This window comes from Phyllostomus discolor, chromosome 3 (genome assembly GCF_004126475.2).
Source record: "Phyllostomus discolor isolate MPI-MPIP mPhyDis1 chromosome 3, mPhyDis1.pri.v3, whole genome shotgun sequence".
In the NCBI taxonomy this organism is placed as follows: domain Eukaryota; kingdom Metazoa; phylum Chordata; class Mammalia; order Chiroptera; family Phyllostomidae; genus Phyllostomus; species Phyllostomus discolor.
The window spans coordinates 174676140-174748228 of NC_040905.2; positions in this window are offsets into that span (position 1 = coordinate 174676140).

The following is a 72089-nucleotide window of genomic DNA, read 5'->3' on the forward strand; positions in this document are numbered from 1 at the left end:
AAGCAATCAGGTTGAAGATGACTCTCCCATTTGAATCTCTGGGGCAGTGAGAGAAATGAAGAGGAGTTGGCCTGGAGAAGACAGCACTTAAGAGGTAGGACACCAGTTATGTTAGTGAAAGGGCTGAATTAATCTTTGTTTTTTTCAGAAGACAAATCTAAGACAGTTACTAGATAATAGAAAGGGTTAGATATTAGTGAGATAACATTTTCTAACTATGTCTTTTTTAACACAATAGGTTGAGGGCTATGGACTATAGTCTCTCTATTGCTTAACAGCTGCCAGGGTTGTTGTTGAAGGTCCTAACTGGAGACGGAGGATAGACAGAAGACCCCCTCAAAATCTTCCATCTTTAGGTCTGTTAAGCTGTGACCATTTTAAGAACTGCTGAACATGACGTGACTTTCACAGCAGTACTGATGTTTTATATTGAGACATAATTTTTTAATTGGTGAAAGTTTGTCTTGCCGATTTTATTCATTGAGTGATCTTGGAATATGAGGGTTTTTTTCCCCCTGTAGTGCTTGGTGAATCATCTTTACAATAGTTACCTAAATAAGTCAGTTAATTAGAAACAGGAAAGCTATCTTACTGATACTAATATAAATCTTGTCCCCTATGATTACTCACAGTAGAAAAACAGATGACATCCTCTTCTAACCTTGAATCTTTAATTAAAAAAATATTATTCTGTTACCAATTCATAGTTCAGCTTTTGCCAACGACTTCAAGGAAACACCCAAACTGGAATGCAAATGTCATTTCCCCCCAGAGTTGTAGAGCTGTTTTACTAACCTCCAAGGTGTAGAAAAGTGGGAAAGAAATCTTTATGTTTCAGGAAAATTAGACATGTGTTTTGACATCCTAGGGAAGCACCTAAAAGCTTATAGGTAGTCTGAGAGACAATTTAATTCCCAAATGGTGAGGGAGCAAGAGTTGAAGTTATAAAAGAGAAAGCAGATTTGAGAGTATTAATTTGAGAGGAATGATAGTTCTGAAAGAACTACAGGATGAAAAATCTAGTGTTATAATTGCCAACTCAAAAATCAGTTGCCTGTTTCTAAATGCCTGTACATTACAACTTTTATTTATTTTTAAAGTATATACCCTTGCTTTCTGTCATTCTCCATTGCCTGGAACAAAGATTTAAGCATAGGCCTTTCTTAATTCCCTTAGCTCTAGCTCTGTCATTAGCCTCTATCCTCCCAGCACACTGAAGACTACACAGTGTAACTACCTTCCAGTTTTGATCAGGTCATTAAAAGGTGACCTCAAGCACCAAAGTCACAGTGATAAGGAGCTAAGATACTATCACTGGAGGCAAAAGTCTGTGGCTGAGACTTCCTATGGAAGGATGATCAGAGCCTGCATACAGGTGTGCCACAGGGCTGAGTGAACCCTTTTATCAAGAAACATGTTATCCATGTAGACACAGAGTTGGCTGGATTTAAACATTAAACCCATGTGATTTATACATATGAAATGCATATATACATTTATATGCACATATGATTGATACATATAAAATTGGTCTAGTAAATAAGCTCCTGTGGTATGGGATAATTTAATAAAGATTAGTAATGAGGTAAATACTCTTGGTATGAAGTGATTGTTTCTCATTTCTGAAGCCACCTGAATGGAAAGTGAGCTCAATCTGTATATTACTCCTGACCTTTCTCCATCTTTTACTACCTTTGCCCCAGGGAATGTATAATACTTTCCCAGACTGGTAAAATTGGACAGAAAAACACAAATGTGTGAGGTCCAGCTCCCCCTCTGTCTGATGATTGGGTGTAGTCACAGAGGACATGAATCCTCCTCCACTCCTCAGTGCTGCCAGTCAGCCCTGTTGTGGGTAGTATTACTAGGTCCAGAATTGCTTCCAACGGTGGGAAAATCTATTTAATTCAGAAGTTCAATATTAGGAAACACATATGGCTATATTCTAAGCTGTCTCTTCCACATAGCCCTTAGCAACTATGAATAGTCATAATTTAACCTTCCATTGTCCTTAACGATCTATCTTATTTCTCAGTTTACTCAGAACCTGCATGAGGGTGAGCAATTTCATCAATGAGGTATTAAAAAGCCTCACATTCAATGTACAAGATTAGATTGACTCTGGAAGCTCAGTCTGGGTTGCATCTTAGAAACAATCTTGTGCCCTTTGCTGAGGGAGAGGAGCTTGCCCCTGAGTTGTTTCTGACAGGACAGAAAGCTTTTTATCCCTGGGAAGATGGGTGCAACTTTCTTTGGAGCCAAGTTTTCTGTGTACTGGGTAGTTGGTATTACCATCAGTTTCTCTAAACAGCAAAAATCTATACCAAGACAGCTCTACACCCAAATACCTTCCTAACCTGTGTATATTCCTGTGCTTGTCTTATATGAAGGGAGCAGAACATTCTCCCCTTTAGAACACAGATCCACTGCATGTCTAGCAGGGTCTTATCTCCCGAATGACTGTGCCTTACCTTGAAACCCCTTGACTTAAAAGTTTCCCCAATAAAGTGTGTTTCTTAACTCATATATTATATTTCAGATTTCATTTTTACCCAGCTTTCACAAAACTCTATTAGACACTCTTTTTATATGAGTATAATTTACTCATGCTAAAATCTATCAAAATGTACAATTTGATTAGTTTGGGTAAATGTACACATTCATGTAACCACCATTATGAAGATATCGTCCTCATTCACCCTCAAATCTCCCTTGTTGTGGTACTTTGTAACCAACCTTTTATTCCCATGCCTAGTCCCTTGAAACCACTGTTTTGATAATTTTGTCATTTTCAGAATGTCATTGGATGTCCAAAATAATAGCATACGGTATGCATCTTTTAGTTTGGGTTCTTTCACATAAAATAATGCTTTTGAGGTACATGCATATTGTTGTGTGTATCAGTGATTTTTCTTTTTATTGCTGAACAGTATTCATTGTATGTATTGTAGTTCATTTATTAATTCACCAGTTGAAGGACATTGGGCTATTTCACATTTTTAGTTACTAGAAATAATACTACTATAAACATTTGTGTGCAGGTCTTCATGTGATCATCTATTGCTTTATTTCTCTTGGGAAAACATCTAGAATGGGAATGCTGAGTCATATAATTATTTAATATTATGAGAATTTTTAAAACTGATTTTTATAATAGGTGCAATATATTTAATTTCCACCAACATTGCTTGAGTTTTCCAATTGTTCTACATTTTCACAGTCACTTTGTCATATCAGTCTTTTAAATATTAGCTGTTCTATCCCTGGCCAGTGTGAATCAGTTGACTGTAGTGTTGTCCCATAAACCAAAAGGGCATGGGTTTGATTCTCTGTTAGGGCACATGCCTAGGTTACAGGTTCAGTCCCCAGTCAGGGAGTGTGCAAGAGGCAACCAATAGATGTTTCTCTCTTCTATCAATGTTTCTGTCCCTTTCTCTCTGCCTCCCTTCCCCTCTCTTTAAAATCAATAAGCATGTCCTTAGGTAAGGATGACAAATTTTAAATATTAGCTTTTCTAGTAGTTATATAGTGTTATCTTATGGTGGTTTTAATTCATATTTACCTAATGACTAAAACATTTTTGAAGCTTTTCATGCATGTGCATAGTCTTCTTTTTAAGTGCCTATTCAAACCTCTGCATTTTAAAAAATTGTGTAACTTGTTTTCTTATTATGTTAAGAGGTTTTTAAGTTTTTAAAGATACTCCATATTGTTTTCCATGGTGGTTGCACCAGACTGCATTCCCACCAACAGGGCACCCGAGGGTTCCCTTTTTTCCACATCCTCACCAACACTCATTCTTTGTTGACTTATTGATGGGATCCATTCTTACAGGTGTAAGGTGATATCTCACTGAGGTTTTAATTTACATTCCTCTGATGATTAGTGATGTTGAGCATTTTTTCATAGAACTATAGGCTCTATGTATATCTTTGGAGAAGTGTCTATTCAGGCCTTTTGCCCATTTCTTAATTGTCTTATTGTCTTTTTGGCATTGATTTGTATTAGTTCTTTGTATATTTTGGAGATTAAACCTTTGTCAGATGTATCATTGGTAAAAATGTTCTCCCATACAGTGGATTCTCTATTGTCTTGCTGATGGTTTTTTTAGCTGTACAGAAGATTTTTAATTTGATGTAGTCCAATTTGTTTATTTTCTGCTATGTTTCAAGTTCCTTAGGTGATAATATCAGCAAAATTATTTCTATGTTGAATATCTGAGATTTTACTACCTATGTTTTCTTTTTCACTTCTGCAAATATGGCCCAAGGATCCTGAAACACCAATAAAAATATATACACCCCTATATTTATAGCAGCACTATATACAATAGCCAAGATTTGGAAATAGCTTGAATGCTCATCAGTACATGAGTGGATAGACAAGCTGTGGTACATGTACACAATAGAATATTATGCAGCAGTAACAAAGAAGAAATCCTAAGATTTTGCAACAATGTGGATGGACCTGGAGAAACTTATGCTACGTGAATTAAGCCAGTCAGTGAAAGAAAAATACCACATGATCTCACTTGTATGTGGAGTGTAATAAATACAATAAATTAATAAACAAATTAGTAACAGAAGTTTAGGTGCATAAAACAGACTGACAACAGCCAGAAAGGAAGGAGGGGGATTATATGAAAGCTGGTGAAGGGATTAACCAAAGAACATTTATGTTCAACCCATGGACATGGACAACAATATGGGGATTGGCTTGGGGAGGGGAAAAGGTGGGGCTGGGTGGAAGTGGAGAAATGGAGAAAAAGTGGAAAAAATTATAGCAGCATAAATAATAAAAGTTAAATTTAAAACAATTAGTAAAATAAAATTGTAAAAGAAAAATAAAACTGCTCACTATGTAATAAAAAGATGTTTTAAAATATATATACATATATATTTTTCTAACTGAATTATTCAAAGAAAAGAAAGTTAAAGTTTTGGTGAATACCAGTTTCTCATTTTTTCATGGTTTATGCTTTCTGCATTTTATACAAGAAATCATTGTGTTACCCAAAACTTCAAAGATTTTTGGCTTTTAAAGTTTTTATAATTTGGATTTTATATTTAGGTCTATGATATAGTCCAAGTTTTAAAAAAATTATTTATTGGTTTTAAAGAGGTAAGTTCTTTTTGTATACTGTGCAATATAAGGATCTCTGTTTGTTTTCACATGGATGAAAAGAGTACCTGTAACCATTGGATTACTTTGGTACATGCGTGTGGTCAGTTCCTGGACAATGGATCGGCTCCTGGGCTCTCTTGTGTTCCATTGCTACATAGGTATGTCTTTTTTGTTCCCAAAACCTCTCTCTCTTACCCACTATGGTTTTACAATAGTTCTTAAAATCAGATAGTGTGAGTGTTCTAATTTTGTTCTTTTTCAAGTACTTTGGTTATTCACCTTTTTTGCATGTCTACATAAACTTGAGAATTATAGTGTCAGTTTCTACAAGGCTAGATGTGACTTTGTTTGGGATTGTGCTGAATCTATGCATCAGTCTGGGAAGAACTGACCTCTTAAAAATATTAAGACATCTAATCCAGCTACATGGAAACATGTCTCTCTACTTATCTCAGTTTTATTTAACTTTTCTTTCAGTAATGTTTTCCAGTTTGTAGTGAATAGATCTTGTATCTATTTTGAAACTATATCCCAAAATATTTTATATTTTTGATGTTTTATAAGTGTTTGACTTATGGAAACATTTTATTTACAATTCCAATTATTTGTTGCTAGTAGGAGAATACAATTGGTTTTTGTTTATTGTGAATTTTATGTCATTTTTTGCTGTGTACCTTCAAAGGGCATTGGACTGTGGTTGCATTTTGTTCTGTTTGGAAAGTTAGATCTTTTTGAAAATTGTTTTTAAGTTTCTTGGGGTATTCCCAAAGTGACCTCTAATCTAGGGCTTCTGTCCCCACACTAGGGTGATACACTCTTGAGGAGTCTCTCAATGCTTCTTATATCAGAAAGTCTTTCAAGCCTAGATGATTCAAAAGTGAATTATCTTTAGAGTTTGATACAAGCTCTGTAAATTGTTCTTTCTATTGCTTCTTCATTGTTCTTACCCTGGCATCAGGTAGTTTTTTATCTTGTGTTCACAGATTGGTCATCATGTAAATCTTCAAGGGGAGCTTGCACTCTCCCTGCAGTTGTCTCCTTTCTGTGGGCCTGCCTCACAAAATCTAGTCACTGCTGTTTCCTCAACTCAACAAGGTCACTGGGTTCCTTTGGGTTCTCCCTGTTTGTGCTGTAGCCTGAGACATTCTTCAGGCAATAAGGAGGCACATTCTTTGGGCTCACCTTGTTTGTCTTCCTTTTTTCAGGGATTGCTGTCCTGCGCTACCCATGTCCAATCTCTGAAAACAATTATTTAATGTGTTTTGTTCAGTTTTCTAGTTGTTTACTGTGTGAGGGAAATTGCAGCAACTGTTTATCTTTCATGGGCAAAGCAAAAATCAATACTTTTTTGATCTTACAAATATCCCGTAGAGAAGACATCTGTGGCTTTTGTGCAGAAAGCAGCAATAGGAGCCCCATGGTAGGTTACTCTGGAAGGACTGACACCAACCTCCTCAAAGTTTCTGTTTACTCTCCTTCTTATGTGGATGAGACAAAATAACATTTTTCTGATTTGAACAGGATCTAAGCTTATTACAAGTCCTCTGAGCCTTCCTTGAAGAAGAAGGATACACCTCTGTATGGCAGGTATCAGTGGCCATATTCTATAAAAGAAAGCAAGGAACTGGATGTGTTTTAGGACTGCATTCCTTGTGCATGCTCAAGACACAGTTGTCCTACTTAACAATGAAAGGAGACATTTACTGCAGTCTTTAAGCAGGCATGGCACTGGATAATCAACTCCAGACACTACTTTTCAAAAGACCAGTCAGACAAATTTCAGGACACATGTTATCAATACCACTTCATACACTCATGAATTTAGCAAGTATTTATCCCAAGGGACAGTATTGATGGGAAGCAACTTGTGAAGTCAAGCAAATGATGATATCCTACAAGGAAAAAACTTATTGTGACTTATTAACCTTGCAAAGTTGAACATGAGTTATATATAACTTGAGTTTCTTCATAGTTTTATCTATGAGTATGATGTGGAAATAAACATAGTTAATCAGTGCTATTCTACTTCATTAATAATATTACCAAAGTCATGAGTTGGCAGCAGTGTATATGTGAAATGTGACTTTTAAGCATGGTTTGATGCAAAGGGCACCCAGAGCCTGGCTTTGCACACAGGCTCTGTCACTACTCATCTCTGAGACATTACACAGTGTCATTCTGTCTCTACTTCAGATTTTTTGTCTGCAAAATGATCTGCAAGATCAACAGTTTGCAAGTGCTCAGGGGATGGAGGTAAGAAGTGGTTCAAGTCATTAGTTGGTAATGGGCTCCTTTAAATAGGGCACCTTGAGATGGTCCATGTCCATGTTGAGGGAACAGCTAGTAGCAACAAGGTGTTCTCATGATTTAGTTATCATTAGCTCAAAACCTGTGGCAACTGCATATGCAACTTCTGAGTACTACTTTATCTACATCCCTTAAGCTTTGGCATGCTGTGCTTTTATTTTTTTCATCTCAGTGTTTTCTAATTACTCTTGTGATTTCTTCTTGACCTATGGTTAGCTAGGAGTCCGTTGCTTAATTTCCATGCATTTATGAATTGCCCAATATTTCTGCTATTGATTTCTTATTTAGTTTTATTGTGGTCAAACTTTGCATCATTTCAATCCTCTTATATACATTAAGGCTTATTATCCAGCTCAAATATGACCAGCCTCTGAGAATGTTTTACATGCACATTGGACATTGTGTATGCTGCTGTTGTTGGGTCTCCATGATATGTTATTTATAATATTGAAAAATATATTATGCAATAAAATTTTTACTAATCTACAGGTTGAATTTTATTTTTAAAGATAATTTTAGAGCATTTCAAGATCTACAACACAATTTAGAGGAGTGTACAGAGATTTTCCATATATGCTTATACTCACACATGCATAGCTTCCCCAAAATGCCAACATTCTGGTGAGAATGGTACTTTTTTTTTTTTACAAAGGAAGCTATATTGACACATTATTAGTACCCAGAGTTTATAGTTCATCTTAGGGTGTACTTTTGGAGTTATACATTCTATGGGTTTGGACAAATATATAATAATATATATCCCTCATTATGGTATTGTACAGAGTGTTTCACTGCCCTAAGAATCCTCTCTATCAGCCTATTCTCCACCCCCAACCTGACAACCACTGATATTTTTATTGTCTGCATAGTTTTGCCATTTCCACAATGTCATATAGTTAGAATCATACAGTATGTTACCTTTTCAGTTGGCTTCTTTCACTTAGAAATATGCATTATAGTTTCCCTATATCTTTTTTGTGGCTTCATAGCTTATGTCTTTTTGGCACTGAATAATATTCCATTGTCTGGACATAACCCAATGTAGCCATTTACCTGGTGAAGACTATCTTGGTTTCTTCCAAGTTTTAGAAATTATGAAGGAAGTTGCTATAAACATTCATGTACAGGTTTTTGTGTGGACATAAGTTTTCATCCTTTTGGTAAATACCATGGAACATGATTGCTGGATCATATGGTAAGAGGATATTTAGTTTTGTAAGAAACCGCCAAACTATCTTCCAAAACACCTGTACCATTTTGCATTCCTACCAGCAGAGTGTAAGAGTTGTTAATGCTCTGCATGCTCACCAGCATTTGGAGTTGTCAGTGTTCCAGACTGCGCCCATTTTTGTGTGTGCGTAGTGGTATCTCATTGTTTTATTTTACATTTTCCTTTGACATACAATGTGGAACATCTTTTTATGTGCTTACTTGCCATCTGTATATCTTCAATGATGTGTCTGTTAAGGTCTTTTGCTCATTTTTAAGTTGGGTTGTTTGTTTTCTTATTGTTGAGTTTTAAGGATTTTTGTATATTTTTTATAATACTCCTTTTATCCGATGTGTCTTTTGCAAATATTTTCTACCAAAATGTGGTTGTATTCTGATTTCCTTGATATTCTCTTTTACAGAACAGGATTTTTTTAATTTGAATGAAGTCTAGTTTATCAATTCCTTTTTCACAGATTGTATCTTTTGTGTTATATCAGAAAAGGCGTCAACATATCCAAGGTCATCTGGGTTTTCTCTCATGCTATAGTTTTCACTTTTATAGTTTTATGTTTAAGTCTATGATCTATCTTTAATTAATTTTGTGAAGGGTGTAAGACCTGTGTCTACACTTTGGCACCATTTGTTGAAGAAACTGTCTTTTCTTCACTGTATTGACTTTGCTCCTCTGTCAAAGATCATTTGCCTATATTTAAGGATGTCTTTTTATGGGTTCTCTATTCTGTTCCACTGATCTGTCTATTCTTGTGCATATCACACCTTCTTCATTACTGTAGCTTTACTGTAAGTCTGGTATTGTCAGTTCTCTAACTTTGTTCTTCCCCTTCAATATTATGTTGGTTATTCTGGGTCATTTAGCTCTCCAAATAATTTTTGAATCACTTTTATATCTTTCTTCCCACTCTGTAAACTTTTTATTTCCTTTTCTTGCCTTAATGTATTAGCAAAGATTACTAGTATGATGTTGAAAAGGAGTTGTGGAAGGAGACATCTTTGCCTTCTACCTGATTTTAGTGGGAAGACTTTGAGTTTCTCATTATTAAATATTTTAACTGTAGGTTATTTGTAGTCTTTATCAAGTTGCGAGAGTTCCCATCTATTCCTAGTTTACTGAGTTTTTATCATGAACGGGTGTTGAATTTTGTCACTATTTTCTGCATCTATTGACATGATCATGTGACTTTTGTTTTAGTCTGTTGATATGATGGATTGTGTTAATTTACTTTTAAATATTAATCCAGCCTTGCCTACTTGAGATAAATCCCATTTGATCATGGTGTACAAACTGAATTTTTAAGCCTAAATTTATGTATTTTTTGAATACTAAGAAAAAATGATTTTGACAATTAGTGTCTTGAAAGATTACTTGAGTGGGGTTTGTTAATTAAACTGCTCAGGAGACACTGGGCCAGTTTCTAAGTCTTTATTTGCATATATACTTAAGGTCAGTTTTTGGCCCAGCAGAAACTCAGTTTTGTTGTCAAGGAGAAAGTAAGATGAGCAATAAACTAAACTGTTGTCATTTTTACTCTCTTAGGAAATACAAGATATAAAATATTTACTTACAAACATTCTCCCAATTCCTATTCTATGTATATTTTTGCATTTGACATTTATGGTTATGTGAAATATTTTTATCTATTATTTTAGAGTATGTTTTTGGTTGTTTCAAATGCAAGTTCTGTTGTCAGGAACAAATTACCTAATCCTGCTTCCTGCTGAATTTAGAATGAGACTTAATACGTGGGGACTATAGGGCAGAAAAAGTACCAATAAACCAGGGTCAGAAACTCTAGTAGCAGTCTTAATCCTGCTGCTCATAATTTCTGTTATCTAGGTAATTAATTACATTGCTCTGTGACTTAGTTTCCAATTTTGTTGAATTGAGAAAGTGCCACTTGATGTGTGAGAAAAATTGATGACTTTTTAATCTAAATCTCCTTATACTTTTTTAAAAAATTACTTTAGTGCTGTTCAATTGCAGTTGTCTGTGTTTCCCCCTACAGCTCCCTGCCACCCCAGCCAAACCTCCCTCCCTCCCTTGCTTCCACCCTCCCCTTTGGTTTTATCCTTGTGTCCTTTATAGTAGTTTTTGAAAACCCTTCTCCCCACTGTTCTCTCCCCCTTCCCCTCTGGCTATTGTTAGATTGTTATTAATTTCAATGTCTCTGGTTATATTTTGTTTGCTTTTTTCTTTTGTTGATTATGTTCCAGTTAAAGGTTAGATCATGTGGTATTTGTCCCTCACCACCTGGCTTATTTCACTTAGCATAATACTCTGCAGTTCCAATCATGTTGTCGCAAAGTGTAGGAACTCTTTCTTTCTCTCTGCTGTGTAGAATTCCATTTTCTGTAATCATACTTTTGCAGTGCTAATAATATAAGCATGATATATTTTAAAACCAATGGATGTTTGAGAGTTACAGCAAGAAAATGAAGAGAGGGAAGAAATTTAAGTCCAAACATTTTCCTCAGTATATCACATCCTCTTAAATACTGATCCCCTTGTAAACACAGACAAATTGTAGAAGGGATTGGTGTGAAGAAAAATGTGTTCTTGTTAACTTTCTTTTCATCTCCCCCTCTTTTTTTATCTTCAAAAATCTGATACTTCTTCTGGTATATTGTGTCTTAGTGCTTTGCTATATTGGGACCAGCATTGTGTTTATTGATCCATTCATGAAGTATTTATTGAGCATCTACTAGGTGATAGGCTCATACTAGGCTTGAAAGATTTTATAGTAAATAACAGAGGCAAAAGTCTTTCTTTTAAGAACCTTATATTTTCTGGGGAACACAGACAATAAACACATATATACTATTATTTCAGTCAGTACTCAGCAATAAAGAAAAATGAAGCAGAGCAAGGAGGTTAGAGGATAATGTCAGTCAAAGGGGAAATCATTTTATATGGGATTGTCAAGGAAGGTTTCTCTGATAAGGTGACATTTGAGTGGACATGTGAAACAAGTAAAGGAGTGAGCCATGAAAATATCTGTGGAAAGAAACTTCTAGGCAAAAGGAATAGCAAGTGCAAAGCGTAAGTCACTTGGAAGCTTGACATGTACAAAGAGTAACAAGGAGCCTGTGTGGCTGGAGCAGAATGAGAGAAGGGGAAAGTGTGGGAGATCCAGTGGAGAGAGCAAGTAGCCGAATGATGGTGAGTCTGGAGGCTGTTGTATGAACTCTGGCTCTTTTACTGACTGGGGTGGGAAGCCATTGGAGGTTTTTGAACAGTGATTCCATACCTGACATAATGTAAACAGTTCACTGGCTGTAGTGTGGAGATTAGATTGTAGTGGGTGAGGTGGTCACTAGTGCTATTCAACTAATGGTAGGATTGGACTTCCTGGCCCTGTTGTAGGGGGAGCCATGTGGCTCATATTGACCAGTGTACTGTGAATGAGAAGGAGATAATTCACTTTCAGGTCAGAGAATCTGACTTCCATTGTATGAAACTCTGTAATTTTACTTCACCACAGCAACTGACAGAAAGCTAGTTGGTGATGACCCTGTAATCAAGAGTGAAGACCATACAGAGCAAAGGGCCTGGCTGACCTGCAATGGACATAAAACGTGAGTGAGAAGTAAACTTGTTTTTATTTGCTTACTGTTTTAAGCCACTGAGTACTTACAGTGGTTAATTGGACCTCAAATTAGGATACTGCCATAACAAAAAATCATAAGATATTGTCTTATTGATGGATGTGAAAGACAAAACTATTATCAGAATTTGGAAGTATGACATTCTGTGTTTCGCCATGGTCCTTTATTTGGCAAAATCTCTGATGGCAGGGAAGGCAGGGAATGTAACTAATGGACATGTATGTGTCTCTAGGGACAGGCATTGGAAAACTAAATATTAGTAGTGTGTGTAGATTGATGTTGGCTAAATTTCATAAAATACTGTGCAAAAATATAACCTGAGAAAAGAATATCCTGATTTGTAAGGATGAATGAAAGGGATTAGAGAGTGTTCATAAATTTGGAGGTATGTAAAGTTGGGAGGCACTCATTCTCCACCACAAATAGTAAAAGATAAAATTTAGAAATTCATTAAGAAATAAAGTTCAATCAAAATTGAGACAGCAATGATTAAGAATATAGCTTCCCAACTTACTATTAAAATATTTAAGTGGTTGAAATGATGACCAGCAAATAGTTTCAACTGAACAAACAACTTAGAAAAACAGAAGACTGAAAATGCGTCTCCCATAGAAGCTCGTGAGCCCAACGTGATCATCACTCAGTCTACAGGTGAGAGGTTGAAAAAAATGAGAAATATAGCAAATTAAAAAGTTTGTCAAGAAAAAAACCCTGAGGCTATGGCTTTGGCTTATGAACTGACTACCATCAAATACTGTCAACAGGCAAGAAGTCTACTAAGCTTTAAAGACTGCTGTAGTATTATCACAAGGGCATCAAAAAGTTAAAAATGTTTAAAAGTCTATAAATTAAAAATGTAATAGTGGCTAAGTTATTGGTGAAAAAAGAAATTTTTTATGAGTTTAATGTAGCCTAAGTGTACAGTATTTATACATTTGGCAGTTGTGATGTAAAGTAACATCCTAGGCCTTTGTATTCACTCACCACTCTCTTGCTGACTCACCCAGAGCAACTTCCAGTCCTGCAAGCTCCCTTCATGGTAAGTGCCCTACACTGATGTTCTGTTTTTTTTTTTATATTGTATTTTTACTGTACCTTTCCTATGTTTAGATATGTTTAGATACACAAATACTTAACCACTGTGTTATAGTTGCACGTGTTACAAATACTTAACCATGTGTGCCTACAGTATTCAGCACAGTAATACACTGTACAGACTTGTAGCCCAGGAGCAATAGGCTGTGCCACAGAGCCTAGGTGTGCAGTAGGCTGTACCATCTAGGTTTGTATAAGTGCACTCTGTGATATTCGCAGGTGACAAAATCACTTGCTGACACTTCCTCAGAATGACTCCCTGTTGCTAAGCAATGCATGACCTTCATTAGATTTACCCTGACTTGAAAAAAAAATACTGATGTTTGAGTCTCTGGCTTCAAGACTTAAGGTTCTTGATACTTTTGTTCTCTGATCCTACTTGTTTTGACATTCCTCCTTGTTAGAAATGAGAAATTCCCACTTAGGTCCCTTCTAAGGCCCTGGTAAAGAAGAGAGGGGTGATTTTGGGCAGCTCACTAATGGCAAAAGGTTTTTTTCAACTGCCTCATGTCAAACTTCAGATAAATTTTGTTGGAGGGAAATTGAGCAAAACTGAAAGAAGTGAACCACATATGCCTCATTTTAGTTCGATTAAGTTGGAAGGATTTTTTTCTATCAAACAAAGTATGTGTTGCAAGCAAGCAACCAAATCCCTTTAGTCTTTATTCTATTGTATGTATGTTCACATCTGCTTTGGCTAACATCTGCTCACTTTCTTATGAGCTTGAATATTGACTAAGTAGTAATCAAATGTCAAGGCAGTTCCCCATTCTCTTGTCAATTTTATACTATTAACAATTACCATATTTCTCCAGCCTATTTGTTCTGTATCTGGAGATCATGGACTATTCTTTCCCGCTAGGCTGCTGCTGCCCCTTGCCTTTGTGATTTGATTCTGTGTGTATAACCCTCTTGTAAATACAGCCCCAATTGTATTACTAAGTCCCCAGGTTTTTTGTTTTACTTCCAAGTCCTTCAAATGACAGAACATCTCATACATACCTATTTTACCACCATTATTTAATTTACTTTGCTTTTTGGTCACTCCCCAACACAACCAACATTTATTGAGCGCTTACTGTACACAGGGGATGTTGGCTGGGTATTGGAGGCATGTGAAGATGAGGAGGATGTGATCAAAGATCGGAAGCAGCTTTCAATCTGAGAAGGCAAAGGGTGTGTACGTGGTTAACAAGACAGATTTTTATTAAATACAGATAGAACACAAAAAGTTTAAAGTAGCTGGCTCAGTACTGCCACATTGACATTTGAGATATTCTAAGTCTTTTGTTGTGGAGAATAGGGGCACTAATCAGTAGGCACATTCTACTTGCCTATTTATATACTATATGTATTCCTGAAGGATTGTGGTCCCCCTGGGCAAGTCTATAAAGGAAAATGACCCTAAGGCACCTCTTTTTGCTAGACCTAGGTTCCTGGCCTTCTAATCTCAACTCTGAAGTAGATTCTATGGGTACTGAGCATTCGAACATGGTTATCAGCTTGACAAATTAGTCTAATCCAAGCCTCACAACAGTGTGTATGGAAAGTAGTATTATTTCTGAGTAAAAAAGATCAGAATGTTTAAATGAGTTTTGTAATATCTAGCATATGGCTAACACATTTTTTAACACTAGTGTCTGAGTAAAAATGTTCAATGGCCACATCACTGATGGCACAGGGGTAAATGGACTATCATGAGAGCAACAAGATGAGAAAGTTTTCTTTGTCTGTCTCACCAGTGTGCTCAGGGCTGCCCCTGTGCACAATTGTGATTTGTCATACAACTCTGGAGGGCATCATTTACCAGGAACGCAATGAGAGTGGTGCTCCCATGCTGAGGTGTACCCTGACCTGTCTAAACCACTGGGTAAAGGATGGGATGTATAAGGACCTAGACTAGTTATTGGTATATATTTTAACTTCACAGAGTATGTTGATAGAAATAAAGGTGTATTTTGGTAATCTCCAAATTGAAAATATTCAAAATATCCATCACATTATTCAGGTCAAGTGTTATGAATGAGTATGTGTGCATTTATAGTTAGAAGTTGTGTGTGCGTGCATATATATATTTAGATGATTGGCTTCTTTAAACTATATATTCAAAGGCAAAGAGTATGTTTAACTCATTTTATATGATAATATATTTAGTCAATTTTTCTTACCACATATTTGTATAAATTCTGAGGCTACCTCTGATACTTGAAATGGAGGTGAAAGAAGGGGTATCCCTCTGGTGTGTTTTCTGGAAATTTGACTTCCTCAAATTGAGGAATTCAAAATTTGAATTCCCTCAGATTGAGGGAATCTGTGTGTTCCCACAGAATGCTTGATTTATTTTCTGATCTGATATTTTATATGTGAAGGTTGCATTCTTGGAAAAGTATGAGCATATGAGAGGCTAAAGCTGTGCTCCCAGACTGGGCAGAAACTACCATCCGTCAAAATCAGAGTAATTGTATGCAATGAGAATTTATTTGTGTAACTTGGTTTCAGATATGCAACTATAATTATAGAAGCCTTTATTCTATGTTCTGCTGCTGTGTTTTGTACTAACAAGTTCAGTTTGTAGAGACTGATGTTTCTTCTACAGAATTAGAATGAAGTCAGATGGGCAAAGGCATTGATTCTGAGTCCTCTTTCATTATATGTTAGATCTTGGTTTCTCGCCATAGGGTAGATGATTAGATTTTTACATTCCCCTTATGTAAGGAAATCAGGCCCTTAATTGTACATTTAGATACCCTAGGTTCTATTATGGCTCCATGGCCAATTTGACATCAGAAAAATAATGAATTGTGCAAAGAACCTTAGAACTTTGAAGGAAAAGGTAGACTGAAAGTACGTTTTTCTGATTTCTTTTGTTCATAGAGTGGGAGAGCCTGATTCCTTATTAATGGACTGTGGGCCATTGGGAATGAATGAGAGCTGGAAGAAGTTAAGATAAGATGTTGGTATGTCAGATCTTCATAAAATTCCTCCCTCAATTTCTCCTTTGGACTAATACATTCACAGAATGCAACACGAGAGTGGATGCCCTGGGGTCATGTGGAATATGACTACAGATCAAGAACTTTAGTGGAATAATTGGTTGTTGTAAAAGTATGTGTTTCCTCTTAAGGGTCTCTCTGACTTGTTTCTTATTGGTACTCATTTATTTCAAATTTGGCTCTTGTACTCTTTTACTCCATAGTGTAGAGGTAATCCCAAGGACCAGCTTCCTACTCAAAGACTACAATTCCTACTACCCTTTGTGCTTAGGTATGGGCATATGGGTAATTCTTACCAATGAAATAAAAACAGAAGTAGGTTCAACATTGGACCAAGTGTGTCATCACCATATTTCCTTGTTCCCTTTTTGCTGATTAGATAATGACTATTCTGAGGCCTCTTTTTTTAAAGACAGAAGAAAACTGAATTCCTGAATGAGACTAAGAACGATCAAGTAGAAAGATGTAGTCTGCTAGAGGAGGATAAAAATGCTAAACTTCTCTGTGCTAGCCACTATATTTGTGGGTTTGTTTGTTACAGCAGCTAGTGTTACCTTAACAAAATATTTAAGAAATATTTGATTTAATATTCTGAGTACTGGAATTAGGAACTAGGCTGACAAGGTACAGTGAGTCAGAGTAGAGAATTTAGAAATGTCCAGCAGATCATTAACAACTAGAGATATCTAGAGAATTGACACCACCCTCTGCTCTCTTCCAACCAAATCTGAAGAAAAATAAAACCCTTCATAGTGTTAATACTTACTCTAGTAAAATATTTTAATTCCGACATTGGTTACATGACTTGTTTAGAAATCAAACCCAAACACAAGTCTCCATTATATGAGAAGAGTATCCTTGTTTGAATTTTAGACAAAAAAAAATGATAGCATTTTAAATTTGTTTAAAGGTACTAATAAATTTCTAGTCTTAAAACTAATTCCCTTTTGAAGAAAATATTTATTTACACTGGTCCAGAGGAAAGGCACTCTCTGACAGTTTGAGTATCATGATGTCTGCTTTTAAAGCATCATTTAAATATACTTTTTTTTCCTACCAACTAAACATTAAATGCATTGATTGAATATCTCTAGCAATTGCTGGGGCCAAAAAACACTATGAATTTTTCCCCAAGAGATAAAATGTCTATGAAGTGACAAAATTCCATAGAGGATCCATGGAGAAAGTCAATAGTGACAAATGCAACACATATCCCATCTCTAAAGAAAACAGAGCCTTGATTGGAGGGATTTAGTTTGGTTTAAGAGCTCAGTCTGTTTCCTGAACAAGGACGCATGAAATAGTTGATTGGTCTGTGCTGCAACAATTATATATATTTCCTACCAAGGGACTCCCTGGTTTTGGATTTTTTAAAAGGGAATCTAACCAGTTTTAGACTTGGCATTCTGACCATTATTTTCTCATGGTTCTCACTAGAAAGTCAAAGTGGCAGAAAAATTCAGCCAGTATTTATTTGGGATGGAAGGTATTTAAAATGTCTTTTTATACTATATAATAAATAAATAAGTGTGTGTGTATAATATTGAAAATTTGGAAAATAAAGGTAAGCAAAAGATGAAATAACTTATGAGTAATGTTTCTCCATGCATGAATGTGGGGTTTGGGAGAAAATATTAGATTCCGCTGTATATATTGTTATAAATTTATTTCTCTCAAATGCACATTACATACTTTTACTTGTTTTTGAATATTCTTCAACTGTAGTTGTGTTCAATAATTAGGTTGATTGGAATTTTCCAATATAAAAACAATTTTTATGAATATTCATGTTAGTAAACCTTTCTATATACAGGTTTTCTTAAAGTGACTTGGTGGTTAAATAATGATGATGATTTTATTTTGTTTTTATATTCTGACCAAATGTCTTCCAAAAATGATGTGTTAAATTATGTCATTTATTTATGACAGAGCTTGTTTCTCACCACTCTTCTATTAAATATTGTCATTTAAAAATTTCAAATATATCTTTTTAGTTTACTTTTTTTTTGTTTATTACTGTGGTAGTTTCTAGCTATTCCTCTATTACAAATTGCTCATGTCTTTGAATTTTTGAGGTAATTTTCTTCTTCCTTCTCTTCCTTTCTCCTTTCCTTCTTTTTCTTTCTTTCTACTTTTCTTCAGATTTTTAAAAAGTATACTCATTTTAAGAATACAGTTGAAAGAGTTAGGTACACATTTAATAATACCTTACAATTAAAACACATTTTTATCACCTCTGTGGTAGTCAAATAAAATGCCCCCACCCCAAGAGATATGTATGCCCTAATCCTTGGAAGCCATGCATGTTACCTTCACACATGCACACCCCAAAAATCTTTGCAGATGTAATTAAATTAAGGCTTAAAATATTTTACATCTGTTTTTATTTTTATTCTTCTTTATTCTATTACAGTTGTCCCAGTTTTCGCCCTTTCTCTCCTTCATCTCACCCCATCCCCCACTCCCACAGTCCATCCCCACTCTGTTGTCCACGTCCATGGGTCATGCATGCATGTTCTTTGGCTGCTCCCTTCCCCTTCTTTCCACACTTCCCTCCACCCCCTGTTCCCATGTTTCTCGTCCTGTTTTGCTCATTAGTTTATTTTATTCCTTAGATTCCTCTTATAAGTGATATATTATTTGAGATAATCAAAGTAAGCCCCAAATGAAAGTATAAAGAGTAAATGAGTAAAACTGAAAACAAAAGTTAATTATTTAGGACACAACAGATCAAGTAATTGATAAATGTTGAAAAGATAATAAAATACTCAGCTTCATTATAGAATATTTAAAATTTTAAATAACCTTTTAAGACTATCTTATAGGATATTTCATTGAGAAGCTAGTTTACTTGTGTATGCAATTTTGAACATTTTTGTACTAAATTTGTTTTCACTTTAATATCTTTACAATTGTTGCTTCCTCTGTTTGGCTCTGCTTTCTTCTAGATATATGCATTTACTCAAGGGAAAAAGATGAGAAAAAATATGCTAAAGTGCAGAGAAGGTAGAACCACATGTAGGAAAGATACTGAAATATTTGTGAGAGGGTATTTTTTAAAGCTTATATTAATAAATTTAACAGTCTTGATAAATCATAGAGTTTAAAGAAAAACACAAAGTAAACCAAACTCTCTCAAAGAGAAGTATATTAGAGAAACAGAATAATAACCATGAAAGTGTTTAGAAAAGTTACCAATAATTACACCTCCCAAATGCCCTTATGTGATTTTACAGGTGAGGTCCCTACACACCTAACACACTTTCAAACAAGACTTAATTCTTCTCTGTGGAAAATGATGGCATGATCTGAATTCAATCTGTAAAGCTAACATAAACTCACTCAAACCAGACAAAAACAGATCAAAAGGCCCACAGACCAACTGATTCATACTCATGAAAAACTCATGGTATCTATTTAGGTATGTTGGTGCAAGTAAAATATTCAATGACCAGGAAGGACTTACTCTAATTATTAAAATTCAACTCATTAACCCAAAATAAAAAGAACATATGCTTTTCATCAAAACAATGCCCTTTTAAGAGACTCAACATCTGTTTCTAATAAAATTCTTAGAAAATAAAGAATAGAATACTTCCTCAATATTATAAAGATATTTATCTTAAATTAACAGTCATATTATATTTAAAATTTGAGCACCAGAGGAATTCCCTTTAAAAGCTAGAAAATTGAAAAGGATATTATCACTTAACATTGTTTTAGAGGTTTTATTGTAATAAGTTAAAAAGCAAAAAAAATGAATTTTAATATTGACAAGAAGGAAGTAAAAAATTTAGCATGTGAATTATATGAAGACATGATTACCAACCTGGAAATTTAAGAAAATTAACTGAGAAATTATATGAACTAATAGTATAAAGCAGTAAATTATAAAAAAATAAACATAAAATCCCATAATATTTTTAGCTTATATATTATCACTAATCAGTTAATAAACATCTTTTGAGAATCACATTTTCAATTACAACGTGAAGTTTCTATTCATACTGAGATGAGGAAGACTTCAGAGGAGTAGGTGTGAAATGGGAAGAAACAAGGTGTATATTTTAATATGACAAATTAGAGATACCGATAAGATTGAAATGCAATTGAATTTACCATATATCGGTATAGGGTTCATTGGGCTGGAGATACAAGTTGGAAGTTGCTGGGATGTAGACAGTATTTAAAGTAATAAGACTTGATGAATTCACCTCAGGAGTGAGTATAGTGAGAAAAAAATGATGCAAGGACTGAGCCTTGAGATGCTCTAAAATTTACAAGTGGCATAAATATGTATGAACCAACAAAAGAGGATGGGAGGCTAAGTTAAGAAATGAACCAGGAGTGAGAAGGATGAAAAGAAGAATATGTGTTTTAAGAACTGGAAAGTGATCTTCTGTGTCAAATGCTGTCCACTAGTCAAGGAAGAAGAGAGCAGAGACTTGGCCATTGGAATTGGTAATGTGGGGATGACTCATAGTCTTGATAAGGAGCATTTTGATGAAGTGGTATAGATATCAAACCTTGTTACAGTGGGTTCCGGAAAGAATAAAAGAAGAGCACACAAAAATCTCTTGGGAAGATTTTTGAGCACACAAAAAAATCTCTTGAGGAGTTTTTGCATAAAGGGAAACAAAAATAGGACATTAGCTAGAGAAGACTGCAGCCAAGAGCTTTTTACATTTTTTAAAAGGTAGAAGATATAACAGCATTATTTTTTGGTATGCAGATGGGAATATTCCAGGAACATATGGAAAACTGACAGTATATGAAAGAAAGGTGGAGTTGATGAAACTAAAGCTTTGAATAAGCAAAAGATTATAGATCTGATTCATGTATAAATGGAGCAGTTTGGTTTGGGAGTAGAGACAGTCCACCCATAACAACAGTAGACAAAGTCGGGCATATAGAACAGACTCAAGTTGGTTGGAAAATGTGATAGATGGGATATATAGAATTTTTATTCGCCTTCTGTTTTGATTATGATTTTGTCATTTTTGTACTCCATTTATCTTGTTTATTAGTTTGGTAATAAAATTCATATAAGAGCTTGAGAACAAGTAGGGAGACTGCCTATGCTTTAGAAAATTTTAAATAATTGTTTAAAACTCTCTTCTTAGGATATTTCATTGTGAAACTAGTTTACCTGGCTATGCAGTTTTGAACATTTTTGTGTTAAACTTGTTTTCACTTTAATGTCTTTATAATTGTTGCTTCCTTTGCATGGTTCTGCTTTCTTCCAGATACATGCATGCCTGGCTTCCTGCTATTATTTATATTTCTGCTTAAATTTTATATCCTCTGCCAGGCTTGACTGCCCTGCTGAAAAGAACCCATATCTCTATTCATTTTCACTCATATTGTCTTAATTTTTTTTCTTTATAGAATGTATCACTCTGTATGATTAACTTGAATAAAGTGGTGTTTGTTTAGTTTCTGTGTCTTTCCAGTTAATGTAAGCTGCATAAGATTAGCAATGTTGCTAGTTTCATTCATGATTGTGTACCCAGCATATTAGTATTTGTTGTGTCCCCAGCAATTACTATTGTTGAATGAATGAATGCATGAAAGATCAGGAAATGTTGGAGTAAAGACATTGAAATGGAAACCTGTATCATAATTGGAATTCCTTAACTTATAAAAGAATGAAATTATAATTGTCCTAGAAACATTGTCCAGAAAAATGTTGGTGACTGAGCGCAGGCATCTTCTTATGTTGTTTTGTTTTTTCCACATTGATTAGTGCAGTGTTTTGTAGATATAAAAGCATTTGGTTAGTACTCATTGAATGAATTTATGAATAAATTGATAAATTAATGAAACATGTTGAGACTAAGGCATATTTCAGTTTTGTTATATTTTTCCTACACCAGTATTTTACTGTGGGTATTACTTTTAAAACAATTAGGATCAACACATGTGACTAAAAATGCCTGATTTTTAAAGCAACTTTGAGGCTTAAAGACATGATAGCATCCCCTCCTAGGTTCTAATAGAGCATTAAGGAGCAATAATTAGCTTTATAATAAGCTGATTATAGAGTAACAGGAGTGTGGAGCAACAAATCATCTTAGTGTCTAGTATGTTACATGAGATTTAAGGAAGAGAAACACTATTACATTTTAAAAAGTTACATTGCCCATTTAGTCCAAGAGACCTACATAAAACTGGTGATGTTATGGGGAAAAAAACAGGCACAATTACTATTTCCAGATGGATTTTGCTTTTACATATTAGTATCCTCTAAGGTTCTTAGGATAGAAGACAGTGATGCTTAGTGGCAGGTGTTCATAGCATATTTTATTATGAATAGTATGAAGAAAACTAAAGATTGCCTCATTTCAATGAACTCTGTACAGAAAACTACTCAGAGGGCCTTGGTGTAGTCAAAGTCAGCTTCTTGGTCTACTTGAAATGTTGGAGTTGGCTTTGTGACATTTAGATGGGTAAATCTTAAATTCCTTCACAGACCAATGTTGAGGGCCTGTGTAAGTGTATTGACTTTTTATAAACCTGGAACTCACTCCCTGTCTAGCTCTTTTATTACTTTATTAATTAATTCATTTACATAGAATACATGCTGTGAATTGGACAATTCTAAGCATTGGAGATAAGTAAGTAGCTGTCATAGAAAGAGCCCATATGAGTACATGATGGGCCAAATCCTCAGTGAATATAAGAAAGAAGAAAGCACAGTAGGAGTGTGTATTAAGTTTTAGTGAGCATAGGAATCGCTTGGTGGGGTGTCTTGTTTAAATGATTATTGATTTAATAGATCTGAGGTGGGAAGTGAGCTTTTGCATTTCTAACAAGCTCTCCAGTGATGCTACTTATCCTAGGATGACATCATAAATAATAAGAAAATAGAACACAAAAAGGGAGGTGTTTGGTATTCTGAACTTTTCAGTAATTTGAAAGTATGCAAGGGACAAAAGCAAGACATGTTTATGCTGAAACGCACATGTGAGGACAGATACCCTCACTTGCACACCCTGTTATCACCATATACAAATAGCTCTTCAGACATTCTTCATACGTATAGCTTTGCTCTCCCTTGGGAGAACTGACCTGGGAATAGTGGCCACTCAGGACCTAGAGACACTCTTGAGGCTACTTGGGAAAATAATTCCAGGTTCTTCACAATATAAATTGACTCCAGTGGGAGGGAACATGAGAAAGCATAGATCCAGATAAAATAGTCTATAGCCATGCAACTGGGTTTAGAATGTGAATGGACTCAAATACTTATGTGCTCAAATACTCTACTTAGCCCACCTGCACCTTCCCCATCCTAACACAAAATGGACAAGCATCACTTAGGACCAAGTGTCCCTGGCTCTCATGGGATCATCCAAGTCTAACCCTCTCATCCTGCAGCAGAGGCTCCTGCTTCTTATGTATATTCTCATTACAATCTGTATTCTTGTTCCTGTCCCTCTAAATGGTATAACTTTACCAAGGATTTTTCTTGGCCTTCAGTGTTCACTCTGGGGAATAGGTGACTGAAACAAAATTATGGGTTTGAGAATCATCTTAGAAAATAAAGGGAATATGGTAAGCATTTTTTATTGGTGTGTGAGGCTAACAGACAAAATTCTGATCCAGACATTGCTTCACTAAAAAATTCTTTGGACAAACAAAAGCAATTTGACAACCTAGGCAATAACAAACTAGATTCATTTCCCTCATAAATTTTTTCTCTCTGTGTCCTCCATTTGATTCCCTCTACTTGACTCTCCTTTTTCCTTTGGTCTTTTAGACCAGTCCTTCCACACCTCCATTGAAGCCCATCTTCTCCTTCTCCTCCTCTTATCCTGACCATTTTTACCATTTCCAGTGACTTTCCTAAGACCCCAGAATACCAAATGCCTCTAAAGATACATCCCGTCTATGAGCTGGGTCTATAGACAAGGTAGAATTCAAACCTTAAAGCCATGTTAAATTTAAGGACTTTCTTGAACCCAGAGAGGACCAAAGTTAGTCATAGGAGAATCTAGATTTCTTTTGGATGTATATGACCCAGGATTCCCTGACCTATACCAACTTCCACACATACTGGTCAGAACCTCAGATGCCAAATCTTAAGCCATAGAAGATGATTGAACTAACCCAGACAGGGAGTGTATTTCTGCAAAGGAAAGCTTCCTTTTATAGAATATCTGAGGGCCAAAAAAAGGCTCCAAAGCTAGGGAAGCATATTCTAAAGGCCATATTGATATATTTCCAACAAAAATCAATTGTATCATAATTCAACCATGCAAATGAAAAAAAGATGAAATTAGAAGGGGAAATATCCCATTACCTAAACTACAGGTGTTGTAACACATGGCTGAGAATTTTGAACTTGCGTTTGAAGAACAATGAAACAAGACTCTACATAAACTTATGACCCTGCAGATCAGCTGGTGGCACATTTCCTCACAGATCCAATTGACAAGGACAGTTGTAGATATATTAAATAAAGGGACATTTTGAACAAAAGACTATCCCATCTTGAAAAAGATAAGACAAAGCAAAATCTCTCAAGTTGTATTGATGAGGATGTTTAAGAAAGAAAAATCATTCAGTATCCTGCCCACATTAACTGCTTATAGATATGGGTACTACTCTTTCTATATTAATATAGGAGTAAATATAGCACCTAGATGCTAGGTATTAACAACAGCTTACAGGTTTTCCCTGTCTTTTAGCCCTTAAATGTAAGTAACCCTTAGACTAGTGACTAAGGAGCATTACTTCCTGCTCCATGTTACTACCCCTGAAAACCTAATAGGGAGGGTTGTATTTTGCAAACAGAATTGTAATATTAAATGCATGCCAGAAGGGCTATTTCTTGAGGTTCCAGAGGACACAGATAATCAGAATCAAGTTGTGTCCTTTCTGGGTATATTTTTGCCTTCTCCATTGAATTTGATGCATATCCTAGTTAAAGATCTTAACACCATATTGGATACTCTATGGGCTAAAAATTCCACTGAATTAGGAAAAGTAACTGGAGCAAATCCTATTAAAGTTCACATAGGTCTTACCAAACTGTTACACAAACTTCCCCAATACCCGCTAAGGCCAGAGGCGAAGAAAGTCCTTGAACCACATTCAAAGGCCTCCTCAGACTCTGCACTATCCCCTGTAACAAGCCTGTCCTGACAGGAAACAAACCAAATGGTTGAGGATATCAATTTGTTTAAGATCTCAAAGTATTAAAAAATATTTATCTCTCTCTTCCCAGTAGTCCCTAACACCAATATTATCCTGGCATCAAATCTACCCAAAGCCACCTGTTTAACCATAAAGAACATTTTCTCTTTCCTTTTCAACGTGGGCCCAGCCCAGGACAATTTATACCTTTTTGTATTAACCTGTGGAGGACAATGATACCTGTGGAAAGGTAAGCACCAGGGGTTCACTGAAGTCCCTCATTTTCCCCAGGTCTTCATTCATGACTTAGACAATCTAAATTTCCTGTGTGATTGAGTTCTGATACAAGTCGATGATTTGTTGAAAGAACAATTTTTTTTGGTTCAGAGAACAAGGAAAACTGTAAAAAAAAGAGATATTATTTACTTACCTTAGAAGAAAAGGGACACAAAGTTTCAAAAGATAAATTACAAATTTGCCAAAGCATAGACCATTATTTAGAATATGACTTAACCAATGAGGGAAAAACACTCTCTGAAGACTAAAGATTATTCAAACATAGTGCAGACCCCTCATACTGAGGCCTCTAAGGGAATGGGTGTCAAGATTTTCTGAAACTATAACACCTCTTCATGAGTTCACCAAGTCATCAGTAAGAGACCCTCTGCTCAGGAAGCCTGGATATGGACAGGCCTTCCCCGCTTCCAAAAATAGCCCCCTTTTCTATTTTGCATGTGAGGTTTGTATAAATCTTTGGAGTTTTAACTCAACATCATGGGAACCAGAAAACACCTATCCTTCACAATATCTTCTCCCTTGGTCTGGTTGTAAGAGTTATTCCCCTTGTCTCAAAGCCAGAGCTGCTGCTTCAAAATGGGTTTATGCTTTTCGTGAACTAGTTCTAGGCAATCCTTTTGACTTCATGGTTCTCATACACTACAGCATTGCTATTGATTGAGAACGCACAACACTTTCCAGCAATTTAATTAACCTCTTCAGATTCTGTTGCTCTTCCTCCCAAGTTTCTATGCACTGTTGCAACATCCTGAATTCTGCCACTCTCCTGCCCCTGCCAGAAAAAGGGAACCTCATGGGATCTTACCAGAGACAGGGAGCTTTCTGTGCTTTTCTCAGATATATGAATGCCTTTGAGAACTGTGACCTATTATTGTTTCTTGATGCATCACACTCTAAAGTTGAAACTGGAGGCTGTGAAACAACATGTCTCTCACTAAATTAAGGTCTCCATTAGAATATAGTTCTGTATTTGAAGTAAAATCATCTCAGAAGGCAGAACTTTTTGCACTTTCTAGAGCTTGTAAACTAGCTCAGAAAAGAGAGTAAACATTTATACAAAGAGCAAGCATGCCTTTGGAATAGTGCCTGACTTTGGGATGCTTTGGAAACAAAGAAGGCATTTCACCTCTGCTACAACATCCACCAAAATGAACAAGTTGAGGAGCTTTTAAATATTCCCCTGCTTTCTAGGGATCTGGCTATTATAAAGTTTGAGACTCAGGCAAAATAGGGTTATATCTTCTTAGATAATCTCTGTGATCACAAGATAGATGATTGTTGGCACCAGATGATTTTAAAAACATTCTAACTAAAGGATGTAGTTTCTCCATGAAACTACTTGTCATGTTGCAGACAGATTGCTTACTATCTTAAATCAGAATTGTTTGGGAAATTTGAAAAAACAAGAGAGTATATATTCAGGTCATATGCCACAGTTCAACAATATAACACTGGAGAAACTTTAAGGAAAGGGAATGGTCATAGATCAGAGCTTGAAGCACCATTTCACCACCTCAGATTAATTTTTTCTAGCTTCCATCCTCAATAGGGTTTGAATAGGTTTTCATTATTGTATTTTTTTTCAGAATAGGGTAAACTCTTTATTTGCTCAAAAGATATTGTTTCTAAAATACTGTTTGATTTGTGTTCCCAACCTAGGTTTACCAACTTTTATATGAAGTGACAGAAGCACAAATTCACGAGAAACATAAAAGAACTTTGTAAGGTGTTACCTCTTACTCAAAAATTATACTGCCCTTACCATCTACAATCTCGTGGCAAAGTTGTAAGAAACAATGACATCTCTTAAGTATGCCTAGTAAAACTTTCAGAAACCCTTGAGTTCCCTTGGCCAGAGTTACTCTCATATCCTATGTGCCATATGGTTCACTCCCTTAGCGACATATTGGTTATCCTTCTATGAATTAAAAAACTGGAGAGCGCATGTGTTTATCAATTTTACTAGACTCTGCTGTGCTGCACACAGTCATGGCAAAATATTTCAAGGGACTCAGGTATTATACCCAATCTTATTATCAACAATCATCTTTAATCTCTTCATGATCTTTAATCAGGAGGTTTTGTCTGTTGGAGGAGAAATCAGGGTAGAACTTGTCTTGAACCTCAGAGGAAATAATCTTGTTATGTACTGTTAGTAACAAATGCAGCAATGAAACTCTAAAAGTTTATGTTGCACAACTAAAGAAGCAATTCAGAATCCACACAATTAGCAAGCTACTCTAACAGAGAAACTCAAACTGAGTATTCTCAGAAATCTTCTAGAAGCAGCTATCTTCAGAGGAAGCTAAGCTTTGGAACAGGCTAATGACCTTGGATAGTAGACAGCTTCTGCCCAAGCAATCAGACCAAGAGTCCTATATAATTGCTACTTTCTTTTTATATGTTTACTTATAATAATTCTCTTTTTCTTGATTGTTGAACACTCTAATGAATTTTTTTTTCTTTTCTTTCCTTTTCTTATAATGGTTAGGTCAGAATGTGCTCATTCTAATGCTATTAGATTTCCCAAATAGTAGTCACTGCCTGCAATCTTGCCAACAGCAGTATGTGCTGTCTATCACTAGGTCTCCATGATAAAATTTTTCTGGCAATTCTGGTCTTATCAAATGAGACCATGCAACTGATGACATTTCTACTGAAATCTACATGGAAAATGACCTTTAGCAAATTACTACTGTAACTTTGCTAGTGTCCCTCTCTTAAAAAAAGAACAAGTTATTACAACCTATTGATCAGACCCTAGGTAATTTAAATATGAATTCAACAACCTTGGTAATGCAATGAGCTAAATACTTGCCATATGAAAAAAGAATAATAAAGATCCCAATATGTAATGTATGACCTTGATTCAATTTAGTTTCACATACAAATTCCTATTTTCCCAGATCTCCATGTATTCCTATTGCATACTACTTCCTCTGTGCACTAGAGATGCCTGATCAGCTTTGCCTTATACTAACATCTAAGGTAACTTGGGAATTCTAATTCTTCTGTATATGTTAAGAGCCTGATTTTATAAATCAAAGGCTGGGAATTCTAACTCATGTATGAGCTCCAAAAGGTAAGACACTTAGTAAGACACTCCCCTTACTGTTTATGCAAGCAGTTACAGCAGTGTCCCCAATGGTGGCAATGATAGAAATAGAAAGGACAGTAAAAAACTTACCACTAACTGACAGACGTATTAGTGACACTGCCAATGTCCTATATGAAATGGAGATCAGCCTTAACTTGTGGGCACGAATAGTGAGGGACAACTGCATTTCTCTAGAGGTGTTGTTGGCTAATCATTCTGGTGTCATCTGGTCCAGGAAGCTCAACCATACCTCTCCAACAATTGGCCCAGAATGGTCAGGACTTGGTCAATGATTACCTGTTTCCCTATTTTTTGATCCTACTTCCAACTGAGAACCAAGGAGAAAAGCCAAATATGTTCCTGAAGCCAATCACATAAGATATCTTATTTCTATTTAGTTTACCTCCAGCTTCCCCACACCGATGACCTCCAACCAGGACAAATCTGAAGCCTTCTGCACCACACCCGCTCCTGCCACTTTTTTAAAATTATAAAGCTTTCTAACTCCCCTGCCTGCCTGAATCTCTGCACAGTCTGACTCCCTTGCATGGAAAACTCTGGATAAATATCATCTGTTTGATCTACTTTAGGTGGCCTTTGTTAGTTCTGCAACTCTCTACTGCAAGAATCAAATATTCTGTTACTTCTTAAGACAGTGGTTGTTAAAATGATAGTTTACATTAAAGTCATTTGGAAAGCTTATTGAAATACAGATTGCTGGGCTTTAACCCCAGAGTTTGTAATTCAGTAGGTCTTGGGTGGGAATTTGCACTCAAGTTTTCAGATGATACTGTTGATGGTCAGGTGATGTTTAGAGAAGTGTTACCTTAAATCACCAACATGTTTTAATAACAACAGCAATAATACCTGGATTTATGTAGTGTTCTTGCTCACTGTGAGACAATTGTGTAAAATCTATGGGCCCAAAGCCATATTTTAAAACATGAACTTCTTTGAGAACACACAGCTTACATTGGAGTTACAAGGTTATATGAGGAGGAGAAATGAATTTGATCTGAATTGAGGAAAATGTCTTTAACTTGCTCATGATTATGATTTGTTTTGTCATTTCAGCTTAATTAGCTGTACTTTAGCAAAGATAACTAGTAGACTTTGCTGAACTCTAGGGAGGAAAAGACAACCTCTTACTAAACCAAAAGGTGAAAAAAATTATTGGGGTTAAATTAGTTATGATCACCTTTCATCAGAGAAAAGTTCATAATTTAGCAACTGCATCTGGCCATTAATTGATTACTTACTTTATGGGTTTCACTGTCATTTGAGTGGAAATAGTGATGCAGAAAGCTGGGAAAGGGGGAAGGATATAAAAGCAGTTCTTGCTAAGGAAGTGAGGAAGACACAGAACTACACAGGTACCAGTAAGAATTCAGGGATTCCCCTGGCTGGATGACTCAGCTCTTTGGAGCGTTGTTCATGCACCAATAGGTTGTGGGTTTCATTCCCAGTTGGGGCACATATGGGAAGCAACCAATCGATGTTTCTCTCTCACATCAATGTTTCTCTCTCACTCTTTTTTCTGTCTTTCTCTCTCTCTCTCTCTCTCTGTCTGTCTCTCTTCTACCCGCCCCTAACCCCCTTCCTCTTTCTCTAAAATCAGTAAACATATCCTCAGGTAAGGATTAAAAAAAATCAAGGATATTGGCAGTGAGTCCCCCTTTGGAAGCCTGTGGTCTTACTGCTGTATATAGATCTTGGCTGGCCTGTGATTGTCACCCCTGCCCTCTGCACCCCACCAATATTCTCTACTCTTTTCCACCAACATTTTTGTCTTTCCTGCTTTATGGATCCCATGGTTCTTACAACCTAAATATATTAGCTGACCAGTAACTAGATGATGCTACTGTTTTCATCTTCATCATGCATTTTTGCTTAAATTGTCTGAATTAAAGAATAAGCAATAAATCTCAATATAAATTGAACATGTTCCTGGGTAATCTGCATTTCTCAGTTAAAATTTGCTCATAATGAAAGAGTAGTCAAGTACTTCCTTCTTCATGCATTCTATACTAGAGAGCATTTCTCTCCAATGGACTGAGGAAACATTTTTTATGATAACCAGTTTTAGTCTCTGCTTCTTAAAATTTGAAAAATAGAACAGAATAGAAAAATACAGATAAGAATGATAAAAGGGCAAAAACAGACCAAAAAGGGGCTATTTAAAGAATTGGATTGTTTGCCTAGGTAACAGAGCAGATCCAAGGTTGCATCGAAAGGTCTACCTTGTGGTCAAACATGACCACCTAATAATTTTTCGTAAATGACATCTGAGAGAATGAAGAATGAAACCAATTACAGTTTCTAATGGAACATTTGATCTAGCCGATGCTTCTGAGGCACAAAATGCCTTCAGGAAGCTTTCTTCTCAGCTGGAACCTAATTTTACTGGACCCATTTTACTCTGTATGATAATGCAGATGTCCTTTATGGCTTCTTTGAGGTCAAAAAGGCATCACTGTGTGCTGTTTAGGAGTAAGTTTCTTTCTAAATAAGATCTGACTGGGTCATTACCCAGAGCAATAATTGGGTCATCAGGGACAAGATGAGCTCAAAATGAAAGAATTATTCACTGGCTAAAGATGATAAGCCACTAAGGCAAAATCAGCAAAGACCACAGATTGTGTCATCAGAATTAGGCTTTCCTCTTATTTAAAGGAAGTAAGAATTGACCTTATATGACCTGTTTGATAAGTATTTTAAAGAGAAAATAAGAAAATTTCAATTACCGTCTACCAGCTTACCGTCCAACAGTTAAGGACCAATGATATGTATATTTAGAGAAAATAATGTTATTCATAAAAACTGCCTAAACATGGCTATGGAGGAATTGGGCTAATTTTAATAAATTTAAAAAATATAAGCATTTTATATTTTTTAAATGAACAGTTTGATTTGTCATATAAGATATGAACTGTGATTTTTTTACACTTGTAAAAAAGTAAATGCTTTGTAAATAGGCATTTTTATTTAAATGACACAGGAATATTGATATTTTCATCATGTGGGAACAACTATCTGTTATCATCTAATTTGCATTATTTTTATTTTATATTTTAAATCTGAAAATAGGAGATCAATATCCTTTTGTACTCTAATTGTTAAACTGCTATAAATAAAATAATAAAACTTTAATTACAGCCATCTAAGGGTTTAGTAGTTTTTTATCCTTGGTTTTCTTCAACACAGAAAGCACCATTTATGGGCAGAAAATAATGAAAGTAATAGCTCTATACTTGCATATTTTCACATTTTATTTGGAGAATTTTATTACATGTATGTTGTCATACATGATAGGTATCTAGTTTCCTATTAACAGAATTATATTAAATATTGCAGTGAAGTGAACTGTGTTTTCTCATCTCAGTGTTCAAAGGTATACTTGCAAAGCACACCGTATTCAGGAGTCCTAGTGAGTAAATACCATGGATATGGTAAGAAAATACTTTTAGAATTTTTGAATTCATAGTCAGGCAATATAGTTGTGGTCTTTCAGTCAGTTTAAAAAACTGGCTGTTTATAATCTAGAGTAGTTGGTTATTTGCAATTTACAGCAAAATTGTGGTGAAAGCCCATACAAGCCTATTTAAATCCATGATTTAACTTTGAAAGTGACTCAGTTGAGCCAATGAGGAAAAGTGGACTTAATAGTTACAGGTTTTGAACACATTGCAGGGTGACAAACTGTCCCAATTTATCCAGGAGTGGGGGATTTCCTGGAACACAAGGGTTTCAATGCTAAAGCCAGGACCATCCCTAGAAAGCTGGAAGAAGTTGGTCACCTTAAAATATGTCTTCTGGCAGCTGCTCTAGAAAGAGTACCCCCACCCTTAATTCCCGCCAGAGACAACATTGAACCATTCCTACCGTCTCACCTCACTGAAGGGCTTCACTGCAATGAAACAAGGGAACAAGGGTTCCAGATATCTTGGGGAAATGTGCCAAAGTGGTAAGAAAATGATGTTAGATTGTATTGTAACTGTGAAGGGAATGACTCGATGTTATGAAATCAAGAATAGTCTCAAGAAAGAGGAATGGTTAATGATGTCAAATGCTGTTAGAAATTCAAGTAATATAAGTAGTAGTGATTTTGATTAGGTTTGGTAACATGTAGACTCATATGAGAGTAGTTTCCTTTGTAGTTTTGGGGATGAAAGCATGACTACGGTGGGTTTGAGAGAGCATGGAGAGAGAATAAGCGGACCCAGAGTGTGGTCTGAGGACTGAAGTTAACACCGTATAAATTTCATCAAAGGTGGTAGTATTTATTGTTTGTAATAAATGGACTTTACTTAAGAATATTGTACATTTGTGAATTTAAAGCATTCTTTATAAAATCATACATAATTATAATCTGTGCTTTTTCTAATAAGGCAGGACATTTTTTTTTCTGGGACTGTTTTGCTCTTGTAAGCAGGATATGGTCACTATTATATAGTTATAATGAGTTGACACACCCATGTCTCTTGTAGAAATAATCCAGGTAAAACAAGTCAGGGGCTTTCCCTAAAAAGTTTACCCACTATGGGATCCAGATCACTATTGTTAACAGAATATCAATCTTGGCTTTTACCTGTCAGTATGTAATGCATGGAAAGTCAATTGTCACCTTCTTATTCAAGTTGATGATGTCTTGGTTTTAAGTTATAGTCATAATAACCTTAACAGTGATCATAGTTATATTACCATATTAAAGTTGCTAAATGCAAGGTCACAAATGAGTATGCTTTTGTTTTTTTTTCAGCTCTGAATTTCCGTGTCAACAATTTCAGTATTTATTAAATACCTAACATGCACATTGTATAGTAGTAGGTTTAGGTGTTAAGGGGAAGAAGAGAATAAGGTGGATGCTGAGCTGGCTCTGAGTATAGACTGGCCTAGATTCAAGAATAGGTTAGAATAAAAAAATGGGCAAAGTTAGAGAATTACTTTTATTTTGAATTGTAACCAAATTTGCAAATAAGCAAAGAATAGACAGATAAGAGGTCAAGATTATAAGTAAATGGATGCTATCCTAGAATGCCTTCTTTGTGTTTTTTAGAAGTTAAAAAATTACAGTTGATGTTCAATATTATTTCGTATTAGTTTCAGGTGTACAGCCCAGTGGTTAGAGAATTATATAATTTACAAAGGGATCCTCCCAATAATTCTGGTACCCACCTGACACCATACATAGTTATTACAATATTATTGACTATAGTCCCTATGCTTCACATCGCTGTGACTGTTTTGTAACTACCAGTTTGTGCTTTTTAATCCCTTCACCTTTTTCAGCCAGGCTGCTCTACCTCTCTCCCATCTGGAAACTCTTAGTTTGTTCTCTGTATCTATGAGACTGTTTCCATTTTGTTTGTTCATTTATTTTTGTTTTTCAGACCCCACATATAAGTGAAATCATATGGTAGTTTTCTTTCTCTGTGTGACTTATTTCACTTAACATACTACACTGTAGGTCCATCCATGTTGTCACAAATGGTAAGATTTCCTTTTTTATGGCTGATGTTATTCCAGTTTATACATGTACAACATCTTCTCTATCCAGTCATGTATTGATGGGCACTTGGGTTGCTTCCATATCTCATGCCTTTCTTGTTCTTTCCAGAAGCAAACTCAGTTTCCATGGTCTCAGTGGCTAACATGGAGTGGAGAATTTCTTAGGTCTTTAGAGCCTGAAGCTCCAGACTTGCTGCCTTTTCTACTATTCTATTGTGAGAGTGTCATATTAGTGATCTAATATCTACCACAGTAAAAACAAAAAAACTTAGAGGTAAAACTTGAATTTGCTTATAGAAAAGGAAATTAGGGGTTGAGACAAGAGTGAATGACAATCTATTCAGAGCAATAACATAAGCACAGGAATAATAGAACAAACACAAGCGTAGTAGTGATGACATTGAATAAGGTCTCATTTTGTGTGAAGAACTTGCCTGCTGAAACCAGTGAACATGAGTCACCTTGTGGGGATTTTAGTTCAAATGCAAATTTTTATTCAGTAAGTCTCCTAGGTTCGGCAGATGCTGCTGGTCAAGGCACAAACATTTGAGTAGTGAGGGTCTAAATGCTTAGCATGGTGAATTATAGCAAAATGGGAAAAGCAGATTTAGAGCAATTTGTGAAGGGTCCTGAAGAATTAGATTTTTCAATGAAGACAATGGGGCACCTATTCATGAATTTAAATGCACTGCCCTAAAATGTCATGATTTTAGGAATAGCCATAAAATAGAGAGGCAATAAAAGGATCATACATAAAGGGATAGATTTCTGAGAAATTTAAAAGACTTGATAGGATTTGGAGATACATAAAATATGTTTGAGGTGAAGGAGATAGCTGATAAAAGATAGGAGGAAGTGAAAAATATTTTCATTATAAAATTGGTAAACGAAGAGTTGGTGAATGGTGAAAAGTGATACATGAGAATACTGCCCCCATTATATCTAGAGATATGCTAATATCATTAATAATATTGGCAGAAAAAAGAAAATCCAGCCTTTTGCTGAGAGACAATAAATAGGTGCACACCAAAAGAAGGCAAAAAGTTTGGGAATAAAACTAAAAGTTAAATTTTTGAAAGGGTGTTATTAACAACTTCAGAGTGAAGGAATAAAGGAAATGAATGGAAATGAGAACTTATATTCAGAAATTGATATGAAACTTCTAAATCAACATATAAACATTACAGGATAGAGAGCAAACAAGCTTCAGTTGAGGTTTTTATTCATAAGACATCAGCTAGAGCATGCCATTCAAGCTGCTTGCATAATCACAGTCCAACCCTTCTGCCGTACTTGCTATTCATGTGGCTCATTTTATTACGGCAACTTAGGACCAGCACTCTTGGTGATTCATTAATTCTGTGTGTGTGTGTGTGTATTTCTTTTTAAATTAAAGATGCCCTACCTGCATTTAAGTCAGAGGGGATTCTATGATGAGTGACTCTAATGAGTGTTTTGATGATAGGCAGAGGTTTGAGCTCTTAGAATATTTTTTTGTTCCTTGTACTGAAACATTCAGTAATGATGCTGTGGCAGGAACTCCTGTCACTCGGCATCTATCTCCTTTGTTTTTATAGCTTTACCCTTTTATTTACATAAATGTCCAGTTAAAGACTATTTTTCCCAGCTTCCCACTGGGTTTTGGCCAAGTGATCCAAGTAAAAGTGATTTATGAAAATTCTTTAAGGAATAATAAGGCTGTGCCCCCTGTTGCAGTTTCTTTCTATATCTGCTGACTGAAACATGGACATGGTGGGAAACCGTCTTGGACTGTGCAGAGCAGGAGTGTGCTACAACAGGAGGGCAGAACAGTGAGATGATGTAAGCTTATTTTCCCTACACCCTTGAGTTGCCTGTGACTCACACACTCATATTCTTTCACAAAAGAGAAATGCATTTTAATCTTGTGTATTTGGGGCTGTTATTGCAGCCAAATTTGTATTCTAATCAATACAAGTACTTTGAGATAGGTGTTCTCCAAAACCTAATGTATCTCTAGACCTTTCCCGCTCAGAGGAGGCCCTGCCATCTAACTCCATGGAAGTTAACTATTAGAGCATACTTCCACATTTGCCTTAGTCCCTTGACTGTCTATACCTGTTCATCCACCCTTCAAAGAGGAAGAAAGCCAAATATTTTCTTCTCACCAAAGCACATATTTCCATATTTACACTCAGTTATGTCCCTTTTTAATTTGTTAAATGACATAATCTAATCCTTATCTCTTTTTTGCATAGGGCCCTTCATTCTTGCTTTTAACTCATTTTTTCCCTCCAAACATGCATAATTCTCCTTAAATTGGGCAATGAAATCTTCAGTTGAGTATGCTGTGGTCCCATGGCTTCGTCTCCTTTTTGGGCAAATTACCTAAGTGATGGGGCTATGTACACTGTCTCGATTTCCTTTTCACTTCCTCTTCAAACAGTGCCCTACACAAAGTCTTTCATTCTAATTATGTTACTGAAACTGTTTTTTAAAAAGATCATCTTTTGCTTCCCCCTGATTATTAATATAATAAATACTAATTCTAAAAGAAATCAGGAAGTATAAAAGAGACCTAATCCCTAATCTATCATCTAGGATAAATGCATATGTAGTAAACATAAGTACTATAGAATATTATCACATTATAAATATTAGGATATGTACCAAATATTGTATAAAATATATTATTTGGTGTATATTTTAATATTAATAATATTTGGTATATATTGTATATTTAAAAAATATTTGGTGTATAGTAATATATTAAATGCACACTAACTATATGAATTATATATTTGGTATGCATTCTAATATTTATAATTCTATTTTTATATTTATTTTATATAATGAAATAATGCTACATATATCATTATAATCTGATTTTTAGATGAATGAAGTAGTTTGGACATCTTTCTTTACCAATAAATGTATCATGTAAACACTAGATAACATTGTGTTAAATAGATATTCATTAATTTATTTAAATAATCCCTTATGGTTAAACATTTGGACTGTCTCCAGTTTTTGCCATTACAAACAATGTTAAGATACTTATCTCTACATGCCAGGCTTGCTCTCTCCTTTTTGTTGTCACTGATGTTCATGTTTTCCACATGAAAAAGATTTTCTTCTACAGCCTCTCATATTCAATTCAAGCAGAATAAGGTGCAAATCTGATCTAACTTCTCAATGAAATCTGCCCACTTTGCTTTTGTCATTGCTATCTCTTTATCTGAGTTTATGTATTCATTTTCTCCATGTATGATGGTACTTAATTATATTTGGCCTTCAATTATTCACAATTGCATACATGTTCATAGTGAGCTCTATTAGGCAAGGAATAGACTTCTTCTATAATTACCAATTGACTCAGCATCATTACTCTGTGAAAAGCTGCATCCCCTGTCTGAAGAACTTCAGGTCAGGTCTGCTTGTAGGAGGGGTGTGTGTGTGTGTGTGTGTGTGTGTGTAAGTAAGATGGGAGGAGAAGGGGCTAAGCAGAGAGATTTATTTCTGATATAGTTAGATATATATTTATATACTTACATATATCTAACTAAATATATATATGATTATCATGGCATTCAATTCCCAAAATAATTTTGACAAGGATCACTTGTCAAATTAACTTTTGTCAGCTTGATTGACATTTGAACAAGAACATTATGTTTATGACTCTAATGGAGTCACTGAGCACCACATGTGAGAAAGGTGACATGTGGATAAAAAAATGGAGCAGGGAGCAACAAAGGAAAGAGCCAGAGGTTTGGAAGCAGAACTGCATCAGATGAGACAAATAGTTACTCGCAATTGTGTCTATGATTAGAGACTAAGAATCAGAGAAAAACCAGAGCTTCCTTTTTACATGACTTTGGTTAGCAGTCATAAGTATAAAGGGTCTGAATTTTGATTCTTATCCCACTTAGGCCATGTACTTATTATTTACCTTGCACAGGCCTCAGTTTGTGAAGTGAAGGTAGTATTTATTGTTCTGTGTACATCAGTGCAGCTTAAATACCCAATTATGTAGTGAATGTACTTCAAAACTGTAAACTGCAAATCTGTGGCAGAGTGCATTTCCAAAAATGGCTGTGCAGCATCTCCTATCCCATCTGATCTTTGACAATGGGGTACTTTCCCATCAAGAGGTGGTGATCTGTATCTAGCCCCATGACCCCCCTTCCTTGAATCTGGGTGGGCCTGTGTCTACTTCAGCTAATAGAGTGTGGCAGATGTGATGCTTTGTGACTTCTAAGGCTAGGCTGTGAGAGGTAATGCAGAGCATGCCTTGTTTTTTGGTACACACCCATGAGAGCCCTGACCAACCATGTAGGAAGTCCAGCTGCCCTGCAGCTGCCATGTTTTGAGGAAGCACCAATGACACAGACAGGCCATGTGTGCATGCTGGCTAAGGATGCCTCCAACTGCTTCCAGCCCTTAAATAACCATTTTGCTCTTTTCAGCTGAGGTCCTGGACTTCATGGAACAGAAATAAGCCATGCTCACTGTGCCCTATCCAAATTCTTGACCCATAGAATCTTTCACCATAATGAAATAGTTATTGTTTTATGACCTGACGTTTGGGGTGGTTAGTTATGCTACAAATATAATCACAACAAAATTTAAGACATGATAATCATTATTATTGTGATCTATTGACTTAGGAAAACATACTGGGATCATTTGATTTAATCTCTGACAAAAAACAAAGGTGAATGATTTGGAAACTCCGGTTAGGAAGTAAAGGAAATTTAGGAGATTTGGTATCATTAGTTCATTTTTCAAGGGTGAGGTTTTAGAACAGAGAAAGTCTGTGGATACTTAGTCTATAACAAATTAGAGATCCCCTTCCTCTGGCATCAGCTGGGATAATGAAACTCATCGAGATATCTGGCCTTGGTCTTTAACAATGAACTTCAGAGAGGTGCAGGCTGCCCCAAGCCCCAAGTGCTTTTCTTGTGTCTCTGCCAGACTGATCATTGTGAGCCAGCACACCAAACTGTCGTCCTGATCCAGAGCAGCTGTCTAATTACAATTTTGTTATTATTAATTACAGAGTAGAAAATCATTTGTAATTAGCTCAGCCTAAATCATAGTTTAAACAGCCAAAAATTACATTACAAACTAAAGTGTAATTAAAGCACTACACTAAAGTGTTTATTTAAACCCAGTTTAGTTACTGCAAATTTTTCAATCAGCTTCTCAGGATCATACATAGATTTAATTAGTCTCCAGTACTGACAGTTTAGTGCGTTTATTCATTAACCATCAATATTGCTGAACAAATGTAAATAAAATGTAGAAAGAGATGCTTTAAAGGGGGCAGTCATGAAACATCTGGGTGAGATAATGAGGCTGGGAAAGATGTGCATGTTAATGAATCTCCCAGGCTGCTGGCAGAGCGCTGGCTCTGGGAAGCAGAGCATCTCTGTCCTGATCAAATTTGCAGTGTAGGTTTGTGCTGCAGGTTGAATGGAATGGTCTTGTGGGGTGGGGTGGAAGGCAGCTGAATTCAGTTCTTGCTGTTGCTCTAGGTACCACTCAACACAATTCTGGTGGAGCTCAAAGAGAACATCCCACTCTGCCGACCTCTGGGGCTCTACATATCTTTTTCAGAAACAGAAGAGCTTATAAAGGGATGTTCAGGAAGAAGTAGCTTCTTTCTTGAATGGTTTAGAGAAAGTGATCTCTGTGGTGATAAGTATCATGCATATTCCAAGGAATAAATTTTCTATTCAAGGACTATTGTTTAGAAAACCATCCTTACCACACATGCAAAACTGCCTGCAAATATTCTAAATGAGTTAAAGATTCTTGAAAAGTACTCTTCAGGGAAGTCCTACACATTTGTCAATGGGACTTTCATTTCTTGATGCATTCTTGGTCGTTCTTTTGAAGTGCCTTCAGAATTACCCTCATCATTTTTTGCTGAATTGCTTTATAGCATTCAAACGCCTTCCTTATTTTTCAGTCTTATTCCCCTGCCCATATTTTTCTTCTTTTTTCATCCTACTGCCAGAATTATTTCTCTAGAATGCAAGCCGCTTTGTCATTTCTTTGCCTAAAACTTTGCCCTCCAATGTTCAGAAGCTGAAATTTCTCACTTCAGGCTCCCTGTGATCTGGCCAGTCTCTGCTTCTCTACCATTGTCTCAGAACTTTGCCTTATGCCTTCACACTTTAGGGTTCCCTAAAACCATCAAGATACCTTTTGCTTCTATACCTTTTGCACATATGATATCTTGATAAGTAAACTGACTTTCTTGTCTTGGCTCGGTCAGGTCCTATGCATTATTGAAAATTCAGCTCTGGCAATATGTTTTTGAGAAACCCTTCCTGATATTTTTGTTCTATTCCTCATTTTAAGTTAACAACTTCTAGTACCACATACTGAACTAATTCTGGGAAAGAGTTTGTCTGCTTAACTCATTAAAGTTAATAATCTTAATGAGTTTTAATATTTTTATGGAATTGCTCTTAGAATAAGTCTTTGGTATCATCTCAGTGGCCTAGATTGAGGAGTGCCATCAGATACAATTCAGGAGACTTGTCACACTATTTGTTATAAGAATAATGTGTTTATTATACCACTCAAGATCCTCCTTATAAGAATCAGTGAGATATTTTTTTGTGTGTTCTCCTGTATATTCAACTGTTTTAATTCCTTCTTTGTACAGATATCTAGAAAATCCAGAATTAAATTCATGACAACTTTTAGTAAATGAATGACATTTTGCAATATGCAATTCACATATTTATTTTTATGGCTTCTCTCTTACTTTCATTTCCCTTTTGTTTTGATGCCTTGTCCACTTATTTTGATATATTATTATTAAAATAATATGTAGTTACAATATTACTAAATATGAAATTATATATTTTAAGAATCTACCTTACATATGCTTTAGCACAAGGACAAGTATAAATGAAAAAGATGGAGGAGGAAAGGGAGAAAAGGAAGAGAGTAAAGATAGAATATAAAAGAAAGGAAAAAAATTAAGTACCTTGAATTTTGTCCAGATGTAGCATACTATATGGCCATGTTTCTTAGGTACAAAGCAAATAAATTAGTACATTCCTCTTAGACTATGGCACTACTAATAATGAGTAATACCTTTATGTATACATATATGAGCTCTCTCATACAATTTTCACTCCTAGAAATGTTTGCAGAACATTCAGTGTCGTCATCATCAGTAGTCATTCAACTGAGTGATAGGATGTATAGATGAAACATCTTGAGAACCCCCAAACTATACAGATTTCAGTAATTCTGGCTAGTACCTCCATCATGAAAATCAGTCTGTCTGGTGTGTATATTTGTTTGTGCAGGATGGTTGCTAATTAATAAACAAAACTCTTCTAACTTATGATCCCCCCAAATCTGGGGATACCACACAAGATCATTGAATTTATTATTTAAAAATTTCCCCATTTTTTGTTTTCCCTTTCTTTTTATTTTATTTTTTGAGAGGGATTCAGAGCCATTATAAAACGCCTGCAGCAGCTTTCAACAAATCAGCTGCTCCCACCAAAGTTCTTCACACCCTGACGGCAAATTGTTTGAAGTTTTCTAGGTTATTAAAAAGTCAGTCATCAAGAAAAAAGACACTAAGTTTTCTTTTGAATATTTTTTTGCATTTTTCTTTATACTGTAAATTAAAGTGGAGAATGAAAACTTAGCAGATGAATATAATATTATTATAATGACAGTTGAGAACACAAAATTCAAGTCAGTAAATGATCTGCAATTTCATCCTAGGAATTGTGGAAGGAGCTGGTCTTATATATTAAAAGCCTTTGCCTTCAAAAGTATCTCTCTTTTCTTGCACTAAAATTCCTCAGAGGATAAAACTCATCATGCCATAATTGGATATAAAGCTTATTATACAAACACCCTAGGGAGAAACACATGTTTTCTTAAATTCATGCTAATATAAACAAGATAGATATCTTGCAGCTCCAGGACTACAGTTGGGGACTAAACTCTGAGACAGCATACCGCTGGGGATAAATCTGAGTTATACTCCAATGTCTGATGGAACATAAGTTTGCAGTACTCTTTCTTTTCTCATTTTGCTTAAAAGCCATAACGGACAAGAGCCAAGTCAATAAGCACTCTGATGAAAGAAAGAAACTGAAGCCTGGCATGTTCAGAACTGCATCCTGCTACCTCGAACCACCCTCACAGTGTGTGATGGTTCAGAGATTCTCTCACAAGAGCCCATAAGACACAGTCAGATAGGTCTGAACTGGAATTTCTTGGATCTAGGTACCTGGAAAAAAAGAATTTACCAAAACTGAGACTCTCCACTGCTGTCAAGAAGTCTGAGTTCTCTTCTCTGAATAGTGAGAGTGGGGTATGTCATCAAAAAGACAAATCCCAGACCTCTTATCACTGGAATAATTTCTGTCCCCTTCATTTCTGGACATTAGATGGCATTCAGATCAAACCTTTCAAAACACAACTCTGTTCATGTCACTTCTCTAGTTATGAGACTGATGGATGAAGTCCTTCCTCTAATATATCTGATTTTCTGGGCATGGTCAAATTACTTTTGGAGCCCATGGCCTGTTTGGTAGGGGGTCTTTCCTCCTACTTCAGATTATGTCTTTCTCATTAAAGGCTGTACCCTCAGCTGTTGACCAGAACCTTGCTCCAATCTCAGTGAACCACCAAAAATAACATTGTTAAGATGGCCTGACTTCAAACATTCATTTGGACTTGTGGCTGGTCCCCCCTTTAGTCATAGACCTGTCCTATCTTGGGCCTTGCTTTGAATTCCCAGTATGAGGCTGTTTTCTTGTGCACTCTTCTTCTATGGTGGGCATATCATCTGCTTGTTTGCTCTCAGATCCATTTTCCACCCTTTCCCCACTCTGCTTTGTATTATAAGGCACTAGCCATGCTAACTAGATTTCTCAGGCTCCATGGTCCACTGGCTTCCACCCAAGATAAGCTAATCCAAGACAAAGTTGAGATGTTAGAGGAAAGAAGGAGCCAGGGTATGTGTATCTCTCTGTCCACGCCATGCAGCTGCCATCTCCAAAATGATCACAGCCCCTACTGGATAGTTCTTACTGTGGTTTCAGTGCACACTTCTTCTCCTGGTTATACAAACCAAGTCTCAGTGAATAGTTATTGAGCAAGAGGAGCCTTATTTTATAATGAAAAACCAAATAATTTATTAACTTTTCCAGCTAAATGTCTAAAAGTTTACTTAGACATTTACTTAACATCATCAGACAGCATGAAATACAACATCCCAGGTCTACAAAACGGTAAACAAAAGGAATGTGCTTCTGGACCTGCTGTTGATGGTGTTGGAAAATCAATCTCTTCTGAGAAAAAGCTTCCAGCAATATAGATTGTTTGAATTACTTACCATTATGTCAAATTCACTTTAGCATCTGCAAACAGACATACTGTATGAATACTGAGAGAAGCATGGTTTTCTCTGTTTGCACATGAAGGCCAAAAGTCATATAGATTTTTATAATCAAGTAAGCCTTATAATTCAATAACGAGCCCTTTATTTAAACCTTAAGCACTTGATGTCTTGGGTCAAGTTGTGTGTCTCTCATTTAAACAAATAAATTCACACATGATTCACTGCATCAAGATATCACTAAGCATTTAGGAGGAAACTTTCATTTTGGATGTGGCCATCTCCCAATTGTCAGTTCTCTGAGGATTATGTTGCATTTCTCTTCCTTTGATGAATGATGATATACACAGCCAGTTTAGTCAATGAAATTCCTAGAGTAAAATGTATTTCCATAAAACTTCAGCAAAGTATACCAGCTACTTTAATCCCAGGATATATTAGGTACAAACCATGTTTTCAAATAATTGAGGGTGAATAGTCACAAGTTTGGCTAGATATTGGTGAGCATTGAGGAGATGACTGAATGGGGAATACAGCTGTATTCCAGCTGGAAAGGTGCTGACCAAGAGGACAGAAGGAAAGACACCTGGGCTTCTTTTCTGTTACTCCTCAGAATAGTTCACTATGGCCATGGACTCCTTGCCACTGTCCAGGTAATACTTCTGAATCCAGAGTGCTATGCATTGAGTGATTCACTCATTCAAATTCTCCCCTTCTAACCTACTGCCACAACCTGTTGCCAAAGATTTGCAAAGACTACAACCATGCAAAATGGGGTTTGGATACTTGTCACTCTTAACCCACATGACCCAATGGTTTGTGTTGAAGGGAACAGGTTTTTATTAACAGGGTTCCAATTTTAGGGGGGCCAGAGATCACTCCTGCTCTCAGCCTTTCTCTTCCATGAAACCCAGAACTTCTCTTGCTCCCCGAAAGACTGAAAGCCAAATGTTCCCCATTTCCTTATCAGTCCTTAGCCAGTCACACAAACAGATCTCTATCCTTTCTGGAATGTGCACCCGTGGGTTTCAGAATTGCTATCTTCTTATACAGCAATCTCTCTCAGAATCTGGAGTGCACTGTTCTCAGTCTCCATGACCCAGCTCAGGACCTATTTGTCCTGCTGCACTGGATCACAGTGTCCCAGAGGCTGGAGCCCCAGGTGGCATGCTTCCAAGCATGGTACCCTGCCACCAGGAGATAACTTCCAATCATACAGGGCCTAAGCCCCTGTTGGGCATGGCATCTGCCTGGTCCCACGAGAGCTCCCATTTATGTGGAGAGCAAAGCCAGAGACCCAGAATGTCCAAACACCAAAAGCCCAGAGAGAGAGGGAGTTTGCACCAATCTCCAAAGCAAGAGAGTCAGAGCAGAGCTCAAGCACCTCCATGCCTTTGCTTTAAAAAGGGCCCTCCAGAAGTCCCAGGTGCAGGAAGCCAGCAGGGGTGTCCAGCTTTACCTGTGATGCATCAGTGTCCACCATTTTTGTCAGCTTCCCAGTGTCTTTAACCCTCTTTCAACTGCCATTTTTAGTAGGGGCAAAAGTTTCTCAGCCATGCACAGGGTCACAGGTGTCTGTTTATCCAGGGTAGGGCATCAGCCTCCCTCAGCTCATTCAGGTGCTATGTGAGTTTCCCCCATGCTACCTCATGTCAGGAGTGGCTACATACGTTTGTTTGCATAGCCACATTGTCTTTGTTTAGAGTTTGCCCCAGGCAGTAGCCTCCTTCTGCAGGCCACCTATAGGAAGGCAAGGGCTGCCTGATGTATGTAGTTGCCTTTCTTATGCAGTGTGTCTTAAATACTATGACTTCTGCTCCTTGGGCTCCTCCCTGCCTTGAAGAAGGCATGGTACTTTTAATCTGCTACCTGGGCACCTTTCCCAACCCCTTGCCTTCTTGCAGGATTAGAGGATGTTCCTCTGGACCTGGGGTCTCCCCTGTTTTCCACCAACCTCTGGTCCAACCTACCCTATTCCATATGTTTTTCACATTCATATGCAAATCTTTTGTAACAGAAATACTTTTTTGCTCTACAGAAATCTTGTCTGACTACTCTGATCTGCAGTGATGTAGCCATACCTCCTTATGGTCATGCGTTTAGGCTGTTTTTCAACTCTGATGGTCCCATGCACCAAAGAGGTGGTGTCCATACCAAGCCAGTTATTTAGTATTTTGAATATCCCCTACTCTTGTCAACACATTTAGTTACTGAGTTCCTAAAATGTGCCAGGGCCCTGCTGGTAATGTTCTGTTACATAAGACACATAATTCATACCCCTACACAGAGAAAACAGTGCTAGCAAAAAATAAAAATAAAGTATAATGATTATTTTGATACAGAAGGGTAGACATTATGGAAGCACACTGCAGATAGTTTAATGTAACATGGAAAACAGAGAAGGCCTCTTTGAGTAAGTGACATTCAAAATGAGTCTGATGGATGGGTGAGAGTTATCTGGAAAATGTCTGTGTTGTCTAAAATATGTCTGTTGGGACAAAGGGAGGGAATGGTGGCTGTGCTAGCCAGAGGGAAGAGCATGTATGAAGATGTGACAGAAGAAACAGGGATGAAAGAGCTGAGAGTTCAGAAAGACTGGAGTGGACACTGAGGAAGGTGAATAATCACCGGATACCACCAGAGAGGCAGGCAGTGGTAGGTCTCTTGGATGGGTTTGTAAATTAAGTTGTGAAGTTTAAAATGTATCCTAATGGCAAAGGGGCATTTTTTTCCCAGAAAAGATTGTTATTCTCAGAAGATCTTTCTATAGGTGAAAAAAACACTTTTTTGAGGTTTTTTTAAGAGTGAGAAAATAAGAAATATGTCTGTTACTGCAATCCAAATAAAACAATTGGCCATGGTTTGGGCTGAATGTTGGTAACTGAGTTAGAGAGACATGGATGTATGCAAGAGGTATTTAAGAGGTGGGTCCATTTGTTACTTAACGTACATTGTGCAACTTGAATACTTTTTTCATATATATGCTTTGTATGCTTCTCATATATTCTGAATCCCAAATGAAGACCCATTGTTCATTAATGGGCAAAACACTTGAAATTATACCTATCAGGGTGTTTATATTTACAGTTATATTCCCAGTTAAAAAGCATACACTGGGCTCTCTCTCCTAGCACCTAGAACAGAGCTGTGCATTTGTTAGGTGATCAGTAATGTTGTTTGAGGAACTTAAATGTGCCTGAGTGAAATTTGACACCTAAGCGGTCTAAACTTGAAGGACACATGCTTTAACTGATTCCTACATGAAGTGTTGCTGGATTGTTTGCTGCTTGTACACTTTTTTATGACCTAGATAGAATATATTTAGTAGAAAGTGATAAATGATGTGGTGCTTCTGGAATATCTTGAGTCTGATGACCCCTTGACTAACACTGAGCCTATCACACTACCAGTTCATAAACACATTTGCCCTTGGGCTATGTTTGAGAGGCAAAGGCCTTTCATTTAATATGAAGCTGATATTATTGATTTTTCTTCCACACATAGTGTGGGTGTGATAACCCAGACCTTGTATTTATTAACCCGACTAATCATTAGTAGTGGTTGAACTTCAGGAAGTTCAGGGCTTCGGTTGAAGTTTCAAGCACTCAGCCTGGATACTTATCAGCAGTGGACATGCACTAGGGAAGCACCAAAGATCTTCTCCTTATTCCTCAACTGTTTCCTTAGTGGTGCTTACTTTCCTTTCTCCCAGCCTTTCTATTCAAGTACAATCCCCAAATTACCTCATTTGTGAATCCCTTTTCTATATTATTTTTTCAGTTTACTTTAAAATTTTAGCCCAATTAGTTCTAGAGAGCTCTTCAACAGAAATATTTATTTTTAGTACTGTAGGAGGGTAAATATATTATTTCAAATATTCTCCAATGTACAGCATGGCATATTAGAAAGAACAGGAGCTTGTGGCCAAATACTGCAGTGTGAAGGCAGTTTTGACCACGTACAGTATGAAGTTGGGGTAATGACTTAACTTTCAGCTTTTGTTCCCTTATTTACTGAGTATGGATAAAATAATCTAATTTAAGATTATTATTAAATGACAAAACAAATGTAAAAGGTTCTTTTAAAAAAAACACAACCTAGTATAGAGTAGATGGTAAAAAAAAATAGTAACTCCACCATCCCATTTCATTTGATTTGTAGCTGAAACTGCATAATGCTTCTTACACTTCTGAATAAACTGTAACAACCTAAAAAGCCATGCCCATGATGGACTGGTCTTGTATTTCCCATAGTACTTACCACAGGCTTGACCTAGTACATGCTCAATAAGCTTCTTTTGAATAAATGTATGAAATAAACTTGTTGAAGAGGTTGCAAAGTTTTTCCTATCACTGATAATGTTATGACAAACAAGTGTGTCCCAATAAGCAACTTGAAAAAAGGAATAAGCCTCATTTACTATTGTATCCCTAGTCTCTGTCTCACAATAGAGACTCCATATTCATTTGTTATTAAATGAGTAAATAAGTAAATTAATGAATTAGAGAATGAAAATAATGATCTATTCAAATCTACAGTGATTTGATGATACAAGGTCTCAAGTTGAAAGAAAAATCTATTAGGTTTCAATGTAGGGGGTACTTGTACTGGGTAGCCTGCAAGGAAAGACATACCAGAGGAAGAGAAAAATTACAGAGGAAGTAGATTGGGCCTGAGAAAGCTTTTTATTTTACTATTACTATTTTAAATAAATTGTAGGAATTAAGGGCAGGTCTTTGATTTAGGGAAGAAACCAGCATAATGGATATTTCTATGGAAAGTATAAGTCAATTTGTCTTGAATCTGGCATAGTCTTGAGGAAGATAAGGTTTGTCTCTGTACCTGTTTTCTTCTTCATCTTGTCTTTTTACTTTTTTTATATCTTCATAAACCTAGACTACTCCCTTTTAACCACACTGTATGCTGTCTGGGATCCTGAAACTTTTCTGACTGATTGTCCGTTGTTCATTCAATAATTGACAACATTTATGAAATCCAGTGAATGCTGGTGGTGTACCACTCTGATGCCTACAGATTCCTTTTACTCGTTCCTTCACCTGTCCTCCAATCCCTGCCTGTTTTACTTATAGGTCCTGTACCTGCTATCTTCTTCCAGAGTTATCCTTGGGTCACTGGGACACTTCCCCCAGACACAGTTGGAAGTATCTGAGAGTTCACAACCCTTCGAGGGCAGCCTGTAACCAGATGGCTAACTGATGGCAGGTGTGAAAGTCCATCTCCTTGTCTTGAGGCAGGACAAACTCCACGATGTCATTTATGTTCAGGTCTTCCTGTGGAATTGGTCTGGGTCTGGAAATTATCCAAAATTATATTATTTCTTGACTCCTCTCCCTGTCCTATTGCCCCACTTTCTCTCTGATATCTCATGTGACGACTTTCTTAATAAATCACTGGCACATGTACCCTCATCTCAGAATTTACTTTTTGAAAGGTTGAGCTAAGATACTGGAACACTCCCATGGGCCGGGTACCTCTCTCTAACAGTGCACCTGCAAATACTTCTCACCACATACACACTGACTAATGAAGTTAAAATGGGGATGTTCTAATTACTTTGTGATAAGAATTCTGGACCATCTACAAATTGTTTTTTTAACCTCCTCTTAATTAAATCCTGTTTCTTTTCCAGTTTTTATTCCAGTTTCCCATTAACATTTAGCAGTCCCTGTCATCTTAAAGTTGATTCTTACTGCTTCAAGCTACTCCAACTCAGATTCTGCTTGGGATAGATCATTTAACATTCCTAATGTAAGTCTTCTTATAGTAGGTGGATGTTTTCTCCAATTAGTCCAGACCTAGATGTCTAGAGCTTTCTTGCCCTCTGTAAGCTCAGGTGTAGGGAAAGGGAGATGAAGCTTCAGGTCTTCTACTAGACAACCAGGATTAAAAGATGGCTAAAACTGTGTCTTGAAAAATAGCACCATATTAGCAATCACTGTTGCAATGTCTCCAAAATTCTAAATGAAACACCCTTAAAAATCACAGGGAGAAAAATAAGAATTTGCAATACTATTCCAACAAGAGCAATAGTCAACTTACTGCAATACAGATGTCCACTTAAAACCGGGTCCATAGAATGGAGCTGACAAACCATTGGTGTCTTCTGCTGCACAGTTGCTGTCTTGAAGGACAGCTTGGAAATTTTTTTCTTATCAATTATAGACTGCCTATTATTGGAATTGAAAAGACAAGATCTATCATTTATACTATCTAGAAAAATGGGTGGCTATCTTTCTAATGCAAAGAATATACTTTCTAAAAGGTAACCAGAAGGCATTATTTTCTCTAGCGTCAATACCAACCAAAGATTTTGTTTTGAACCAAGTAGTTGTTTATGTTTAAGGGAGAGAGAAAGATTCCTAGAAGTGAGCAGCAGAGCAGGGAGGTGGGCATAGACATACCACATATGAATAATTTGTGAAATAATAATGTATACAAATGAAACACAGTTGATTATGAGAAGAATCAACATTGAGAATTTAGGAAGAGAGAGATGTTGGCATATAAATTTTCTGTTGGCATAAATTTGCCTGGTGGGGAGTAAAATTAATTAAAATAGAATTTACACTAAAAATTGTTAATATGGTTTTAATTTCAAAATTAGTCTGAAGAGAACACATGTATGAAAAGTAATTTGAAAGTATAATTCGACTCTAAATCCAGATTTTATTTAATACAGATTGTGAATGAAAGGAAAGTTTATAGATAGGGATTAATCATTTCTTACATTCTAAATCAGCCTTATATAGGACAGGATTGTATTTTGAAAACCTTAAAAGTTGCCATAAATACATTAGGATTAGTAGCTTTCATATCACTAAAGACAAATGGAGGCAGGCATAGAGTAAAAGAGTGGGAAAAAAGGGAAACTATATTTCAAAGAAAATTTTGAAAATATTATACCAAAATAATTACAAGTTGATTCAACACAAAGATTGTCTTTTTGTAAAAAACAAAGATTCAGACTTAGCTAAAACCAAAATTTGTATTTGTGATGAAATTACTATTTTAAAACATAATTAAACAGAAGTGACCTGGGTTTTAGAACATTATGAAATAGATTGTTAAAATAGAAGATACAATTCAGAATGGATATGGAACAATGTTGATCATGCAACATAGCATCAATAATTCAAAAGCAAAAATAGAAATACAAAGAATAATTGATTCTAGCATAATTGTTGCAGGGGACTTTAATGAAGTTAAAAATTGAATAACACTTTTATATTGTATTTACATACACACACACACTTGTACCTCGTGAGATCACATATTCTTTGCAAGATTCTATAAGCATTTCAAAAATGATTGTACACTAGGCCATGAGACATGTATAAATCTTTAAAAACTATAAATTTAGAAATAAATAAAAAGGTTTAAAATAATAAAGTAGCAAAAGTGAATTTTAAAAAATAAATATAATCTTAACTATTGGAGCACAAGAACTGAAATTTAGAAATATGTACCTTTGGAAAAATAATTAAAATCGAAGTGTTACATATCAACATTTATGCAATGTGAGCAAAATAGCAAAGAGAGAAAAATGCATGGCTTTAAGGGTTTTCATTATTTGAAAATAAACAGTGATAGAAGTGATTAAATCACTTTTTAAAAACCTAGAAAATTTATCTAAAAAAGAATACGTGAAAAGAAAAAATCATTTAATTAGAATACAAAATTAAATTGACACGTTGACATTTTGTTGAGAATACATGAACATAAAAAGCATCTAGAAAATCTGAAATGGATATGATACAGAGAGAAAAATATTTGAAAAATCTAATATAATACTTTCATCATTCACATGTCTGAACACACATAACACATCTGGTTAGTATTTAATACAGCTGACACTTCAACTGCCAGAAACAGTCTTCAATATTATTGTCTGATTTCAAAAAGAAAAAAATAACTTAAAAAGAGTAATTAAAATTATCTACAAAATTTCAAACCAGTTTCCTCAGGGAACTAAGAATAGAAAACTAAGATTTAATTTTAATGAGTAAGTTGCCTAAGATGTCACAGTTGGGAAATGATAGAGATAGCATTCAGATTTAGGTTTGCTTAATCCTAACACTAACACTTTAATTTCCTGTGAACTTGCATAGAACAGTTGTCACATAGCTCTACATCTCACATTTAGTTAACACAAAGGCATATATAGAAGTATCAGCCTACGTGGTTATATGTGATTTTCTCTAGCAGTACTCTGAAAGTGAATACAGGAACTAGAGATACTAGCACAGAAATGAATCAGCTGGGCTCACAGAGGATTAGTAGTAGAAGCAGAAGCCTTATTTGTTGAGGTTGAACCTGCTATAAAAAAGTAATGGTGTAAAGAAAGTAAAAGGATAGAAGTGTGATTTCAGGAAATGAAATACACACTTTGAGACGTCAAAGGTAAAAAATTTGGAATAGCAAGATAAAAATGTGATAAAGGAAGTGAGTTGGTTCAATTGGATACTGGCTGCAGAAGCCTCAGGAGACTAGATTGAATTTTTATGAGTCAACCATGCAGACTGAACACTGAGTTCCCCAGCTGATGGCTCATGTTGGAGTGGATGGTAAGATGGTGAACTAGGTGACTCTCACCCAGAAATTTTGGAAAAGTGACAGTCATAGGTTGTTGATGAAGACAGTGAGTACCAATATGAACCTCACAAGAAAATATTTTTCTTTAAAGAGTTCGTGTATCTTGAAGCAACAGTGCATCCATACATGAGAAATTTGGGAGGTGAAGTGCTTTGTCATCAGAAAGCATGAAGGAAAATGATATAGAGAGAAGTTCCATTTAAGACCAAGAAGTACGCTTTTGGGGGATCACAAGGCGTATGCCCAGACTTTACTAAGGAAAAATCTAAAAAGGAGAATGTAGGTGGAACTTGCAATAATAACTACAACAAAAAGAGGGGTTCATTGGAGAGCAGGTCTGGGTTAATTGTAAAAGAAACACCATTCAAGAAGGGCTCCATGAAGTGGTGATAAGATCCCAAGGGGAAGCTAGTTGGGAGACTAGGGACTGTTGGGAAATCCTAAGTGGGAGCCAGATAGAAGGTCTTGTCCTCACTAAATAGATTCAGTTAAAATCTTAGCAAAGGATCTCTAAGGAGCCCATCTAAGTGTCCCAGCAGAGAAGGAATCATCTATGTACACTTTCCACTCCCAGATGGGACCAACCCAGATTGTTACTGCTTTGATCCAGTTTATTTTGCCTGCTCTTTTCCTCTCCTCCTTCCTCTACACCAGCCATAAAGGGGTCAAAGCAGCACCTCAGAAATGGAAGAAGGGTGGAGTGAGGCTCTAGCCTAGGGCATTTGGGACCTAGGGAAAGGAAGAAGCTTTAAGTGGAGTAAGAGACCATGGTTCTGATATTATGCTGGATGAAAATTGTTCATTTCAGAAATAAGATAGATCTTGTGGCTGAAAGGACTTTTAAAATTTGCTTCTGACCTGAGATTTTATCCAAGGAATGGGGGAAAATAAACCAATAGAATGAGTTTGAAAGCAAAAAAAATAGAAGAAGAAGGAGAAGGGGGGGAAGAAGGAGGAGGGGGAGGAGGAGGAAGAAGAGGAGGAAGAAGAGGAGGAGGAGGAAGAAGAAGAAGAGGAGGGGGAGGGGGAGGAAGAAGAAGGAGAAACAATGAAGTTGGTTTTGACTTTCATGCTGCCAGATCCAACTCATTAAAAAAAGATTTTGTAAACATTCACTGAACACCTGTCAGGTGCCAGACACTGGGGTTTAAGAGATGAACAAAGCAACCAAGGTCACTGAATTCATGGTAATTACATTGTAGTGAGAGACTTGGTAGATGCATAAACAATGAAGATATCAGATAGCATGGATTTTATAGAATAAAATTGGAGAGATGTTGTACAAAATTTGTTAGGGGACTACTTTAGGTATGGTGGTCAGTTGAAATACCTCTGAAGAGATATTTGAAGAGATATTTAAGCTAAGATCAGAGTGATGACAGGGAGCTGGGATACAAGTTACCATGGGGGAAGTGCCTCACTAGCAGAGAAAACACCTATGAAAAGATGTAAGACAGACACAAGCTGCGTGCAAGCCAGGAATAGAAAGGCAAGGGTGGGCTTGACCACTATGGACTAGGGAGGCTGTGGGCTGGAATAAGATAGTACAGGCTGGGAAGGGCAAAAAACAGAACTCTATAAGGCAGAGATAGGACTTAGATTTTATCCTAAGTGTGCTAAGAATACATGGCAGGGTTAAGAATAAGGAATGATGTGATCTGGTTTACATTTTGCAAACATCCCTTGGGGTGCAATATGGTGAGTATTCAGTGGTATACTACAGCTGGCCTCTTAGGCTCTAAGAGTGTATTGTGAATTTCCCAAGACTTTCACAAGCCTTTAGTTTCACATGATCATTCTTAAAGTTGGCCATGGTGGGAGAATTTATACCATGGAAATGGGCAAATGCTGCAAGTCAAGGTTTTCCTTCCCCTTTTAAATAGTTACCCATATTCTACTTAAAACAGATGATTGATAAGCAAAAGAACATTGGAGACCAGTCAGGAAGCTTTTGCAGTTTTCTAGGAAAGAGATTTTAGTGGCTTGAGAGGGAGTTTGCCATAGTAATATACTGATGTGTGCTGATTGGGCTGTGTTCTTGAAAGAGTGATACCAGGGGAGGTGAAGGATCAGATGTGGGGATGCAGGATAGCCACGGGGACGACTTAAACAAAGATAGGTGGAATGACACTTATGAAGAAGGGAAGAGTGTATGAGGAGCAAGTGTTCTGGTTATGATGATGGGGTGGAGAGGCATGGAGCAAGGGTTTATGTTTAGTTTGTGATGCTCATTAAATACATAAGTGAATAATTACAAAACAAGTAAAGCAGTGGTTAATTTTGAGGGAAGGGAGGAGGATGTGATTGCAAAAACAACAACAACAACAACAACAACACAGAGGTTTCTAGGATGCTAGCAATGCTTGGAGTAACCTGTACAGGAATACCTTGAAGAAACTGTGTGTTTGGTTCCAGACCACTGCAATAAAGTGAATATTGCAATAAAGTGAGTATCACAATAAAGTGAGTTACATAAATGTTTTGGTTTCCCAGCACATATAAAAGTTATGTTTACATTATACTATAGTCTATTAAATGTGAAATAGCATTATTCTAAAAGTAATATATATACCTTAATTAAAAATATTTTTGTGTCAAAATACTAACCATCATATGAGCCTTCAGGAAGTCACCATCTTTTTTCTGGTAGAGGCTCTTGACTCAACGTTGATGGCTGCTGACTGATCAGGGTGGCAGTGGCTGAAGGTTGCTGCTGTTTGGTACTGGCACAGAAACAGGCATGGAGACCAATGGGGCACAGTGGAAAGAAAGCCCAGATATATAGCCATTTAATATTTGATGAGCAAGACAAGGATGCTCAATTGAAAAAAGATATTTTTTTAATAAATGGTATTGGAAAAACTGCATAATCACATACAAAAGAATGAAATTGGATCCCTACCTACACCATTCAAAAAATTAACAAAATAGATTAAAGATTAAACATAAGACCTGAAACCATAAAAATCCTAATAGAGAAAATAGGAAAAAAGCTCATTGGCACTGATCTTGGCAATGATTTTTTTTAGATACAACACTAAAAGCACAAGCAATAAAATAAAAAAAATATATATGGGACTACATCAAATTAAAAGTCTTGTTCATAGGTAAAGAAACAACAAAATTAAAAGACAACCTACTGAATGGGAAAATATTTGCAAACTATATCTGATAAGGGCTTAATATCCAAGGTAGTTAAGAACTCGGACAACTTAATAGCAAAAAACATTCAGTCCAATTAAGAAATGGGAAGAAGACCTGAACAGACATTTCTCCAAAGAAAACACAGGTAGCCAAGAGTCATGTGAAAAGACGCTCAACATCACTAATCACCAGGGAAATGCAAATTCAAACCAAAATGAGATATCACCTCACACCTGTTAGAATGGCTATCATCAAAAAGACAAGAAATGACAAGTATTGGTGGGGATGTGGAGAAAAGGAAACCGTTGTGCATTGCTGGTGGAAATGTAAATTGGTAGAGTTTTGATATTGGAAAAGAGTATAGAGGTTGCTCAAAACATTAAAAATGAAATGACCATATGATCTAGCAATCCCTTTCTGGGCATATAACCAAAGGACACTAAGTCAGGAATTAGAAGAGACACCTGCACTTGCATGTTCATTGCGTCAATATTCACAGCAGCCAAAATATGGAAACAACGTAAGAGTCCTTCTATAGATGAATGTATAAAGAAGATGTGAGATATATATAATTTTTGTATATATATAAATAAATAAAATTGAGGTCAGAGGCAGTGATTTCTCAAGTTTTAAAAGATGTTGCTGTCATTCCATCACATCGTTCCAATATGTTATAGTAGCTCCACTATCCCTTTAACTCAGTGACATAACTCTTCATTATATCATTTCCCAGTGCATATATGTCCTTTATGTTTCCAGTTCTAAAACTTGTTTCCATTTTCTTCACTAGGACTTATGACATATTCTCGTTCAAATGGACAAAGAGAGAAGGGGATACTTAGTTGATTTTTTTGTAATTGTGAAGTTGGATGTAATTTATTTCTCTTTTGCTTTTCATCATCATAGTAGTATTGTTTTGTCATTCATTATTTTAAAAAGCATTCTTGACAATTCTTGATTTGACCTCCAAATGTGGCATTGTCTCCATGCAGATTAATCAATATCACTTTCTTCATCTTTCTCTTGCTTTGTAAATTACCAATTTAATGCACACTAGCTTTGACTAGTCACAAAAACTGAGTGGTTTTACAGCACTTGTGGGGAGATGTGGAACCATCTTCCTCTAAATTGTACCTACTGCCAGTTCATCACTCTCATTAATGAAGTGCTGTGTCACACACCAATCATGCTTAAAGGAACATGTATTCATCCTCTGCTCTTAAAATCAAACAGAAAGTCTGTCATTCACAATTCACTAGTAATAGTGCAGGAGGTAGGAGTGGACCATGTATAGCAGGCCTTGGAAATAAGGTATGGCAGGTCTCTTCAGATACAGACCAAGAGGACTATTTCCATGGAGATGCTATGCCCAGCTTCCCTTCCACCTCATGCTCCCACCAAATAGATGCCATAATAAAAGCTGGGTCATTTGAACTAGCTTTGGATTTGGTCTGCAAAGCTTTTGTTTTCATTGCTACAAATGTATTATAAGAGCAGCTTTCTAGTCCCACCCAGTATCTTAGAGCAAGACAATGACATTTGTTTCTTTTGGTTTTGATTAGTGTTTGAAATCTGGATTCATTTTCAGAATATTTAAAGCTGAGTATTTTTGTTCTTTTAATACATGAATTGTCTCCCCTCCCCCAACATTCATGTTGGACCCTTAAATCCCAGTGTTACTATATTTGGCGTTAGGGCCTTGGAACAGGTCTTATGGGTGGGGACCTAATTTGATAGGGTTGGTGCCCTTATAAAAAGAGAGACACAACAGTTCTCGCTGTGTGTCATGTGAGGACACATCTGCAAGGCAAGAGGACGTTTTCACCAGAAACAGACCATGCTGGCACCCTTGTCCCAGACTTCCAGTCTCCAGAACTGTAGGAAAATAAGTGTCTGGTGCTGAAGCCAGCCAATCTATGATATTTTGTGATGGCAGCCTGAGCTAACTGAGACAATGCAACATGAGGAGAGCCAAGGTCCTTGTCCTCTGTCCTCACTGCTCTATGAGAAATGGATGAGCATTTGCAGCAATAAGTGTTTCTAGGGGAAGAACAGAATGCCTTTCAGGTAACTTATCATAAGTTTTAATGATTCCCTAAACTTGCCTTGATAAAAAAAATATATCTATCTAATTATATTTGCCAATTATATTTGTATCCAATGCTGCTATAAGTTTGAAATATACCAATTTTTCATTAGTGTCTAATTTTATTTTAGTCTCTTGTTACTCTTGTTATCCTCATTGCACTTGTAATTCCTTATTTCATGCCTATATTCTCAGCTATACTGTAAGCCCTATGATATGATTTGTGTGTATTTCACTTATGAATTTATCCCCAGCGACTACCACAGTACTTGCCAAAGAGTAAGTACCTAATGAATATTTATTGAATGAATGAAATTGAATAAATGAATTTCTGTTTCATCATGATCTCATTTGTTTTGGGGCTGAGGCCAAAATCTTGGACATTCTAATTAAATTGACAGTTCTGTATCTTCTGGCAAGATTAAAGGAGATCAGACCTAAAGATGTTTGGATGCATGTACTCAGTTTAGACAGGAGGGAATGTTTATCAGAATCTAATCATTTGTGTCTGTGTCTATTTTTCTACTCCCCCGCCACACCCAGGTGCAATCTACACAAAAAGGTCATGAAATCCTTTTCTCCTTCCCTCCAGTAATAATATCCCTGCTTTGAAAATGAAAAGCATTATTGTTCATTTGGGGATTCACAGTTTTTCTAGGTTGTCTCTTCCCTGCCTCTGTTTCATTAGCATGGACTCTCGCTGTGCCATGCAAACAGAGCAAACAATATTCTCAGAAATCTTCTGTCCCTGGCATTTGCCTTCCCAGGCTTTACTGATGGGAAGGGCCCGTATTTTGAGGCAGCCCATTTTGTTGTTAGGTAGTCTAATGCTGAAAATTTCATGTTATGAAATCTATGCTTTTTACATGGAGTGTGTATGAGAGAGAGAAAGAGAGAGAGAGAGAGGGTGGAGAGAAAAAGGGACAGAGAGAGAAAGAATCTGAGGTGTCAAATTTCAGAAATGTAAGTGACGTGACACAATTTTGTTCATTTTATTCTTCCTCCTTTTCTGGCCTCACAATCTGTGCTTTGGAGACAGTTCTTTTGCTACTTGGATGACAATTCAGGTGCCTCCTGTACTTGTTTTTGGTGACTTCTAGAAATAAAAACATTTTCTGGTTATTATTAGTCATTAAGAGTCTCACTGTAGCAGTTAAATGTGTATTCTCAAGAAGTCAAAATTCTGAAATTGATGTTGCTCCAGTCCCCCAAATTCTTAGCTGCCTCGAGCTCCGAAATCCTGCAGAGGAGGAAAGACGACTGGTGTGTTTTTTCCTTTCTCTAATGGGAAGTTCTCCTTTCCCCTACTCAAGCTGATACCTTTGGATTTAGATCAAGAGGAAAGAGAAATGTGAAGGTATGGGAAAGTTCTTACCCAACAGTCGCTACTGTGGTTTAGTATTGATGCTTTGAGTTTTGTGAGTATTGAGGCTGATTTTTTCTCTTAAGTTGGACTTTTACTTGAAGATTGCACCATTGATGGTATTTTTATACCTGTACTCCCCTTACTTACTACGGGGGATTTTTTCTCTGGTTGGTCACTCACAAGTCTCCAGATACCTGGTGATTTGACCATCTCATATCTTCTCTTCAAGTCCCACCTCCGCACTTGGTGGCTCTCTTGGACAAATTTCTTTTAAGATGATCCCAAGCTGACTTTTTTTTCTGCAAGCTTTACATCTGATCTATGAGAAACACTTATCTTCTGGGTAGGGCTGCCTTTAGCCTGTATGGTCCCTTTCGGTGAATTACAAAAAAGTCACTCCTCTGGAAAGATGCATCCTTGCAGAGCACATGACTTGGCATGTCACCAGTGACCGTGCAAAGGAAAATGCACCCCTTTAAATGGAAAGATGTGGCCCCACCTTTGGGAGTCAGAGGGTGTATTTTAGTCTTCAATTGCCACTTAATGCCAAACACCTTTAGACAGCACGTACACTGCTCAAACTTCTGTGACTATGTGGAAGGCCTGGTGAAGAAAGGCCAGTGCAGCTCCCCTCCTTGTTCTATTGTCAAAGTCAGAGTTGGCTCACTAGCCACAGTCATCCACCTTTGGGCTATTGATGGTATGGATCTGGTACCACCATCTGTTTTCCATACACGAGAGACACAGATCAGGTTCTCCAAGTGATTCTACCTATCTCTGCTTCTTTTGAAAGGTTGGGGCCTCTTTTTCTTTTTCAAAAGAAAAAGAAAAAATCCAGTCCATTCTTAGGCCCTATAATATTAAACCTTTTATATTCTCAAGGTATTGCTAGGCTCATCAAATTGTATTGGGCTGAACTTTGCAAGTTGGGCACAGATCGTCACGTGCTTCAGTTTGGAATGTGCAAATACTTGTCACTTAGTCGTTTGTTCCCAGTCTTTTGTGATTTCAATTAAAAGGAAGATTAAAAAGTACCATTTTTATATCCTTTCACACTCATAAAAAGCCCCATATTCATGTCTCTTCTGAAAAATGCAGAATTCTGTCTCTCTTTTACATTCAAGCAGTTCACATATTTGAAGGCATCTCTTATGTGGTCTATACCAGCTAGTCTCCTTTCCATTGCTTGTTCCTCAAAAATGACATTGGCTTCCAGGCCCTTGCCCATCCTGATTTCCTCTTCTGGTCATGTTCTAATTCACCATGGTCCTTAAATATTGACCTATAATTGAACATAATATTCCAGATGTGGCTTGGTCAGAATATAGAAAGACGATTACTTCCCATAAACCAGAAATTACACTTTTATTAATGCAGTCTAAGATCCTTGGCTTTTTAGCAGCCACATCACACTGAATTACAGAGTTGACTGTAATTCAGAATAATATCCAATTTAAAGCAAGTGCTATTCCCCTGCCAGCTGAACAGGGTTTCCCATTTTAATGGAGCATTTAAGCGAAAATGAGGTTAATATGTGACCAGAGGTAGCATTAGACCACCAAAGCACGTTATGCTTCTAAATTGGTTGACTAATAAGTGTCACAAATCAGCTCAAGTGAAACTGGAAGTGTCAACTACCCTGACTACTTGTCAACAGGAGGAGAAATTGGGGTGGTGGTGGTAATAAACAAGTCATTTTTCAGAATTATTCATAGGTATTTTGTCTAAAGGAATAGGCTTAGTTATTATACAACTTGCTCTCTTCAAATTTTAATGTGGTATTTAAAATTCAACTCCCTTTCATTTTTAAAATCAACATGTCTCTGATTTTAAAATACTTGTTCATTATAGAAATTTGGAAAACATGGCAAAGTTTAAAGAAGAAAAATTAACTTATATCAACAGAGATAACTACTGTTAAGGTTTGTTTAGTGTAAACGCTTTCTCATTTGCAATTGCTTTAGCAGAACAGAATTGCCACTTGAATTAACATAGCTTTATAATAGTCACTTTTAATTGCCAAAGATAAATGCTACTGAGTTACTTCAACCCAAATGTACTTCCCTCAGCAATGCTAATGGTGGACATGACTAGTGTGTAACTCATTACGCAAGAGTTAGAGAAATCTGATGTATAAGACATTTGTATCTATTAGATAGAACCATATGACACTACCATATTGGTAAGTAAAAGGTGGTTGAATATTGCCAATATCATATGGTCCAATACAGTAAATTTATGGCCATCTTGCAGAGTTTCTTGAATTCTGTGAACATCTTATATTTGATATAAGTAGCTTCACTTGGCAGGAGAATGTCAGGGGCCAGAAGTTGTTCACACGTGTTTTTTAATGAGCAAAACACAGAGACTGAGAAGGTCAAAATTTTTGTGTAAATGGGGATATGCAAAGCATATTTTAAAATACTTTTAATGTGTTTGGTAACTGTGTTCTTAGGTAGCATATTTCTAAACATTAGTTTTTCATTATTGGCACCTGTTTTGCACTCAGTTTCTGATACAGAGAATGCTGGCCAGGAACTGCAGGTTACTGTTAATGTCCTCAGAAGGGGTCAAATAATGTAGGAGTTTCTCTAGCCCCACTCTTTTCATCTTCAGGAAATCCCAGGACTGTATGTCCATGTAAACACGTTTTCAAATAGGGTGAATAAAGCCTCCTCTTGGTCCAAGTAAAATATCATAAGAGTAGTATAAATTTAATTAGGGATACTAGTCTTCCATGTGGGCAAAACTTGAGTGAAATAGAAATACATTTTTTGTTGTGATTATTGCTAGTAATCAACTGTTCAATGGAATTAGACTTCATTTGCCATTTTCCTTGCCTTTCAAGATATAATTAAAGCCCGATGTCAAATCTCACTCGAGCTCTCATCAATAACTTCCACTTAACCACTTTTAAGAAGACAGTCAGCCTTTGGACTCCGACAAGGAGGCTACAATCCACAGCTTACTGTTTAAATGACCCTTAAAAGTTACCCCTGGTCTATAATTCAAGCCAGTGTCCAACTCTCTGTATATGGGGGAAGGAATTAACCTTTCATGCCCTCATAGCAATGTTTTAACTAGGTAATGTAGGTTATGTTTTCATTTAGATTGAAAACATAAGAAGATAAAAAACAGATTTTCTCTCTGCACATGGGTGAAGTGAGCTAAGAAAAGAAAAATCAGTCATTTCTCTTACATTATGCTGCAAAGAGAAAGACTGGCAGTGCTGGGGTTGAGCTGGGAAAGCTGCCCGTAGGCTAGTATTACTAATGAAGAGGTCAGAAGCAGCACCAAATAGCCACAGTGATTGCCAAGAAGCAGGTTACATGGAAAATAAATGGCATGCAAACTCTTGTATTAAACATTGTTTCATTACTTACAATAAAATACCCTTCTATTTATTACCTCCATTAATCACCTCAACAACCTTGAGTGGTATTATGCCTGCTTTATGCAAAAGAAAGTGAAGCTAGGAGAAATTAAGTGACACATTGGATGCTGCACAATGGAGCCAAAACTTGAACTCAGAACTTCTGAATCTGTGACCCTGTGCTTTTGTCACTTTTCTACAGCTGCTGAAATGGTCTAAGTCTTCTCCATTCTTGTAGAAAGCCAGGAAAGGGAATATATCTAAGACCACTGAGTAGAAAGTTTATTCTCCCTTCTGAGTACTGGATATCACAGGGTTGATGACTTCTTATAAATGAAGGCAAAGCCAAATTCAATGCCAGGCTTCAGGTAAGCAGTGAAGTCAGCATGATACTTGACAAATAAGTATAAACTTATTATCAGGTGGTATAAAGTTGTTGCAATAACTATAATTTTCTTAATTATTTAGAAACCATAAAATAAATATATGTATATATTTTAAACAGAATTCAAATAGCACAGAGGGTATAAAATGTAAACTAAGTTATCCTGCCATCCTACTTCCTCATTCTCATGCTCACTCCTATTCCTGGCCTGTATTCATTTGAACAATATCTTATTTTAGTTGATCTGGTGCTTACCATCATACTTTAAATAGTAGGCTCACATTTAGCTCTTTGACTTGTACATTTACAATATTTTTTAAAATTATATTATAAAGATGAACAATGAAACCCACTTTTATTACCTCCCACGTAGTCCCCATTCCTTTTTTCTGCTTTTAAAATAGTAGTTATATTATTACATATTATATTGTGGTAGTTCAGAAGGAGTCACCCTATTATGCGCCTTGGTGGTATGCAGATTACTTTGAGCTAAAGGTAGTTTTAGCTTCAGGTTTAAGAAAAATTGTGTGCCTCCCTTGAACTCCTTAGAAGAACTTGAATCTGGGGCCTTGCCCATAGTAAGAGATTATCAGAGATAACTTATTTTGACCTGTCTATAGGGCAGGACAAACTTCTATTTACTAAACATCTGCTCTTATTTATTTCTTATGATCAACACAGATATAGCTACCAATAGACTATATTTGATCATTAAGAAAAACTGAAGAGATTTCAACATAGAATAATGTTTTCATTTTGCCCATAAAAACTCATCTCCATGCAAGTTCTAAGGAAAAACGCACTTCCTGTGTTTCTCCTCTTCTGTCACCTACACTTTGGACACAGGATATATGAACTGTCCATGCACTAAGCAAGTCTACAACACCAACTGGCTGCCCTATAGTTGAACTCAGTGCTGACATAGTCTACCTGGAGTTAGCACTCCATCCCATCGAATGAGAGCTCAGTCCCATGAGCCTGCACCTCTCCCCCACTGCAGATGCAGGTTGCAAGATCAGGCTGTCACCTGGTGCTTTTCCGTGGCTGTGAATCAGAGGTATATACAACACCCTTTTTATATTCAATTAATTGGCTAGAGTTGCTCACAGAACTCAGGAAAAAAGTTTACCTAGTAGATTACTGATATGTTATAAGAATACATTCAGAATCAGTCAGATGGGAGGCATCCATAAGGCAAGGTTGGTGGGAAGGGACATGGAGCTTTCATGTCTGTCCTCTCCAGGTATATCACGCCCCTCTCCCCATATGCCCACAAGTTCACCAATCCAGAAGCTCTCTGAATCCTGTAGTTGAGCAATTTATAAGGAGGCTTTATTAAATAAGTACATTTGATTAAGTCATTGACAAGTTATGATTGACTCAACCTCCAGCTACTTCTCCCTCCTCTGAGGTACTGGTAGGGGTGTGGGGCTGGAAGTACCAACTCTTTATCATAGGGTTTACTCCCCTGGCAACCAGCCACTATTCTTAGGGGCTTTCTTAAAGTCACCACACTGAGTAAACTCAGGTGTAGTTGAAAGGGGCTTGTTATGAATAACAAAAGACACACACTTCAACCCTGGCCAGGTAGCTCAGTTGGTTAAAGTATCAGCCCCATACAACAAGGTTGAAGGTTCGATCCCCAGTCAGGGCACGTACAAAAGTCAACCAATGAATGCATTAATAAGTAGAACAACAGATTGGTGTTTCTCTCTCTCTCTTTTCCTTTCTCCAAAATCAATAAATGAAATACATATTTTTAAAAAGATACCTATTTCACTTTTGTGACCCCGAAATTATTTCAGAAATTCAGGACAGTATCCAAATATTATATAAAAATATAGCCCTTATTGCTCTAATCACTTAGGAAATTACAAGGGTTTGGGGGAGCTATGAGCCAGGAACCTCTGGACAAAGACCGAAATGTATATTTCCTATGATAAAGTATAGTATCATTCAAGTGTTATAAATAAAGGTGAAATTAAGGATGAGGTTAATCCCCTAATTAAGATGAACTAATTAATTTGCTAGATTTATGCCCTATTGTTTCTTCTTTGCCAAAATGTATGTTGATACATGGAAGGATGTATTTAAGAAGTCAAGTTTTTCATCATCATAACTTTTAGGATGAGAAGGTATAAAACTACGTTGTTATTAAATATTAACATAAAATGTGTCACTTATAGTTCAACAGTTTTCCTTAAAATATGACTGATCACCAAGAATTTCACAATCTACAGTGTTTCAATATATAGTTTTTAGATAGAGGTCTAGGAACTTGGAATTTCTAAGACCTATGTTACCCAACTAAAGGGGTTTATTTGCCTATGCACATCAAAGCCCAATAAATCACAAACAGTTTGCAGCAAAGAAAGTAAGGGTTTATTTTTAGGAAGTGGCCCACTCCTGGAGTCATAGGTGAGCTAACACGCTAAGACCTTGGCCTGTGAAGGCTTCCAGGGGATGGGTTATATATATGGAAAAATCGGTAATCACAGTGACTAAGGAAGTTAGGGTCCTGGTCAGGGTCATGGTCCCCACTGATCTGCCGGCACTAGGGTAGCGAGTGATTGATCAATGTGTTTCGTCCTGATGTCAGCCATGCATTGCTTCATCTGATTTTGCTACTTTTCTGGGTCTGGAACTGAAATGCAAATAAGGCCTAGATGTTACTTTTACTGATTGAAACTCTGTCTCTGAGATCAACAGACCAGAGGCTTTGATACTGACCAGGACCTTATTGTCCTGAGGGGTTAACAATGAAAGGAATGGCCATGCAAGGGAGGAGACAAGTGAGTTAGAATGCTGGGTGAGGCCATTTTAAATCAAAAGAAAAGGAAAAAGAAAAGGTCATATTAATGAAGTTTCTATGTGGTTTCATCTATAATTATTAGTAATTTTATATTCTACATTTAAAATATAATTTGATAAACATGACAGCAAACAATGTTAAAATGACCCAATATTACTATAAATTTTACATAAAAGTTTTATATTCCTTTTCTTCCATTTATTAGGAATTTTCTACTACCTATCACTTTTAACTGACTTAGAAATATAAGGAGAAATACATACTTCTTTGAAGATATTTCACATATTGTATTTCTTTCTAATTTAAGTATAACATATGCATTTATGTACAATTTTAAGATTTCTGAAAGGACTATGCAAGTAATACCACAAGTAACCACAACTTAAAAATGTTTTGATTTTTATCATAACATTTTACGTCAGTAAGCTTGGAGGGTTGAATGAGAGTTTGATTTATAAATCAGTGACGGGTGGTGTTTGCCCACTGAGCATGGTATGGAATCTCTGTCTGTATGATGACGACCATGTAATTCCCTACTCACTCTGTGGTTTGCCATAAAACACGTACATCCTCACAGTTTTGTGACACATAAAATTAGCTGTTTACACAATTGTTTCTGATAACAATGTCTTGATTACATATCAGGCTTGAGGGTGACTCTCTCATGGATCTACTTTCTCATTCTTTCCAATGTTAAATCTTCTTTTACCTAATTGCAAATAGTCCTCTAAAATTCTCCAGACTACCCATTATCATTCATCTATCATTTCATCATCAATTAATAGAAATAGGTATGAACTCCATTAATCAGTTGTTCCTAGTACTATGTTAGTAGATGTACAAAACTCTTTTTAATTAGGAGCGTTTCAAAACCTAAGAGATAATAATACTTATATGGATACATTTTCAAGAACCTTTCAATAGTCAAATAAAAATTATTTAAACATAAACATGGACACGAGGGCATATATTTCAAACACCAATCTGAATAAGTCTACTTGGATATGGGAGAAGGGGAATGAGTAACTAGTGAACTAAATAATAAAATTTTAATTGTAGAATAAGAATTGGGGGGAGGGGTTCAGTTAAGAAGAGCTGCATTTGTTCAGCACCTGTTGTCTAGCCCATGGACAATATCTGCAAGGATCACAGCAAATTAGAGAAATATGTAATATGTACAAGTTAAGAATTAATTGACTTTGCTCTATGCAAGAAATAGAATTCAACTTTTTCAAAAAAATTTTGGGGATTTGGTATTTGTGAAAGTGCCAGAGCAGCAACACAGTCCCATGAATATGTTTGTTATTAATTACAGGATTCCTGACTGAATAAATAAGTGAAATTAATGAGTGTGAACAAATAGTGTTAAGAAATTTGAGAGTTAAGTACAGGTGGCTCATATAGAAAGTCCATAATTCAGATATTTTGGGAACGTGTAACTTTAACTGAACTTATTCAGATTGAAAATAAGTTCTTCATGGTCAAAAATATTACCATATTGCTCTGGCCAGGCAGCTCAGTTGGTTGGAGCATTGTCCTGTCCACCAAAAGGTTGCCAGTTCAATCCCTTGTGAAGGAACGTTACTAGGTTTTTGGTTCAATCCCCAGTCTGGGTGTGTAAGAGAGGCCACCGATCGATGTTTCTCTCTCTCTCAAATCAGTAAACATATCCTCTGGGTGAGAATTTTAAAATATATTACCAGAGTACTTTTTTAAGGAGAAAAAAAGCCTTGTCAAAATATGTGTCATGATTTGGGGTTTAGAAATTCGGGTTATACTTAATCAGTCTATGTTTTAATAACTAACTAATGGACTTCAAAGTGCTTGGGTTCTGTACATTTCCCCCCAAACAACATATACTGCACAAAAATGAACTTCTCCAAAAACATATTCTACTCTAAATATCAAATATTTGAAATGAGAGGATTTGTAGGTGGTTTTATGTTTGCTCTTTTAGCATAGCCTATCCTCTTCGGCTTAATTTTTTTCTCTTTATATAACAGATCAATACATTTTACCTGAGTAAAAAAAATTTTATGGAAATCGATCTTAAATGCTGATTTATTTTGTGTGGTTTGTATCAGTGACTGAGAGATAATTCACAATATCTGCTTACCATTTTTCTGCCAAAGAGCCTCAAAGGCTGGCCACAAAACAGTTGTTTCTAATTGTACTCTTTAATTCATCCCTGGAGAGTCCTGATTCAGCTAGTCTGTGAAATGACTAGGGTGGCAAGCATTTAGGAACAGGAGCTTAGAAGAGGGATGTGGAGGAAAAGAGAGGGAGAGAGGGAACAAGAGAGAGGTAGAAAGAACAGGAGCAAGAGAGAATTTTAAATTGTTCTGGTGGGAAAAAAATCTTTGTGGTGCATGTTAGGGGTGGGTATTTCCTATCAAAATGAAATAGTAATGATGGGTTATCAAAAAGGTCCCAGTTTATTAAAGGAAACATGGTAATTTTCTCAATTGAGGTAGAAGCTCGCAGGAGGAAGCTCCATAAACAGTCTCAACGTGTGGCTTAACAGCTGTCTTTTGCAAACACTAACATTGTTAATATGGTGAGAAAGATGGAGAACAACTTATAGAGTCTTCTTCACCTGTCTTTTAACTTACACACCAGGCAAATGTTTTAATGATTAAATCTTTATACCTTCGAGAAAGATTTTAAAAATAGTAATAAATGTGTCAGCATAAACAGCAGTCAACAGCTCTGACTGGCTGTTATCTTCTGCCCATCATCTCAAATTGTCTTGTTTACCCCCCAGCCCTGCCCCTGGAATCCCGCTCAGACACCATTACTGCGCTCCATGTCCCTATAGCATTCTCATGAAGGAAAAATTAATCCTGAATTACTGGTCCCATAACCGCCTGTTCCTTACATTATCTGTCAGGAAAATAAGCAGACAATAGCTGGCTAAGTGGATTTCTGGTAGCTGCCATTCCAAAGAGAAGAGACAGGTGTTCAGTGGGGCTTCTTTCTTTTCTCAACTGCTATTTAACAGTACATACAAGAGGAGTTTAATTGACTCACCCACCTGCACCCTTTTCATTTCTTGGTTTTATTGGTTTTAATGAAAATATTAAGTGCACTCTAGGAATAGCGGCTAAGTGACATTTTGATTGAAAAATACAGGGAAATGTATAATGGAAGCAGGCACTCTTACAGTTTTAATAGGAACTGAAAGAAGTAACACCCAGAACAATATTTTGCTATTGTTATGCATATCACTTATTCTGAGAATGTAATTGGTTGTCATTAAAAAAAAAGCCTTTCATCTTAGCTACCTGATGTTTTTTTTTTTTATTCCCCAGAGGATAAAGTGTTCAGGCTTTGGCATATTTTCTCTGATTTGGTACCCCTCAGGTAGCACCCATGGTCAAGTGTGGTTGGAATGAAAACTCATTAGAGCTTCTGGGGAGAACTTGGATTCAATGACAAGAATATGGGATGAAAACAATGACTCATTGCAACTGATCAGTTAGAATAGGGGCTGGTGACCCCTCTCACCAGCCAGGAAAGATTTATGTTTGCCTGAGCCCATGTCCTGGACTCAAACTAGAGAAAGAAATAAGTCAAAGTAAAAACTGTGCTATAAATTATTCTCCAGGTTATGGTTTAAGTTTTTGCTGTATTTCCATCTTGTTCATTGTAAGAACAATAGCTTATTGCATTATAAATGCAAAATAAAATAAAAAACACTATCATTCCCAACAAACTTTCAGGCACACAGAAAAATTGCATCTTAAAATTTTACATCTTTTATTTAAAGCTAGAATATTTATTTTCCAGTGAGCACTGAGTTGCAGAAAAGAATGATTTGTCCCCCAGGAAGAAGGTTTCTAAATGTACATGGAAGTGAGAAGTTCTGCATTCAACCATATTCCGTTTTACAACTCTGAAGGATAAAATAGAAGTCCGACAGGACAGGTGCCATATAATTATGTACATATGTGTACATATGTGTAATTGTCCCAGGTATTTTTTTGCCCAGCACACATCTAGATAAATGGTCTCACTTGTGCATTCATTGGTTCATTCATTAATCTACCTATCCATCCATTATATTTAGAATCTTTTTGTATGTAAGTTGTATAATATTCAACAAAAAATGCCCTAAGGAAGAAATGTCATTTGTTAAATCATAACAAGATACCCTGAGGAAAGATAGTCTCAAGTTTGGTGCATTTACTTAATGAGGTCATCAAAAAGCAGGTTCTTTTCATATTTCTTGTCATTCATTGTAAGTCTGCTGGTTTTCATTTCTAGGCTTGCCTCTCCATTGCAACTTGGCTATAAGTTTCACGTTCTTAAAAGACAACAGTCAAAGGCAGGAAATCTGAGCATCTTTCCTATTATATTGGAAACAAATCCCAGAAAGACCAGGTTCCATTCATGGAACTACATCACAGGATCTCCCTTTACCCAATTATGAAAAATGAGGCTTTGGGTTTCCATTAATAGTTTAGATCACCACCTTTGATTCTGCCTGGGCTGTGGTATGCTAGTAAATGTTTAATAATCTGCTGTCTGGGGAGGAAAGAACAAAAGCAAACATTGATTGTACATTGGCTGATTTCCGTGGTACAAGTGCTTTTATTGTAGCTGATTTCAAGCTACAAACATGGCTTCATTAAGACAGAGTTGAGAAGAGTGTGCATAACTAGCTCCCACAAACCAATGTGAGCTATCTCCAGCATCCAGCCAGGCTGGGCCCATATTCCCTGAGCTAATGTCACCCCAATCCCCAGCTCAAGTGGGATTATTTTAGAGAGAAATAAGGGGAGATTGATGTCTTACCTGCAATGTCTGCCACATTCATTTGTTAATTCATTTAACATAAAGTTTTGATGCTCTCTAGCTGTCAGATGTTAAGGATACATACTAGGCACCTTTGACAGAATTACTTTGTCTATGCCCCTTTACCAGGGAACCTGCTCATTCTCACAATTCCTGCTGATTGAGCAATGAACATTGTACCATATAACCATTGCTCTGGATCCCCCATTATAACTGACCTGTAGGAAACTATGTACAAGCTGATGATAGGGCTCTGCACAGAGAAGACTTGTACAAACAAGACTTTTGAAGTCCTTGATCAGTGTTTAATGTTGGACCTAGTAGGTTTTGTTGAATTAAGGAAAGCTGGCTTTATGCAATATAAATAATCAACAGAATATGATAAAAAGGAGGCAAATGAATGGAGCTGATTCTCAGACAATAGAAAATAGAAGACATGATGGGGTCAGAGACATATAAAAAGAGTGATTTAAATAATTATTTTTAGTATCTCAAATGGGTTTCTATTTCTTGCCATCCAAATATTCTCAACTGGAATAGAATACATCAGTGAGCATGAAACTACTCCTATCAGTGGACAGATGATGTCTCAGCAGAGAAAGAGAAATAAACCAACAAGCGGTGGCTTTGCAGCATGAAAATATTTCACTCAGAGTACACAACAGAGCAGAAGCACATCAGAGGGGCACTCTTGCCTAGTCTTCAGGCAGCAAGAGAAAGTACTATTTCAAGAGTTTCAGAATCCTCTTAATTTTTTGTGCCATCAGAAGAGTTCTTCTCCACTCTAATTATAAGATTATATTTCCAGGTATAAAATTTTTGGTTCCATTTCTGGATTTTGGGGACTCTTGTTTATTTAAAAAATAAACAAGTACTTTTAAAAAATTACCCAGGTTTATTTTTCATTCATGCTAAATGTCTGTTGAATATCAGCTTGTGCCTTTGCCCTGCTTGGTCCTCACTCTGGATTCTGGATGACAGAGCACAACTATTTAGAATACTGTCACAGAGGAAAAGAGAGCTTTGTAGCATCTCATAACAACAGTTAAATTCTCTGCCAAGAAGTACCAATCACTTTCCTTCCTAACCCACTAGTAAAAAATTGTCACTATGCCCCCACTTAACCACAAGGTGTTTGGAAAGTTCAGTTGTGCTACGTATGCATGCAGAAGGTACATAGGGGATCTACTCCTTTCATCTGATTCTCTCTGTAGACTGGGTCACACATCTGTGTGCTCTTACTGCTTCATTATCCACCACTTTCTGCTTGACTCTGCTTTTATGTGTGCAGTTCACATTATCCAGGATATAATTTGTAGCCCAGCTTATAGACAGGATCCCCTTGTATCAGATATCTACCCTGTGCCCTAGCAGGCTGGCTAGAAGGGTGGAGGTGAGGATTATGGCTCCTTCCAGGCAGCAGGGGTTGTGGAGAGCAGGATGACAGCTGGGGGTGGGAAGATGTTAGTGGGTGGAGGGATTGAGCAAAAAAGAAAAAGGACTCATGGACATGTACAACAGTGTGGTGACTGGTGGGGGAAGGAAAGTATAAAGGAACAAAATGGTAATGGGAAAAATACAATAATGATGAAATAAAAATAAAAAATAAGCATTATATGATATGAAAAAGCATGATACCAAGTTGTACAAATACTTCATATGTAACAATGTACAAGTATATATGGCTGGGCCAAAGCACAACTCTGATTGATTAATTGGTAGCAGAACAGCACTAGATATCT